This window comes from Carya illinoinensis, chromosome 3 (assembly GCF_018687715.1).
Source record: "Carya illinoinensis cultivar Pawnee chromosome 3, C.illinoinensisPawnee_v1, whole genome shotgun sequence".
NCBI lineage: Eukaryota > Viridiplantae > Streptophyta > Magnoliopsida > Fagales > Juglandaceae > Carya > Carya illinoinensis.
Genome location: NC_056754.1, coordinates 21677957 through 21750045, shown reverse-complemented (window position 1 = coordinate 21750045; position 72089 = coordinate 21677957). Strand labels below are relative to the sequence as shown.

Below are 72089 nucleotides of genomic sequence, written 5' to 3'. Positions count from 1 at the left end.
TCACAATCACTCCACATTGGCTCAAGGTAAAAATTATAGATGTTTTCTCTGAGAACTTTTTTCTTTCTTGACATTCTTTTTTTAGAGGGATCAAGGGATGCTTGTAATTTCTATGACCAGATTGTGTGACCAAATGGCTTTGCATTCATAACTTTTGATCTTTTGTTACTTTAATGGATAAGAAAGCTGCACATATGCTTATAAGCTAGGCCAAAACTTGACTATAAGAAAATAAACTAGACCTTCACCATATGCAGATCTTTTGAAAGTGACAATTGATAAAAACAAGACGTATGTTTTAGTCTAAAGCCTAAAGGGGTCCAATTCAATCAACATTTATAACTCCTATTTCTGAAGTGTTAAAAAGTTAAACAAAGTGAAAAAAGGGATCCAAATTGTACTAGTAAAAACACAACTTATGGAAAACATATTTCTTTGTGTAATAGGAATACATGTTACACAAAATGTTAAGGATTCTGGTTGGGGAAGCCCAAAAAAATGAAAAAGAAGTCTCATTAGGACACTTTCTAATTGTAGAATGAGATCAAAATTTCATATATGTTTCACTCAACATTTTAGAGATAGAAACATAAATATATTTGTTGGGTTCTATAATGCTTGATTTATATTGTCTAGAGTCCACAATTAATACTGTAAAATTCAATCGTGGTATCTATCTCAATTTAAATTATAGAAAATGTTTAGAATAAATAATTGCAAAGAATACTTATTCATTTATGGCAGCATGCCTGAACATTGATGTATCTTTTAATAGACTATTGAATGTGATGATGAAAATTTTTATAATCCTCTCATGCCAATAATATGAAGAAAATAAAATAAAATGATATGCTAATTCAATTATCGGATACTAATTGTAGGTTCTCCAAGGCTAAATTGATATGGCTTTCTTTGTAGAGTTTTCGAATAATGAATATGATGAAGTAGTGGTTGATGATGGGCCTATTAATGATTATGGTGTCGAAGAACCCGTGGTTGATGATTGTGTCGAAGAACCCAATATTGGAATGACATTTTCTAGTGAGGAAGAAGTTTGGTCTTACTATATGAAGTATGCTAAGCAAAAATGGTTTAGGGTTTGTAGAAATAATTCTTGACAAAAAGAATATGGGAAAGTTAGATGGTTTACATTGGTATGTACGCGGCAAGACATAACAAAGAGTCAAGCTTCCAATATCCTCAGGCCAAGACAAACAGAGAGGGTAGGGTATAAAGCAAGAGTTAATTCAATTTTGAATGAGGATGACGGATACACCTTGTCCAGTGTAATCTTGGACCACACACATGTATGTAGTTTGGAAAAAGTGAGCACTTTAGATGTTTCAAGAAGGTAGATGTGAGGACAAAAAAGGCTTGAAATTAATGATGAGGCCGGAATACATACTTCAAAAACTTTCAAGAGTATAGTTGTTGAAATGGGAGGCTATGAGAATGTGCCATTTGGGGAAAATGAATGTCAAAACTATATTGAGAAAGCATGATAACTTTGCCTTAGAGTTAGAGGCATTGAAGTTTTAATGAACTACTTCTAGGATATGCAAGAAAAAAATCCAGACTTTTTTATGAGATCAATGTGAGCCCTAAATGAGGTTAAAGAATGTGTTTTGGATAGTCGTCCGAAGTAAAATTGCATATCAATCATTCGGGGATGTGATCACTTTTGATATAACATACCTGACCAATGCTTATAAAATGCTTTTTGCACCATTTGTGAGTGTCAACTATCATGGTCAGTCGATCCTATTCGAGTGTGGATTGATATCCAATGAAGATGCACATATTTATGAGTGGTTGTTTGAGTCATGGTTGAAGTATATGAATGACCGACCACCAAATGTAATCATTACATACCAAGATAAGGCAACACAACTTGCAATTATGAGGGTGTTTCCCTCGTCTAGGCATTGCTTTTATTTATGGCATATCATGAAGAAGTTTCCCGAAAAAGTTTGGGTCACATTCTTGATATGACAAGATCAAGAGCAGTCTACACAAATGTGTGCATGACTCGTTAAGTAAGAATGAGTTTGAAGAACGATGGATTGAATTGCTTGACACCTATGATCTTCACGATAATGCTTGGTTGTGATCTCTTTATGTTGATAGGTGGTTTTAGTTGCCGGCATACGTTAAAAACACATTTTGGGTTGGAATGTCAACTATACAATGTAGTAAAAGCATGAATAATTTCTTTAATGATTACATTCACTCTAGGACCACATTGAAATAATTTGTTGAGAAGTATGATTTAGCCCTTAGGAGGAAAGCAGATAATGAAGCAATTGCTAACTTCAAGTCATTTAACACTGAGATTCCTTACATCTCTCACTATCCTATCAAGATGCAATTTCAGAGAACATACATAATTGCCAATTTTAGGAAAGTCCAAGAAGAATTTCGAAGATTTTTATACTTGTGTACCTCGTATTTAGGGGGCGATAGTGCAAAATATATGTATTGAATCGTGGATGAAATTGAAATTAGTGATGGATTAATTAAATGTATAAACTATAATGTGAGCATAGATGAAGATCCCCTACTTATTACATGGAGTTGCAAATTGTTTGAGTTTAGGAGAATATTATGTAGACATGCTTTTCGTGTTTTAGTACAGTTAGACAAGAGTGAAGTACCACCAAAATACATTTTGACTCATTGAAGGAAGGATATAAAGAGAAATTATATTAATGTAAAAAGTAGTTATGAGGTGACGAGCAACCCTGAGAGACAAAAGGTTTGATTGGATCCAAAATTGCTTCTATTCATTGTGTTCAAATGCTGTAAAGATTGAGAGAAATTGTGTAAAATTGATAAATTAGCTAGAACAATTAAAGCAGGAGTACCTGGATGACGATTCATATGAAGGTACTTTCACACCTGGTGAAACTACTCCCATTCCTAACACAACAGATAGAGTTCTTAGTCCATTGGTGGTTCGAAGTAAAGGAAGACTACCAAGAGAAGAACGCACCTTGTTGAGAAGGCTCTCAAAAAACCAAGTACTAGAAGGAAATTGCCCACAACTGAAGTTGTATATTACACCATTATTTTTGAACGTATGTACAACACTTTTGTAAGATACTATTAGTTTTTTGCGAAGTTTCAAATCATATAGTTGTTTGAGTCATGTTAGAAGTTCCATATGTTAAGTCTTCAGTGTTTTTTATAAGATATTATTAATTGAGTCTTCACTTTTCTAAGATACTATTAGTTGAGTCTTTAGTATTTTTTTTAACTAAATTTTGCATGACTTGAGAGTTCCAACTTGATTGTCTAGATAGCGAAATTTATTTTTAAGTTACATATTAAGATATTATTCTCGATATTTATTGATATACATAGAGGAATAGTCACTTATCAAGAGAAGATAGACTTTTGTATAATGTGAGCAACCCACAACATAGGCCACTTCCACGAACCCAGTATACTTAAAAAGTCAAGCGTTCTTTATGTTTATTCCTATTCTTTTCTTTTATTTATGTATAGAATCCAAAAATTGATATGTGATCATTTTTCAAGGTATCCTAGCTACATGATCAAGAAAGCCAAGTTTGGACACATGCGCTAGAACTTTTTTGTACTTCCTCAACTGCTCCTCCACCTCCAATACAAGCGAAATCTATGCTATTGAATCTCTCGAATCAAGATGATCTATATCAACCTAGATGGTGGCAGCCATTATGGTGTTTGGTGTTGTATTTATGATGGTGTTGTCAAGCATAGGTGTTTCTTGTGTAGAAAGCATTTTTTGTGTACAAAATATTTTCAACACTTATTGTATGGTGCTTTTTGTATTTATGATGGTGTTGTCCATCATAGGTATTTTTTGTGTAGTTGTATATTTTGAACACTTATTGTTAGTCGTTTGTTGTAAATGAATTGTTTTTTGTATTTATGCTGCTATCTTTGATGTTAAATTGTTGTAAAGGGGTTTTTGTATTTAGGAGGTGAAGTTACTTCTAATTAAGAGGTGCTTTTGTAATGCAAGTGAGGAAGAAGTCGAAATATAAGTAAAAGTACACTAGTAGATTTTAATGCTTAAGTACAATTTTTATGCTTAATAATCCAGAGAAAAATATGGATCTATTTAGTGGCATGTGGGAAGTCAATAGCTTGAAAGTTGGAAGGGTTGATCTTGACAAGGTTATATTTTGTGATTTGGTGTTATTTTTGTCACATAGGTTATCAGTTCTTGTGATTGTGGGGTTTCAGCTTGCTGTCAGAATTCTCTAAATAAGATCCAAGTTTTGGGTCCTTAAAATTTGAGGAAGAGATGCAACATTACCTAAGGCAAGTGGAACATCTATTAGTAGGATTAAATTTTTTGCATCCATAAGTTCTATTAGCACGATTAAATGGAAATAGAAATTACTTGGATTTGAATTGCATCTTTATGTATTTTTGTATAAAGTCTGCAATACTTATAAGAAAGTGGTACTTTCAAATAATGTTCAAGTCAGAATTTCTATTCATTGATAAATAAATATGAAGGCTCTATCTTTTCATGATCTATCTGGAAATGATAATCTGAATGGAGATTTGCAATGTTTGATTCATGAGTAAGCGTAAAAAATACAAGATGTTGCATAAATATATATAAAAGATTTAGGAGCATTCTTTGCATCCATCTTTCACAAAATACACAAAGCTTCCACATACATGAGAATATTCAAAGTCTCTATAAATACAAAGAGTTTTCACAATATACAAAGAACTACCACATACATGAGAACATTCAAACTCTTAACAAATACCAAGAGTTTTCACAAAATACAAAGTGCTGCCACAAAATACAAGGAGCTGCCACATGTACTCCCTAGACTTTCCTAGTTGCTGACTTCTAAAATTATATTAATATTTTCCTTTCAATTAACCACAATTGGATATAAGTAGGCCAAAAAAGAAAAATCACAAGAATGAATTTGTTATGATGTAGGTAGCCTTCTCCAGTTGCCTCTTGCACCTCTATTTCTAGTTGATAATTCAAGGTTTGGATATCTATTGATGCTTGGATCTTTTCAACTTCAACTTTTAATTTATCAATTGAGTGTTATAATCATTTGATAGTCTTTTAGCAATATAATGGTATTTTAGAGTCATACCAGTAGAAGTATTCACAAGACTTTCCAAACTGCAAAAATCAATTCACACTTAAATTAAATTATGGCAAACAAGACTATCAACGAGAATGAGATATGAGGGCAAGAAGAGAAAATTTCACCATATAGTTTTGGCATCCAAAAAACTGCTGCCCATCATTTTTCTCAGTATGTGCAGTTCTTTGACAAGCTTTAATTCCATAGTAACAAATTGGGTACTCAACTATTGACTTTTCTTTGGTCAGATCGCTATTTCCACTATGTGACTCAGACATTGTTGTTCATATACAAAGAGAACAATAAATGAAGTTGTCGTAGCACTTCTCAAAAAATTATTAACATAATTCACTCCATTAATATTCAACTACTATTCTTCTGCTATTGACCCACAAATAAACAAAATGTATAGCTAAGCAGATTCAAATTCAGTATTTTTTATATTTTGACTACTATTTGGTGCAAAATATGTTGATGTCAAGTTTAACTACAATCATATGTTGAGTAAATTCTAAACTAATAATGGGTTGCCTATCTACTACACAGGCTAGAGATGAGATGACAAAATAGATGATATAAAGTTACAAATAAGAAAGAAACAACAAAGGTATCAATGCCTTGAGTAATAGCTATCAATGCCCAGGTTTAAACTTATGGCATAATCTTGAATCAGTATTCAATAACTTACAAAAAACCTAAAATTTATATTTATAACTTAAAAACATACTCTGAACAACAATCTATCAATCTCATATATAAATAGCATATTGACCATTCAAACTTTGAATCCTTGATGGTTCAAGAAACTTAGAAACAGATCAACGAGAGTACAAAATTCAGCTATCATTCTCATAGTTATTACTTATTATGTTAGCCTCTCTTCTATCTGAAATCACGTACTATAGCTTCTACATATTCATGTACATGAAGCAGGCATTGCAAGCAATTAAGGCGTTTAATATACTGCACAGGATTAAGCGCTTATTAAGCAATTAAATAATTGGATGGATGTTAACTTCCAAGAGGATTAAGCAATTAGATGGATGTTAACTTCCAAAAATCAAAAGGAAGAGTTATGTATACTGATGTGATCTTAAATGATCTATGAATAGTGATATTTTGTAAGTTTTATTGAGACGTATTTAAATGACTTCAATATTTTGAGATATGTATTTGAATTATACCGAAATATACCCATAGTCGCACGGGGTGCCATGGCATTGGCTGTCCTTATCTTGTGTTCTTTTCCTTTCATGGACCACAAAGCACTTGGAAAGTCTACTTTCTTCCTCGACCACAGCCACTTATCTTTTTTTGCTCTTGCCTTGCCTCTCCCTCTGCCAACTAAACACACCCCACCCCCACCCCTACCCATTACAGAGAAGATGAAAAAGAACACAACAATGACCTTTCATTCTCAATTTCCTATTGGTCTCTACAAACCCTCATTCTCTCTCTCAGATGAATTTCAAAACCATGAAATTAAATTCCCAACAGATAGGCAACGAGAGTAAACTGAAAAAAATTGGTGGGGGTTTGCTTCAATTCAGCTTAGCTAGGCTTGATAATTGGGACAACCATCAAAATAAGGGGAGGGGAGGGGGGTGGGGGCACCCAACTATCACACTGTCCAATAAAGCTGACATGATGGAAGAGGAAAAATGATCAAAGAAGGATATCGGATAAGGTGAGGCATTGGCATTGGCTAGCTTTGGTGGTAGTGTTTTGCTATTAATTCTCATGTGATATTGCACCCATTTACTTTTTCTTTCTCTTTTTCATGTGTAACTCTCAATATTTTTTCTCTAGTAAATTCTGATAGGGACTCATCTAAGTGTACTTAAGGAAAGTTGAAAAATCATGTGCAGAGTTACTATAAACAAAACATATTACCCATTTTACACGATGTGTAAATTCTGATGGTGGAATATTAGTCTACTCATGAACTGAGAAATCGTGCCCATGGTTATAATGGACGAGAAATATTTCCTATTAGAAACCCTATAGATATAATTCAAGATCTAAAAATGAAAAGAACATAGAAATCTCACACAAAATACTACAACTAGCAGTCATTCAAGCTAATTTTAGACTATAAAAAAAAAAAAAAAAAGGAAAAAACCGAAAGCCCTAAGAAGCAAGCCAAAAGCTTTGAGAAAAAAATAAATTTAGCATCCAGACATCTACCTGAGAAGAGAAGAAACTTAGCATCGATGGGGAGAATCTGGTGGAGGTTACTAGAAATAAACAAACAAATAATGAAGAGGGAGCCAATGTTCGGCGATGAAATGCACATGTAGAGGAGGGAAGGTTTGCCGCTACGACGGAAAGCTCTTGTGGAGGAGGGTAGAAGATCTGTGCTGCGGGATGGTTCTCGTGGAGGAGAGAGCCGATGTTTGGTGACGGAAGCACTATTGACGAGATGACCATAGGGATGGTGGGGGAGGACACAATGATGGGAGGGTGAAAGCAGATTTTCTGAATGTGTTTTGAACACATCCCGCGACATTTTCAATCCTTTTCAACCGTCTTTGTTTTTTTATAATTGCCATGTGGCATGCACATCATGCTATCATCTGCAACGGTAACAGAGAAGCAGCACAGTAGTACAACCCTAAAAATAAAGGCAGCATGCATAGTTATATGGGTAATGGCACCCTTATTATCCCATTAAATTATTTTTTTATAAAATTGATATTTATTATTAAAAATAATTTACTTGTGATCATTTTTATTATAAATAACTATTTATCTTTTACAGAATAATAAATATTACACATATGAAGAAGAAATTAAGAGACAAAAGTAAATCTTACGCAAAGTCCATGTAAAAAAGTGATAAATGTTATAAACCGATTTGTATGATCATCTTTAACCATCAATTAAGACTATATTTAGCCATCAATTAAGACTATGTTTAGCTGTCAATTATGACCACCCTTATCCGTCAATTATGACAACCTTTAACCGTCAATTATGACTTAAGCTATACATAAACCGCCTTTGCACTCCTCTATATATATGGGTATCATTCACTTGTTTAAGTTTAAGGTTTTCATTATTGAATAACAACTCTTTCTCTTGTAATATCATTTCTTTTTTAGTTTCATAACACATTATCAGCACGAAACTCTGTTGATTTTGAAGATAGTGGTCTTCTATTTTAAGTAAGTTTTTTAATATATTATTTATAGTCCCCAAAGTGAATATTAAAGATTATATTACTTATTATGACTTGATAAAATTCTACGTTTATTTTCATAGTTTACATTTAAGTTATATCTCTGGTGAATTAATATTCCTATAATTTATTTTTCAATTATATATGTGGGGAATATTATCTATGGTGAATCAAAATTTTCATAATTTATATTTCAGTTATATCTGTGGTTAATTTTATTCACATAGTTTATATACAAGTTCTATTTATTTTTTATACTTGTTATGAATTATTGATCATAAGATTTATCTTGGAATAGAAATGGAGCATCCTTTAAAGATTACCCTAAATCAATAATTTTATTAAGTACTTCATAATAAAAAATCTATTGATTCTGTGAGATAGTTTAAAGGAGTGATACGTACATCAAAAGATAAGGATTCTCCCAAAAGCTTGTTACGATTAATTCACCTGAAATTGCATAATTGAAATTGTATAAAGAAAAGCCACTAAAAAATATCTGTTTAAAATGAATGCCTCGAATGTGCTCTTAAAATAGCAATATCGAGTGTGAAAGTTTACAAGATATTCCAAGCTTATATCTTGTCTTCTATTAGCTGAGTAAAATAATGAGCTTTTGTTAAGAAATCGTCAGTCATGTCCTACTAGTTCCACATCATTCCCTAAAATGAATGGTATTAGATTTATATCATTCTAAGAAGCGAATGGTGCATTTTTTTCAAAAAAACCAAGAGCTTGAACGTGGTAATGAATATTTTTATAGTACTTCTATAATTTCGGGCTAGAAGCTTGTATTGGAAAAATATCAGCTTTCTCTTTGAGATGATATTATACAACTATTGAATAAAATATTATGATACATCAAAAGTGACATGATTCAAAATATTTGTATATTTTTTATGATTAACTTGATCATCCGAAATCAATTACGATGAACTGAATAATTTTCATATGAATGTCTATAAAAGAACCAGAAGATTCTTTTACTATAAAGTCTTCCCACCAAGAGCGAAAAGAAAAATTTGCTTAAAGCAAATAAAAATGAAAAAATTTGAAATTATCTTGATTATCATAGGTGAGCTAAAAGTTTAGATTATAATTAATTTATGGATGCAATAAGATAAAAATGACTCATATTCTACCTGCTAAAATCCTAGTGAGAATTGAAGTCCTCGTAGGACAATTAAGAAATTTAACAGTTTAACGAACATAAGACATGTCTAAAAGCACGGAAGACCTATTGATATAAAAGATAAATCATCATGAAAGAGAAAAGCACAAAGAAAAGAAATTGGTGCTGTTGAAGAGGCCGTACCTACAAAACAAGCAATAAGATCCATCCAAACTTTCTGTATAAAATTCTCTCATAATAAAAACTTCTGAAGAGCATAATCCTCCTGAAGAATAATTCTCTCAAAGAGGAAATTACTGAAGAGTACCTCATGAAAAGGTTTTTCATAAAATGTCTTCATTTGAAGATGAATAAGTACCTGAAAATAACGAGATCTCGATATATTTTATGAGTATTGGAGGAATTCTTGATAGAAATAAAATCGTTGTTGACAACATATTATCATATAAGATGGCACTTAATATTACCAGAAGTAATGAAGAAAGTGAGCTAAGAACCGTCAAAGAATATCAACGTAAAAATATTGGCCAAAATAGAAAGAAACAATTTCTGTAGAATTGATATCACTAGTAAAATTTGATACATATGGACTTGTAGTCCAAACACCTAAGAGGTGAATCTTGTTGAATATCAGTGGGTATTTGTATAAAAGAAATGAAAATGTGATATATAAATCACAAGTTAGTTTTTTGCAGAAATAATATTAATATACTTTTAAAGTTGATGAAATTATGTTGAGGTTTTTATTAGCTTGATAGTTACTGAGAGTTTGGGTATGCATTATTAACTGCATATTTATATGGATTACTAGATATAAAATGTATGAAGTATATAGTCCTGAAGTACGTATTCTATCAAGTTTCAAAAATCCTTATATAATCTAAAACAACTCAAACGCATGTAAAACAAGATATTTTTCATATATTTTTAGTATCTAAATTAGTTTTTATTACAGTTTATATAGATAATTTAAATGTCGTTGAGGCTCCAGAAAAACTCATGAAAACTGTACATATTTGAAATATAAATCAGTATTTCAGATTCATATTACGGTTTTGTAAGAAATGTGAATTATTAAAGGAAAAATAAAATAGAGCATACAGAAAATCTACCAGAAGATAGAAACACAACTTGAATATTTGTGAAATATTATTTTATTATTTCGAAACAAAATTATAAAAATTTGAGGCTCTTCGCCTCATTTTTTAAACGATCCCTCATTCTTTAAACGAACTTGCTTTTCAAAAATTTGCATGGTATCCCTGTTTAAATGAGTAGACAATTGAAAAGAAGAGTCAAGCAAAAATTTTAAATTCCTATTCTCTTGTTTTATTGCTCATACATTCATCTTGGATTTCAGAAGAAGTTTAAGAAGAATAGAAATTTTCTTATTGAGTTTGTCAGCCTCACAAGTTTTGTATTGTAGTCGCTGAGAAAATGCGACAATAGTTGATGAGAATCGGGTACCAAGACTCACAAGCTCATAGATAGCATTATCATCTGACTTTTTAGTCAGATTATTTTTGTATTACGTTATAGCACCTATGGTAGAAGCAGAAACAACTGGTGAATGAGATGTAGAATACCTCATATATTGGCTACAAGAAGATTGCTGGGTTATTATAGAGTAAGAATGCAGAGAGAGATTGTAGAGTAAGAATGCAAACTAATTATAGAAAAGTGAAAAAGATAAAATGAGAATGAAGATGATCTCAATATTTCTTTTATAGAGAAAAATATGAAAACAAGACAAAATTACATATATTGATAGAGGAAATGCTAAACATAGATATCCTACAGTTATTTACTAAGCCATAAAATTAAAAGCAGCTTGCCCCTACTCTCTTAAAAGTTGGACTTTTTTAGATATCTGCTCCGAGATTAAATTCAACTTATCCTTATTCTTTAAGTTTTTGGACTTCTTTAAATATCTGTTGCTGCTGATCCTGTATTTGAGTAATTCTCTTTCTAGATCCTCTATACGTGGTTGAAGATCAAGGGTATATTTTTTTAGCGCCTTATTTTTCTCCTTTAGTTTTTTGTTCTTACAACTCTTCACAAAGAGCTTATAACACAAATAAGATATTTGATTATTGAGTTAGTTGACCCCATTCACTTTATCTAATAACCTCCGAGACATGGTCGTAACAGAGGCATAATATTGAGCACTAAAAAGTCTTGATTCTGAAACGACGTTAGAATAACTCCTTCCAGAAAAATGAATCTCTGCTCCTATCATAAGAGCAACATCCTTAGATGAGTAAAAGGAAAGACAAATCATCTTTATTACTTTACAGTGTTTCTCGTAAAACATCTCTCTACAAGAGACAAGAGATGTAGCATCATAGCCCAGCAGGGCTTGACAGCTCTAGAAGAGTTATAAAAGCATACGATGCTTGTCTGGTCTAAAAATGTGGCCAACGTTTTTATTGAATATGGAGGTTGGTGGCTTAACTTTGATGACTTCTCCATTAACTATGTTATTCACAAGAACTCCAGAAGAGTACAACTCTAGAAGAGTAGGAAATTTAATGTTAAAACGATCTTGACTCAATATGGCAAATTTATTATCAGCTGCATCATTTAAAGAGTTGGTACACAATATTGAGATGCATCAATGTAAAGACCTTTCACTATAAAGTCTTGAAATACTTTTATATTGACAAAGCTCATATCCTGAGTACTCCAATGGTTGTTCGATCACTTGATGTGCAGAAAGATCCATTTTGTTCTTGTGAAGACGATGAATAAATTCTTGGTCCTAAAGTACTTTATTTCAGTGCAATTGGAACCTTGATGTATTTTGAAAATTGCACTCAGTTTAATATTGCATTTTCAGTTAATTTACTTACAAGATATAGTTCTGCACTAACTCGAAGACATTGGAATGGTATTAAACATGTCATTCGTTACCTCCAAAGTACGATTAATATGAGATTATTTTATCAACATGGATCAAGTTTACAATTAGTTAGATATGCAGATGCAAGTTATCTTTCAGATCCACACAGATGTAGATATCAAACTGGATATGTATTTACTTATGAAAATTCTGCTATATGATGGAGATCTGTCAAGCAAACATTATCTACTACCTCTTTAAATCACTCAGAGATCATTGTAATTCATGAGGAGAAAGGTAAAATTGATATCAAGCAGATACGGTTAAGTGATAATTTGGCAGATTTATTCACTAAGGCATTATTAACTGTAACATTTAAGAAAATTGTGTATAACATTGGAATGCAAAGACTTCAAAACTTATCATAATGCACATTTCAGAGAGAGTAAATATTTTGATGGAGATTACTAATTGTATTCTTTTTCCTTCGCTAAGGTTTTGTCCCATGGAATTTTCCTTTGCAAAGTTTCAATGAGGCAATCTTAAAGCACTTGGCGGTATACATGAATGTTGTATTCTTTTTCTTTCATCATTGGTTTTTTTCTACTGGATTTTTCCTTGGTAAGGTTTTAACGAGGCATATTCTTTATGTATGGTCATCCAAAAGGGAAGTGTTATAAACCGATTTGTATGACCATCTTTAACTATTATTTAAGACCATATTTAGCCATCAATTAAGACCATCTTTAACCATCAATTATGACCGCCCTTAACTATTAATTATGACTGCACTTAGCCGTAATTTATAACTTAAGTTATACATAAACCGTATTTGTACTTTTATATATATAAATATCATTTACTTTTATAAGTTCAAAGTTTTCATTATTAAATAACAACCTCTTTTTTTACAATATTATTTTCTTTTAATTTCGTAACAATAACGAGATTATCTGTATGCTAAAATGGTTACCGTACAACGTTGCTTTTTAAATTTTATTTGCTAGGCTCATTACTTTATATATATACATAGTTTGCTTTTTCAATATTGGACCACATAGAAAATGGACATCCATATATAAATATCCCACATGCAGAGTCATGCCGAGTAGATACGCATCTAGCTTGCAAGGTGGGTTAGAAGTGACGTTCATCATCCTAGATAAAAAGATACCTAGTTGCATAGTATAGTTGACTTATAATTGTGAGTATGGAAGTATTATTTAATTAATTTAAAAAAAATATATATATATAAAATTTATATAACAAAATTAATTTTTTAATATCAAATTTTATTTTTTTTAAAAATAATTATACGATATTTCCATTCTTCGTAATTATATATAATTTATAATTAAAAAAATAATTAATTAGAAGAATCCGATAATGCCACATTGACCCTGCTGCATGCAAGTACTTTATGTCGCTAAATCACCACGTTTTCTTGGGAATTAAAATGAAGTGTATTTATAAATTAATTGATCGCGTGGATCCCACTATATACGAATCTAGTACTGATCTAGCCGTATAGAGCTCAGAACAACTCATGATTTCATCACAAATTAACCAAGTCCAAAAAGGCTGGCTAGCAGAGTCAGCCCCTTTCCTCCCCCAAGTACACCTTCGTAAGACATTCATTTCAACGTCAAGCTACAAGGTCCTATTTATATAGAGAAATACTTTTTTGCAGTTAAGAGATGCAGTTGGCATGCAGTCAGTTATAAAAAAAAAAATTAATACAAGATTTATATGAAAAAAAAAATTATTTTTATAATTTTTTATAATTCATGTAGGTCCTCTTGAATATAAAAAAATTTTTTTATAATTTTTTTTTATTCATTCCGTACAGCCGACTGCACGCCGATTGTATATGACAACTGTATGTAGCAAAGCTGATTTATATATGTAAAAGTTATTGAAAAGTTACACACAACTTAAAATTCATCCTAAATTTTATAAGAAATTATCATATTTTTTTATTAGACTTTTTAAAAAGAGAAATAAATATTTTTATATAATATTAGAACTAGATTAATTTATAACTGATAATGAGTTCTTACGATTTACTTATGATGATGATATTGAAAATATTGACTCACAGAAACGTATTAAGAAGTTTTGTATAGTTTAAAAACAAACACATCCTATATTTTATAAATAGTTATCATATTTTTTTTATTAAACCTTTTAAAAGGAGAAATTGATATTTCTATATAAATACCATTATGACAACTCCTACACTCAAAAATCTACCAAACTCGAAAATGGCTGAGAAACAATCCCAACCCCAAATTGAGATCGCCATTGACGTAAACCAGATCAGTTGTCGCAGTACAACGCTACCCCATCTTGAAGCTTCGATTATTGAAAAACCCCCATCAAGTGTGTTGTCTAAATTTCATGCAGGCTACTTTAGGATTAGCCTCTCTCTCTGCAGCCAGGCCTTGATGTGGAAGACCCTGGGAGATCCAGTAGACGATCCACACGCTTTTCGGCAAGTCTTTTCAATGCTACCTCCTACGGCTTTCGCCCTTTTATGGTCACTGGCTCTATTCACACTACTTTCCCAATCTGTTCTCTACATTCTAAGATGCTTGTTTCGGTTTCAGTTGGTTAAGAAAGAGTTCTTCCACCCTGTTGGAGTGAACTACCTGTTTGCTCCATGGATTTCATGGCTCCTCTTGCTCCAATCATCACCCTTCATTTCTCCAAGCAGTATTCTTTGTCAAACACTCTGTTGCGCATTTGTTGTCCCGGTGTTGGTGCTAGACGTAAAGCTCTATGGCCAGTGGTTTACGAAAGGGCCGTGGTTGTTGTGGACGATGGCTAATCCAACAAGTCAAATATCGGTGATAGGAAACTTGGTGGGGGCCATGGCAGCAGCCAGAATGGACTGGACAGAGAGTGCAGTGTTTATGTTTTCGTTGGGCATAATACATTATCTGGTGCTATTTGTCACACTATATCAGAGGCTATCGGGAAGCAACAGTCTTCCGGAAATGCTGACGCCCACCTTCTTTATGTTCATAGCGGCTCCAAGCATGGCAAGCTTAGCCTGGTGCTCCATTTCTGGAAGGCTTGACGTTGCATCCAAGATGCTATTCTTTCTCTCACTGTTCCTCTTCTTCTCCTTGGTAACTCATTTATTGGAATATCCTTTACGGATCATATATATGTTTAATTTATGAAGGAAGAATAAATAAAAAGACTAAAACAAATCAAGGAATACAATTTCAGCATCTTCATAGAAAATAAAGTCATTTTCATTAAGACAGCTAGAGATATCGCAATATTGGACCAACATTAAAGTCATTTTCAGCATCATTTTCACGACCGTGCATGCACCAACATTAAGGTTGACAATGTCCGCAACCGTATAACTTTCCTTTGTCAATTTCCACAGATAATATTACTGACATTTAATTACTTCAAAATGGTGAAAAATAACAGGTTTGTAGGCCAGCCCTATTCAAGAAATCGATGAGGAAGTTCAGCATAGCATGGTGGGCATACTCGTTCCCATTGACGGTGCTGGCACTGGCCTCGACGGAGTATGCGCAAGGGGTGACAGGCAACATAGCGCATACCTTAATGCTTCTACTAACAGCAGTCTCAGTGTTGGTCACTTTTGCCTTGCTGGTTATCACTGCACTCAGTTCTAATATACTGTTCTCCAGCAAATTAACAAATCCGGTTCGAGGTCCCGCCATAATCACCAGTACTACTACTACTTCAACGGCATCAATATCATGAGTACTAGGGTCACATATGATCATCTCTGTCATTGATCGGGTGGTTCTGATCTGCACAAAATATATATATAGAAGCTGAAACTAGAACATGCATATCTTCATCAATAATCCTATGTCTTATATATGTATGCCCCGGCTAGTTAAGCTAATGATCAGGAAGTACGTACGTACGTACTCTGGTTGAATTACTATTAGCTGTGAATACATGTTAAATTTTCATATTCCACTGGAGTTTATACATGTATATATATTGTATGTCCGCTCTTAGGTTCCATGTATGAAAGCACTGAAAATTCTTAATAAAAGTCAATGCTTTTAGCTATCGTTTTCCTTAATATTTAGAGTAAATTTGCAATGGTAATGAAGATAATATATAATATCACCATGCCCGTGATTTTATATATATATATATAATATACGAAGTGCACGATATAAATTGTTTTACCGAAAGTTGGTGCTTAATATTTTTTTGAAAGATGTAACTTCGATCGGCCTCTTTTCAAAGAAAATATCCATTTTATAAAGGCATTCATGTATGGGTGCTTAATTTGAAGATTGATGTGACCGAGGTTTATTTCTTACGTACACAACTAGCTAGACAAATAATCTGGCCTATTACCCCATCAATCTCATGCACAATTTTTTATTTTAAAATGATAAAAATATATAATATTTAATGAAGCTTTCAATGGGCGCGCTCTCTCTCTCTCTCTCTCAAAATATTTCTAGGGATATAATTGGTCCGATTTGATCCGATTTTGAATAAAATTTAGGATCGAACTGGTATGTATCGATTTTATATTTTTTAAAATCGATTACGCAACAGTTATCCTTATAAACCGATATTTCGGTTTTATCGGTTTCCGGTCCGGTTTTATCAGTTTTAATGTACTATATTATATATTATATAATATATATAATATAGTATATTATAGTATATAATACTATAGTGATAATATATTGTAGTATATTATAATATATATTATAATTATATTATAGATTATAATGATATATTATATTATGATATATAATGATATATTATAAGTATAACTATTAATATGCACTATATAATATCAATATAACTATTAATACAATAAGTAAAATGATATAAGATTTTAAAATTTAATATTATATTAATTAGTAATTTATCATATAGTACAAAACTATTTTATATATAGTTATATATTATATATAATATAAAAAATTAAAATATATATAAATCGGTCCTGTCCGGTCCGGTTTTAGAAAAAAAAAAATAGAACCTGACCAATTTTGATTTTTTTAAGAAAATTAAAGCCAGTACCAGACCGAACCAACCTCGGAACCGGACCGATGCCACCGGTTTGGTTCGGTCCGGTCCGGTCCGATTTACCGGTTTATCGGGTTTTTTTTATACCCCTAAATATTTCTTATTTAAGAAATTGAGAAATTCTATTATTAAGTCGGTGTGTAAAATATATATAATAAAGTGTTTATATAATATAATTTAATTTAAAAGATAAATTTTAAAATTTAAATTCTACAAATCAAATTTTATTATATTATATTTAAGTGATGTTAATAGTTTACGTGTTATACACACCAGGCTCCAGCATGAGATCAATAGAAGCGGATCTGAGATATCTCTTTTCTTGTGGCCAGTTAGGGACCTAGCTGCAAGAGGCTAGGACCCAATATTGATTAATCAATATTAACGAGTTTGGCCAATTTTCGGTGGAAAAGAAACCACTGGATATATCTTAATCTTATTATGGAAATGAATTTATAAAACCAATTAAAATTTCTAATAATCTTTTATTAGATGCGAATTAAATCAGGAAAATGGGTGTGATTATATCGGCACTGATGCAACAATTATATTAAAAAAGAAAAATTATATACACATAATATCATACTATCATCTCACTTTCATCACATTATAAAATATGTGACATATTTATCACTATTAAATAGTCTTTTATTAGATGATTTTTTATCATTTAATAATAATAAATATATTACATTTTATATAATAAGATAAAATAAAAATAATGGTATGGTGTATAATATTTCTCTATAGAAAATAAACTTCCAATTTAAACTTGCTTGGACATTAAAATTCGCCCTACTTTTTCAAAAGAATGTACAGAACTTAGAGTCTCCAATATAGAACTCGTGGATCCTCACACTGGGCTCGCTTTGGGGTAAACTGTAACCCATAGCGCATGAACCACGAACGGACCAAAATAAATTTGGGTAAAGTAAACTGTCTGTATGGACTATGCTGGGCCAGATTGCACATCTTTTCAGGCTCAATGGCCCAGATCATAGCCATGGGCAAAGCATCTACGCCCCCGGAAATGCCCATGGATGGATAACTTCAGTTCAAGCGCGGACAAATTTCCAAGAAATATTGTTTTTGCCTCGATAGTTATCAAAAACTTCTTCATAGATCTTCAAACGTACAAGGGTATTCTGGAAAAATCTTTATGAGATCTTTGCTATTTTCTTTTATATATAATAATAGAAAAATCCTTAGGATCGGTCGGGCTGGTTATACTCAAATAACAGCCCGCCAATCACATCCTGCCATGTAGGACTTCCACCAATTAATTTGTGGACCACACATGATCAGAAAGCTAGCTCACTACGGCTCCCTTTCGAAACCCATCTCACCGTTGCGAGACCCCTTTCATCTCTTGTTTCGTCTGTTTGCACCGCTGCCCAAGAGCTTTGAAAGTTCCACTGCCACCAGCTCACTCTACGCTGATAGATTTCAACCCATTAATGAAGAATTCCATCGGAAAATCACTCTCTCGCTGCGAAACCCATTTGGTTTGCTTGTGATTTTTGGTCTACGAAACCCATTCCCAACTCTCAAATATATTCAATATTTGGAGGCAAAAGAACGTACAGAAATCAGAAGCTGCCCTCATGTGATTCCACCAAGCTCGATTTTCTCATCCGTGGGTCGTGTTTTTCATTGACTGAACCACTTCATTTCCCTCCAACACCACCCTCACTTCGTCTCCCCTCAAACCGGCCCCTCACCTCCAACTGGTAGATTTCTGGCGCTATCAAGCTTCCCACAAATCCCCGCACTTTGTAGACCATAAAGAACAGCACTTGGTGCCATAATCAGGATGAAGTTAATGGCAAAAAACCCCCAAAAATCATAGAACTCTTATGAGAAAGTCATAACCAAAAATCATGCAGTGTGAGGGCGAACGACGAGGAGGGCTCACAAAATCAATTTGTTGTTCAAGACATTGGGTTTGGGATGGGTGATCGGGGGTCGCAAAATCAGTCCATCGCAGCTTGATAGGTCAATCTCCATCCATCGTGGCTCGGCAAGAAACAGCCTGTCGCAGCTCAGCAAGGTATTTTCGAAATCAGTCTGTCGTTCAAGACTTCGTGGCCCTTGGTTTTTAGTCTGTTGTGGCTCGGCAGGAAATCAGTCTGTTGCGACAAGGTATTCACTGGGTTTTGTCTATGCGTCTGGTCAATTTGGAACACGACGAGGACTTGAGGATGTGATTCCAGACTGCGATGGTTGAGTCGGCGTCGGGCTGAGATACTTTAGTCGGCGTCGGGCTACGATGGTTGCTTCCATCGGCGTCGGGCTGAGACAAATGGCAGAAGGGAGAACAGCTAGTACTTGCGATCGTGGGAAGGGCAGACGGAAAATTGAAGTTTGTTTTCAAGCTGCTACGTTCTGATTCCCTGTTTCACGGTCTACTGACCTTTTAGTCCTTTTTCCTACGTGGCATAAGATGATTGGCGGGCTGATTTTGTGTGATTAACAGCTCGACCGGTCTGAAGTGTTTCTCATAATAATAATACTGAGAAAATAATAATAATAATTCTTAGATATATATATATATATATAAAGGAAAAAAAGAAAAAACTCAAAACACAATTCGATAGTAAAGTGCATGGAAATTAACCTTGCCCTGTTATGAAAAAAGTAAAATAATTAAATATATCTCTTTTCATCTCTAATCCAGAATTCAAATTTTGACTCTACACTTAGTCTAAACTTTTTGGATAAGTTGTAATTTCAGATATCTTACCTGCCTACCCTCTATAGAAAGATTTGGGAGTAGATTTACAGTTAGATATGATCCATGTGATTGAGTAATGATCAAGAACCACGATGACACTTCTATGAGTATGAACTGTACAGAAGCTTTTGAAAATATGATGGTAACAAAGCAGTTTTGAGAAAAGATGATAAGGTTTCAGAGAAAACAAAAGTATGAGTTGGAAGATTCTCCTACTTCTAAACCTCGCTTCCTTTCTGCTAAAAAAATGAACCCTCCAACTAATTCGACTTTGGTACAACCTTAACTAATTAACTACCTATTGTGTTATTTAATCTTAAAAACTGGAAGATATACCAAATGTTAGGGGGGCTAATGAAATGGATGAATAAAAAATCAAGCTATAATGATTCTCAAAAAAAAAAAAAAAAAAAAAAAAAAAGAAAGAAAGAAAGAGCTAGCTAGTGTGTTTAGAAGTGCTTGCTAAATAAGTTTTCTTTTAAAAGAAAACTCTATTTTCAAGATGGTGTGAATGGAACTTTCCATTCCATTGATATGACATGATTTGATTTATAAAATCAATTTAAAACCTTGAATCTTGCAAATGAAATCATCTCGCACGAACGATGTGGATAATGTGTTATTTAGACTAGCTTGCAAATTGAAAGACTCTTTTTCAAATTAGTTATCATTTATAGTTGGGGATTGATCCTCCATTTCTGTAACCTTGGGTATATTCATTTTCCTATAACAGAGCTTGAAATTATCCTTTGAGTTAAGGCCAGGAATCTCCTTAGACAGAAGGTTAATTTTCCCATATACATAGCTGTTTGCCCAAGGTTGTTTTTGTATGACATAAGAGCCCAAAACAATGGAGTTGTTTAAACAGTTGTTGGTATGGGAAATTAGATATTGCAGGTGGGTTATCCTACTTGCCTCCGGGAATTTAATCTTGTTTTACCTAACAGAAAAAAGGGGCCAGAACAGATGGTGGGCAATTCTATGATTGAAATGGCCAGAGAGGACCCTCTGACTCAGGGAAATCCATCAAAATTATTATACCTAACAAAGTAAAGAGTGGGTGTGTGATTTAATATTGCAACTGGATAGCTTGGCATGACACTGCTTATTGCTCAAACTCCTCTGCTACATGTGTCCTTGAAAGTACCAAAAAGTGCCAATGTGGGGCAAACTGAAACAGAGTATAGAGAGGCAATTAAGAAAAAGAGAAGGGTTGTTCTTCGTCTAAGATTTTGTCATTTTTAGCACATCTGTCATGTTTAAAGTACTTGTCCGTTTAAATGGAAGATGTATGAAACCACTTGAAATGTGAACTGAAATGATAAATTAGAGGATAAAGAGTAGTAGTATTCCCATTAAAAAAAAGTGGAAAGTGAGATGGATAGGTATGGGAATTTGAGAAAACCAAAAAGTGGGCAGATGGACTTCCCGAAAACCAAATTCTTCTTGCATTTGCTTTCTGTTAATGTTTAGACTTTGCTTGAGCTTAAAGTCCAACAGTCCAAAGATGTAAAATCATGTGTCAGTGTGTGTGAGAGACACAGAGAGAGACAGGGAGAGCGGAAAGACAAGAATTTTATGAACTTCAAAAACTTGAGATTGAAGGAAGAAACGACTTTTCTTTGTCTCTCACAAAATTGAGATTGCTCAAAGCTACACACCTTTTCCTACCATTAAAGAAACCAATTGAATTCCCACTACGGCTATTTACATTGCTATCTGAAAAATTCAACAACTCCTCAGTACCGAATGTGCTTTCCAGCTCTTCCGCACCGTTACTAATGGAAACTGTTGCTGACCCACAAATCATATAAGCTTCAAATTCAACAGCATTCATGATAACATTGTTGTCCTCGGAATTGTTCTCCCTAATTGTGATCCAATTCTCATCCCATGTCCAACTGGGTACCTCTGAAAGCGAGGACAACCGCCTGATCCTATCGGCAGCCGGATTTTTCCTCTGTGTATCAACCGGACTGCTAAGACTTTCTGACTCTTCCAGTGAGTTCCAAAAGCCTTGATCAAGAATACTCGTAGGAGAAAAATTTGAAGCAGAGTCTGGAATTGACTTCACACCGGAGTTGGACCCCTCCAGAAACGGATGCTTAAGAAGTTGACTAGCTGTCCATCTCTCCTTTGGACACCTCCTTAGGCACTTATCCAAGAAATCCTTTGCTTGCTCGGATAGAAAACTTGGAAACTCGGGCAATTCATCGGAATAAGCAATTTGGTACAAGACCGTAACTGGGTCAGCCACTTTAGGCCATGGTGCACCGCCAGTAGCCATTTCAATAATTGTACACCCAATTGCCCAAATGTCACAAGGGAACCCCTGCTCCTCTCCACGAGCTACCTCCGGTGCCATATACATTGGGGTGCCGCCAATTGCCACCACCTTGTCCTCCTCAACCCTTCTTTCAACCCACTTAGCACATCCAAAGTCAGCAATTTTGGCACCATCATCTTCACTAATCAAAATGTTCCTACCTTTAATGTCACAATGTACCAAGCCTTGTGAATGCAAGTAGTCTAGCCCCTGAACAATATGCTGCGCATAGTATCCGATCAAAGATTCATCAAGACGGCCTCCACAGCCGCTAGTTGCATCGGCAAGTGTGCCTCCGGAGACGTACTCCATGAAAAGGTTGTACATGGTCATGTTGTTCTCCATGGTAATATCACAACCCTTATAGCCAACCACATGAGGACTGCTCAGAGAGGATATAATCTTTTGCTCTCTTTGCAAGAACTCAGATTTGGAAAGCTCGGCAGACTTCACAGCAAAAACGGTGGCGCCGGACAAGGGAGAGGCTGTGGCCAGGGAGACGGTGGCTGAGGAGCCATGGCCTAGGGTCTGGCCTCTAGTCCAACGCATTTTGGTAAGCTGAAATGAGAAAGCTATGCTGGTAACATTAATTTTAGCTGTTGCCTTTATATAGGGAATCTTATAAAGCAAGGTGGCAAATTTTACAGGTTAGTGTTATTGGTTAGTTGGGTCTATATCTCTCTTACTCTATAAGAGAGTTAGGGGGTTGACAATTCCTTTAACGTGAGTCTAAGTGGTACGTGTCAAGATTTGAGTGGAGCAGACGTCTTGGGGCTGCCTACTAGGCGATGGCTTGGCAAAAGGGCACGTACGCATCTGTTAAGAGTAGGAGAGCTAAAAGAGTGAGGAAATGGGGAAATAAATTTTGGAGTATGGTTTGGTGGCATGTGTGGTAATGTGATTGGTAGAGGTTGGAGAGGGTAGCTAATTGGTTGGATGTGTAATCCAAATTGGATGCTGTATTTTGTTTGACTGATAACTTTGAAAAAATGAAGTTAATTTTTGGGATATTTAGGAGGAGAGGGTTCATACTTCATGTAGAGGGTGGGTTGAACAACCAAAATGGTTGAAATTATATATTCCTTTTTATAATTGTTTTGGTAAACAGTTGCACATGAGCATGAGTATATACCTTTTTGTGCATGTGTTGCATGCATGTAGTTGTCAAAATTGAAGTCTTTTTGGATTAATAAAAAGTTAAAAAGTCAATACATGGAGGGAATATTACAAAACAAAAATGAAGATGTTTTGATTATTGTGTTTCTAGAAATGTTTAAATAAAATAAAATAAAAAACTTATATTTTGTACTAAACAAGCACACACACACACACATATATATAAAGTACTATTCCTTTCAATTTTCAAATGAAATTTTTAGTTAAAAATAATAAAAAATAAAAATAATTTATATATATATAAATAATCAAATTAAAAAAATCATTTCTTAATTAAGTCATCAAGAATTTGCAATTTATCCCATCCGATCCCTAAAAAAGCTGACATGCATGACGTACAAGTACGTAGTACTCTTCATTAAAATTCAAAAGTATAAAAAATAAAAATAAAAATAAAAAGAGACAAAACCATGACAGCTGGTCATCATGTCGTGGGCCACTTTTTTTTTTTTTTTTCTTTTTTTCTTTTTTTAAATATGATATATATAGCTAGGGTTATATATATTTTGTTTTTAAAAAATTTTAGGAGAAATTTTAAATATATATATATGTATGTATATCTGTGGTTGAACAAAACATAGACTAAAATTAAATGTTAAGCAAAAAGCTAGCTATAGCGCATGAGTTCGTCAAAATACAGTTAAAAATTTGGTAAGTACCATTTCTTACATCTTAATCAACGTACGACCTATGATCATATTTGTCAAATCTAGAACCAGACAATTAGGAAAATGGGCAAAACATATATAAAACCATGCATGCATGCATGCCTGCCCACTTGATCATCATCTTCTAGAAAGTAATTAACTTTATATATTAATGTATAATTAGTTGAATTATATTTCTGAATCACTTGACTTAAAATAAGGATTTTATTGCATGCCATCCCCCTCCCCTCCTATTTAGGTATGGTACGTAAACTAATTAACTGGGCCAGCTGGTTAATTCTATATATACATGCAAAGAATAATTCAGACCAAAACCTGTACTCGTTAAATCAATCCAATTCTAGAAAATCACATTCATATATATAGTTAATTAATTACCATATATACCAAATAATTTTTGTAAGAAATAATAATGATTCATTTTAATAATTTAATTAATTTCTTTATACTACTTTTATATATCTATATAATGTAAAGCTGGCTAGCTGGTAAAGTACGGTTAAATATTACATATAATTATATAATGAGAAATTATATTTATAATCTTACGTGTGTAAGTCCCGCGTGGTACTCAATTTAAAAAAGATTGGTAAATTTGAGATTCATAAAAAGAAAATAATTTTTGTAATAGTGGGCCCCACTTATTTTTACAGGAAATGTGCGAAACTTATACACCCTAATTAACACTGTATTTATATTACTTTTATATAATATAAATTGAAATAGGTGGTGATAAGATATTAATTCAATGAAATTCAGATTCGATTTCAACAAGTGCATCCACTATTTTAATATGATCATATTACATGATCAATTATATATCTCAAAAGTATAAATTTATGAAGATTGAATTACTAAAAAGTATAAATGCAAAATGAGTTGAAAATTAACCACTGTGAATGGTTATATCAATTGATCACATTTTATTATAGATAGCTATATATATTATAAAAATTGTAGACTTAGAAGTCGGAAATAATGTAAGTAGCTAGCTAGCTAGGTAGCCCGCCCATCTTTCCTTGTATTACGTGCTACGTTTTGTTGCTTCAAGAACCATGCTTTGGATCTTAAAAAGAGTAAAGAAAACGTTATACATTCTTCAACTTGGACCTTGCACGGAAAGAACATCAGCATGCATGAGCTAATTTAATCAGCTCTAGCCTCTGTCTCATCATCATCATCAATAATATTTATATACAATATGGTAGAAAGTATTGATAAGTGCTACATATATATATATATAATGTATATATATAATGATATTCACAATCTTAGGATATACACTATATAAATCTCGCGTATTTAAAAAAAAAATAATAAATTTGGGATTTATATAAAAAAATTATTTTTTAATTGTAGATTTTACTTTTTTTTTAAAGTGAGTGCATGAAATTTTCACATTTTAAAACTGTATCTAGTATTACTCTTATATATATATTTATAAAAATTCTATATACAGTTATTTTTATATATTTTTTTGTATATTTTATTAATGTGATTGATTAAAATAATTATTTTATATTAAATAAAAGTGATGCAGTTAATTATATCAATAGAATACATAAAAAATATATAAAAATAACTATATATATAACAAAATTTATTTATTTAAGCCAAATTAATAAAAAGAGGCAGGGAGGTCCATATATATATATATATATATATATATATATAGTTTGGTGGAGAAGTTAATCAAAAAAGAGGGAATCAAGGAAAAGTGGTACATAGACGTTGTAACTAATTAATGCCAAAAGTAAACAGATAACAGTACTAGTATTAGTTATTAATCATGCAGGTGGGGTTGGGAGGGGGAGTTAGTTGTTTACGAAGCAATACCCCAACAACAGCAACCTCCCTATCTAGCTGCAATCTCATGCATGAAGATCATCTGCTTTCTAGCTAGGCTGGCTATAATATTAGGCTAATCTATGATTTCCACAGTTTTTTCACATTACTAGTACTAAAGTACTGTACGTGCAGCTGAGATCATGTTAACGCAACAAAGCTAGCTTCTAAATCAAATGCAAAATGCATTCATGCGTGGCTTGTAAGAGTGCTAATCATAAAGATTATCAGGCTGCTTTTCTCGCACGTCAGTCGGACGTTTCGTGTGTCTCGTGTTATATCTAAGCTCCAGCCTTGCCTTTATTTATTTATTATGGAAGAGGCCAGAGATCGAGGAGATCAGTAGGCCATGTCCATGCGCTGGCATGGCTGGCTACGTGTCGAACCACACCTGAACCAACACGTAGCGTACGTTGATAAGCGTTAATTTTGAAGGCCGGTCACGTTTGGGTAGTGCTGTCTTGTTTTTGTGAATGTGAGAGTGGCTACGTATACCCATGGTATACACACATGCGTTTAGTGCATGCAGCCAGTGATATATTAATAAATTAATTATTTTTTAAAAACAAAAAAGGGTGGTCCTTTCTTTTTAGAGTACTAGTAGTATTGATGATGTGTGGCTTACATCATTTATGCCTTTGACCCCTCCTCGCAGCTTTTATTTTCATGCTAATAAATTCTACACTGGCCTGCTTTTATGTGCATGCAGTTGCACAATTTATACATATACGTATACCATATATTTGTACACACTCGCATACGTGTGGGTACAAACACACACACACACATATATATATAATATTATATAAATATTATATATATATAAAATTCTATATATCATATTTTCATTTTATTTTCATCTTACTAAATAAGATATGATATATTTATCAATATTATATGATTATTTATTGTATATTTTTTTATTATTTAATAATAATAAATATACTACATATTACTTAGTAAGTCGATAAAAATAGAATAAGAGTATAGTGTGTAATATTACTCTCTCTATATTTATATATATATATTATTGATATACACTATATATACTTTTATCTTATTTTTATCTCACTATATAAGATGTAATATATTTATCACAAATAAATAATAAAGAATCATTCAATAAAAATTTATCCAATAACAATAAATGTAGCTACTATATTTTATATAATAAAATAAAAATAAGATAGTAATATGACGTATAGAATTTTTAATATATATATAAATCTAAATTGATTTTTGATAATGTGGGCCCTGATTAAAGCGTGCAATTTAATAGCACTAATCATGATCATTATCGTTGTTGTATATTTTATATATAGAACCAAATCAGCAAAAGCCCCCCCCAAAAATCCAATCATGTATTGCCATATGCATAAAAACCAACAGATGTTGTAATCAGGGTTTAAGCCAGCCTTGCGACCAATGAAACGTCTATGGGTTTTTCCGCATGAAATGGATTGGAAGCGCTTCCCCATTTATTATTGATTAAAATGTTGCTTTGCTTTGCTTAATGAATGAATATGGATATAGATGTGCGTTGCGTTTGCTTTGACGTTCCGTTATAGAAAGTGCTGTACGTAGTTGCGTTGATTCAGACAACCTTTTTCTTTTGTCACAAGTCACTTATTGATTGGACTGCTACCTACACGTGTACAGTGTCAATCCACTTGCCACTTAAGTGCTTCTAGAGCTTGGAGCCATGAAAGAGACCTTACTTACTTAGTTAATTAATAGTTAGTTAACTCCCATCATTATACCTTCAGAAAAATTTCAAGCTTTCATCTTCAAATATTGGTGACATGACTTTTACTCACTTTTCAGAGATGTTTCTCGGTAAAAATTATCTTTAATAATTCAAATTTCTTTTTCACAGACAATAGAATTAATGATATGAAAGGTGGGAAATATGCAATTAGTATGATGAAAACGTGATCATGATGGAACTTAATCCAACCAAATGATGAAAAACTTAATGAGCACCGTGGTACTTAAAATTCAAACCTCTTGTACATAAGCCATGATTTGTGCTCTAATTTCTTTTGGTAAATGCACAACTCAAGAACCATCTGTAAAAATATTGAACAAACTCAAGTGGTAAAGTGGGTTTCTGATCATTTCTTATTGGCTAAGTAAAGTGGGTGTTTCAGATCAAGCTGCTACATGAGAATAATAATTTCACAAGGTTCCAGCTCCCTTTACTTTTATCTACAATACCAAGCATATAGCCTCTTCATATATTTACATGTAACATGTTTGACACCATGTCGATCGATTAGATATTAAGTCGTATCGTAACACCTGAAAAGTACTACTGCAAAAGTTTTGTAGCTGTGTTTATTGCAGAGGGAATAGAGAATATTAGAGACAGACTGGTTTAAGCTGCTTTAGCAAATCCAACTCTCAGATTCCCATAGTCAAACACTGTGTGATAGCGGCGCATGAAAACATCCCCCAGAATCCTGCATATATAATGGGTTTCAGAAGCAGCATTAGTGAATGAATCAGTGACCTCATTGAATACACAGGCAGATAATAACCAAGCTTGCTGAGAATTAAGTAATATAAACATATCAACACCAAATTCCTTGATATGAAGCTAGCTAGCAGTAATGAGTACATGTCATGTGTGTAAAAGTTTGGAAAGATGCTCAACCTTATTCAACTCAATATATGGTTCAAAACCTAATCAACATGACTTCTGCATTCATAATCTACTAATGGGAACTAGTGTTGAGTGATTGGCTGATTATCTAAGTGCGCTGCATTTTTTTGTGATGGTGTTTCGAAACCAAGTTCATAATATAAGACCGCAACACAGGAGGATGGATACTCAGTGGTGGGCAAAATTAAAAGGTATTTAACAGGGTATAGTTTGATAATTTGAAAACTATAACGATATTTAGAAAAGATTAAAAATGAAATAAGTTACTATCATTCCTTTTTTATGATAGATGCTAGCTAATATATATGACCTCATTTTGAGTTCAATTTAGTTTTAGTATGTTATCCACCAAAAAAGTTTTTTCAATTAAACATAAAACAAATGTATAATGCTTTATCAGTTTTAAATTTGCACTGAGCAGCATGGTGAAAACTAAAACAAAAAGAAAAAGAAAAAAATAATATAGTAGTTCATGATTATATAAGTTGCAGATTTTAATAGACTTAATTAATAGTTCAATATTCAACTGCAAAAACGCATTGAGAAACTATTTATTGCAAACAAAGATTATTTATATACTAAAAAAAATCTGAGAAACGAAATATTACTAAAACTCTATCAGAAAAATACCAAAAAATCCACGAAAGACTATTTCATGTTATTTGCTCTCCCTGATGAACACTACTCTGTTGGTTATTGTCAAAATATTAGAGGTTTCCCTTTTTTTGCTTGCTCAAATTTTTTATGTAGAGGAAACAAGCACTTTCGAAGAAAGGAAAGTTTTGGCATGTGGTATTGCAATGTGACAAAATAATGCAATGAATAGGCACTGTACTTATTTTAGATACTAAACATGTACCGAATTGCTTATAATTCTTGAAAGGTAATCTTATATGCGTCGAAGCTAATTGCATTGAAATGAAGTATCATGGGTGAATCTTGGGGAAAGGAAAAAACTAGAAAATTCTTTGTCAAAGATAAGGGCACTGTCCTATTTACAGTGGGTGCAAAGTTAACAGAATGCCCTTCGGACCATCAGCCCAATGGGGGTTCTATGCAATCACAAAGAAAGGTAAGCAATATACCAGAGAGGTCCTCGAGGGGGAGGCACATCCAAAGCAAGAAACCCACTAATGCATTGAGCTGCAGCTCCCTCTCCCACTTTAAGAATATACTGATACATGACACCAACATCCAGAAAAATTAGAGATAAACTATAGGCAACCTGCGAAGACCAAAATTATGAGTAGTCCACATTGAAGGATTGCAACTCATGTATGGATGGAGATCGCATACATATCATTAAATATACGAGACTGTATCTTTTCAAACTGGATTTTGAGAAGCTTAACATGTACTAAAAAGTGACAGAAGTAATCTGACCCTAACTGATGCTCATTTCATTAAACTGAAGTTTAAAGAAGATTGGGTGACATGATTCATGGGCTAAATGCAAACGAAAAGCCTTCAAAATTACCTGCTCTGGTGCAAGACGAAATTCTTTACCACCAATGGTGAATGAAACAGTAGGCATGGAAGATAGGCTGCTACATTCAACTGCTGATTCTCCATTTGGACTGGGAAGTCGGTTACAAAGCTGCACGTGCAACTAAAGGAATTAGCTTGCTGCAATACCATTTATTCAGGGAATGTGAACAAAAAATGCTAGTTTACCTCGTTGACATAATTCAATATCTGATCTTCTGTCTGATTCCGTCTTAGCTGATTTGCCATCCATATCACTGCCATCTCACAAGCAGTACAAGTGGCATCATGTACCCCATCAGATGCCTTGTTTTTGCTCCCTTCAACCACACTCTCAATGCCCATACTGCACATAATGAATTTTTGGATGATAAAGATACAAGTACTAACTAGTAGCTGCTTGAACCCCATATAATGCTGGTAATATCACATTAAGATCTATTAAAACAATAAAGATACAAATTAAACCTGACCTAACACTCTGAGTCCTGGCAAACATGCAGAAACCAATCTGGGAGCAGATTTTTTCTGGTCCTGCCTATAAAAGCCACCAGTATAAGCAGAAGTCAGTTCATTTGGAGGGAATCGAATAATAGCATCATATTTTATCCAGAAATTCCATTCTAGAATGAAAGAATGATGACATGAAACAAAATACTCAAAGAAATCAAAAAAAGAAATATATACCTGAGCTACCAGCAAATCTAGTATGGTCTTCCCATATTGCGTGACCACAACCTTGCATTCTTGGCTTACAAACCCAGAAGCTCCAATTGCATGATTGATTTGAGTAACTACAGCCTGAAAATGAAATATCATACCATAGCATTCACCACAAATCGTTATATTTCAATAGATTCATTAAGGCACAATCACAGTGAAGCATCGACTGACCTAGATTTGCCAAGGGGATTGACGGTGACGTCTTAAAACTTGAGAAAATTTTATTTTAGCAAAGAGAATCAACATTTTAGATTAAGTGTTTATATATATTATTTTCCATAACAGAACCAAAGATAGGGGTGAAGCCCTTAAAATAACTTTATTAACCTATTTAAGATAGTAAATAAAATAATATGCCTTGCGGATACTGAATTAGTAAAAGGAACAATAGTCATCTACAAAAGGAACTTCACATAAGTACATGAAACTATTAACAGAAACAATAGAATTGACAGATAAAAATGCGCCATACAAGCATATATCATGTTCTGCTGCCCAACAGAGTGCAGGACCCCTAATGAAGAATAAGAAGCATACGTGGCTGTGGAAATACATACTGTTGGGCCAGCCAGCAGAGAGGTTCCGGAATCCGCAATTGCTGAACAACCACCACCACAATATCCTGAAAAAAAAAAAAAAATACACTTAATAGCAATACAATGGCAAGTGGATTTGACAACATTACTAATAAACGAAACAATGTCTCCATATACCAGGACAGAAAGAAAAACTCAATATAATTACCAGTTGTATCACCATTAACTAGTACGTCACCCAAATCAAACTGCCAATAAGAGAAACCAATAATTAACAGTTAAAACATAAAAAAGATATGATTAATGGAGCATGGATAACTGCGGCAATTGATGGTTGAAATTTGGGAAAGCTAACCTGCCAATACCCTTTCTGAGTCACAGGGACATAGGTGTGCTTGCCCTCGAAATGATTAGGATCAACCCCACCAAAAACAATCTCACCCCCTTGTTCCCCTTGAATTTTGCGGTTTAACCAAAATGAAAAAACTGGCTCTTTTACAAGACTTTGATTGACCATATTATACCTACCAGAATTGCGAATACACAGTTAAAATATGTTAACCATTCTGAAGCAGTATCAAAACCAGAAGCTAACAATTCAACGCCTGAGAAAAGATTATTATTGACAACCAAATCAATTAATCAGGTCAGCTAAGCACATTTTTACCATGTAGACTTCAAGTACTAATCAAGTGATTCATAGTTTGTTACCAGCTGAGTTGCCCTGACTTACCAGACAGGAATAGCACCCCCAACTGAGATCTCTTGAAATCCAAGTCCAAGTATACCATCAAACTTGGCTGTCAAGAATGCAATGCTAGGCTCTCTGGTTGCCTCAATAAAATCCTAAGTTGAAATATTATTAGTATAGATAAACCCCAACCACAATGCTGAACTGAAGACAAACAAAATTTGCATGTTATCAAAATTTACCTGATTCTTAACAGCCAGATCCCCAAGTTTGACATGATCTTGGCTGAAGAAACCTGTAACTGCTCCAGTTCCATAGTGGATCTCAGCAGATTTCCCTGCAACAAAAACAAGAACAAGAATCATCCTATCAGATTTTAATTCATATTAGCAATTAGCAAATATAGATGATGGTTCTTGAATTGACTTTAAGCTATGTGCCAATACGTATTTGTATCAATAATGCTTATTTTGTGCAAAGAAAGTATAATCATAAGTGAGAAAAGTATAGAAATCACTCAGTCACCAATATATGATTGAAGGGCTCTCTAAGTCATATATATTTCTCATTTTCACCTCACATTTGCTCACCCACTGATATAAATCAATCTTGTATAGAGTTTTATAGGCATGGAAACCTTCATACAACATAAATTTTAGGATGTTAGTAGTAAAATATATTACAATGGTGAGTGTCCTAGTAGGCATCACCATGCACAATTGTGGTTCATTCTAACGTATGAAGAACATTTATCAAGCATAAACAGAAGTAAGCTCGTTGGAAGACAAAGGCTCCCCATAAAGGCAACCTTTTTTGTATGGACTGCTTCATTCGAGAAGATCCTCACACTAGATAACCTAAGGAAGCGCCGAATCATTATCTTTGATTGGTATTACATGTGTAAAAAGAGTAGGAAGTCCTTTGACCATCTACTAGTTCACTGTGAGAGTTGCTACGATCCTATGGAATGACATCTTTGTTAGAGTGGGACTAGCTTGGGTGATACTACGAGAAGGGTGATTGATCTCCTAGTATCTTGGAGAGGCCTTGAGGATAATTCACAGATTGCAGCAATCTGGAAGATGGTCCAATTATGCCTATGGTGGTGTGTTTGGAGGGAGGGGAACAAGAGATCAAGCTTTGAAGATATGGTCAATGGATGAGCTTAAAACTTACTTTTTCAATACTTTACTCCATTAGTCTATTCAAATTGATTTTAATGGCATGAGCTTTCATGCATTTATTGTATCACTAGTCTATCATGCTATTGCACATGTCAAGTGTACTTGGGCTCTTGCCTATTCTTATTTCCAATGAAGTTTTGTTTACTAATAAAAGAAAATCGGCGTTTTGAAAGTTTGTTTTTGTTGAACAAGAAAATGCCTTGATTAGCTCTCTATAATAGACCTCCCACCCCAATTTAATCTACACTCAAAAATTTGTTATCTTAGAGCACATCTCAACTTCCGTAAATAATCCAACTATAGACAAGGAAAATGAGTTGTGAAAGAAAGCATAAAAAAATGAGCAGAGCCAATCTAGATAAAAAGTAAACTCCCTGAACCAAGGAAATGGATAATACCATTCTTTTGATAGGTACTTGAGTGGCTGGACTTATACTTTGAGTGGAAAAGGCATGCAACCTGCACCAACACGAAAGAATATACTTACTCCTTTCCAACCATTTCAACATAAATCCATTGAGCAAGAATTAAAAAGATGCTTACTGAGAAATAACACTTCGCAGAGGGTACCCAAAGATTAGAACTTCCTGTGTCAAAGATCACAGTGAAATTTTGAGCAGGTGTTCCAATTCCAATCTCACCAAAATATTGAGCATTCATATAGTTCTTTAGAGCAACAATGTCCTCAGAATTGTCATGGAGATAATATTTTCTGATAGGAACTCTTAGTGTTGCCCATTCCTTAGAGTCGACTTGTCCACCAAGACGGTTGCTTTGATCTAATTTCTTCTTTTTCAGTCCAATTCGGATCAACCCGTTGTTGGGCGTGGAGAACACTGTCGGGGACAGAAGGAACAAGAGAAGAAGAGCAGCCAAACAGATTCTAGAGTTGGAATTCATTCTGGAAACTGCAAAACAACGAATAGTGCACATCCTTCTTAGAGATCATTCACATGGGAAACCCAAAACATACAACCATTATAAAAACTGATAATATTAGCTCCAGTCAATTACGAAGAACATCTAGGGAGTAGTAAAGAGAGATTAATTTTTTTTTCTACCTATTTTCTCTTCCTCTTTTTTGTTTCTTAGTTTTAGGAAACCAAATAACAGTGTACTGGTGTTTGAAATATAACTTTCACTAAGGATAACAGAAAACTTCAAAATCATTAAGATGCAGTCTTAATTGTAGAAGCTGATTGTAATGTGGAAAGGGAAGACAAGGTGAGAGTTAGGAACAGAAACCATTATCTTCAGGTGATACTCACACGAACAGAAAACCAATAGTAAAATGATAAAACCAAACGAAAACTCTACAAAATTCACTTCCTTTTTTTTTTCCTTCTTACATTTTCTCAGCGACCAAAACGGAGTGCAGAGAGCCCTAAATCAATCAACTCGCTAGAACAGCATCAAATTATACTAAACATAAGGATTTCACAGCAACTAAACGATCATAGAGCAGAGAGATGAACACAAAAATAGTTTATAAGAGAGGAAGATAAAACAGTGGAAAATCTGTCATTTACCTGAAATTTCTACGAAACCAGAACGAAGTAAAGGGCCAAAAATGTACGGTCGAGGAAACCAACTGTGAAGTACTGAAGGAAACGTTAGAGAGGAAGAGAGGGGTTTGTCTGCTTCATTAGTAGTTACTCTCTGGAGTATCCACCGTTGATATGTGTTACGGATTTTAGAATCAAACGGTAATTAGTTACCTCTATTTCGGTGGCTCCAATATGGTGAAGTGGATACTTTTGATTGGTTGAATGCGGTCGGTTCTAATGGGACTAAATGTTGCGGCTATTCTCTCTAACTACCAATTCAGTTTCGAAAGGCGGAGAGTGATGGTGACTTTGGATCCTGCTCGTTCGATCTCCCACCTAAACAAGTGGTAGCTCTACAAAGTACAACGGTCGGTTAACTGGAAAGCTGGGTACTGGGCCTTTTCTTTGTTTGTTACAACTTCAGGCCCATAATTTGGCCTTTCGGTCTCATTGATCTTCCCATAACGTATTGATAAAGGGGCACGCATATGCTGACGAAATAGATAAAATGGGAACAGAATTTTTTTTTTTTTAGTATTTTTTGATATTCTCAAATTTAATTTTTTTCTCTCATTTTTTAAAATTTAATAAAATATCTTAATTTAAATTATTTTTTTACTATTTATAAATTATTTCATTATTATTTATAAATAATATAAAATATTATTTAACATCCAAACAGCCCAAAATGTGTAAATTAAAAACCCCACAACTTGTCTAAGTGAGTCATGTTTTGAGTGAAGTGAACTGTCTAGTTTGGACATTTTGGGTCAATAGGCAAGGTGAAGTCGTATGGTTTGGCTTCTACCATTTTTAATTTGCTTTGTCAAAGAGATAAATATATATATATATATATATACTTTGTTTGATTAAAATGGAAATATGAAGTGTCACGCCCCAAATCTTTTTTCTAGGAATGACCTAGCAAAAATAACTAATTAATAATAGGCAAGTTTGGAAATAAACTAAACCTTCCTTAAACTAGATATTGATTTCACATTTTAAGCTCAAAAAATTATTCTTTAGAAACACTCAAAGAAAAATAAAACAAAACGTACAATTGGTAAGCCCCTCTATGGTATTTGTATGAACAAAACACTCTGGCACGAGCCCAAGTCACATATGGGCTTATCTTCTAAAATAATTAGTCACTTACATAATTAGAATCTGATTTGGATATTATAAAGGTAAGAACTTTCTCATTCAAGTAGGAATTGGCAAAACTTCCTGCGGCTTCGACTTCGGCTAACACCCACTCTAGAGTTGAAAAATTCAGAGTTTAGAATCAGAGTTGCAATTGCTTTGAAAAGAATGGTCGGACTTGGAGCCAATATAAGCTCCTACTCCGATATTCAGACTTAATTGTAATATAAGTAATAGTTGGTTGAGTGGCCTAACAGTTGAGACAATGTTTTGCAAACTTAAGAACCCACGTTCCGCCCCCCCCCCCCCCCCCCCCCCCCCCCCCCCCAAAAAAAAAAAACCCCAAAAAAAACCGTGCATACAAGACCATGTTTTGCAAACATTTCTTTTCCCAAGAAAATCTTAAAATGACTATATTTTCTCCTTCTATATATTCATCTCTTTTCTTTTAATTAAAATCCTATGCATTTCCTTTGTTTTCTCTCTTCCTGTGTTTTCTCTCTTGTCCTCAATGTCAACGATAGCTAAAACACTAGTTTTTTTAATCTTAATTTGTTCTAACTTCTCTCTCTTAGCCTTGCATCCTCTCTTTCTTTGAGTCTCTCATGCTCGTCTTCATCAATCATCATCCTAATTTTAACTCTTGTTGTTGTCTAGGCATGATCGCATTGGGTGCAGATATGAGCGAAGACAAAGGAATCTGTAGAAAAATGAAGAACAAAATATGGACGAAAATCGAACTAAAATTGACAATATGGTAACACTCTCGTTAGGGTATTTGTCCCACAAGTTGGTAATGGATAAAGGGAATTGAGTGCCTTCATTGTGCACCAATTATGGTTGTATATCGATGGGTTCAACGTCAGTTTCGCCATCAAACTGAGACACCACCAACATCTACCATGAGTCTATTGAACCGACCAAAACCGTGTGTTTCGGGAAAGAAAACCAATCATATCGGTCTCGACGTGCGTTGATGCAGTCTACTATCTACTATCAACATCTTCGGTGAAGGAAAAGGAACTGAGGAAGAAGGATGAAGCGTCGTGCCATTATCTGCCATGAAAGAAGAAGAAAGTTACAAAGAGGAAGAAGACGACACGGGGAAGAAGAAGATAGGTGGGGGGGTTATTAATTCATTTTGAAATGGCGCATCGTTCTATTATATATATATATATATATATTTAACTTCTAGGCTCTAAAATGAAGATGTTTCACTCATTTAATTGAAATTGAGCCTTTTTATATATAGATATTAAAAATATATATATAAATAGATCGGATCGACCGGTTCAGAGGTTTCCCAAGGGTTCAAACCGGTGTCGAACCGCTAATATCAGTTTTTCCTCAATTCTGCAAGCCCGCTGACTGGTTCTTTGAAGGCCATAGCTGTTTCCATGCTCCGGCGATCGATCTAATCGGTTCACAGCAAGTTCTGGCGGTTCTTGTACACTCCTAGCACCAATGACCCCTAGTGGCAAGGATTACAACTATTGGTAATATAATGGTTGGTAAAAAATGACACAACCCTAAATAAGTGACACAACCTTTTGACTAAATTAAAAGGTTTAGACTATGATGAAACTTTTAGTCCCGTGGTTAAATCAAGCACTATTAGATTAATACTTACTTTGGCATTATCTCATGAATAGGCTCTCAAACAACTTGATGTCAACAATGTCTTTTTCCATGATGATTTACAAGAACATATCTACCTATCTTAACCACTTGGTTTCAAGGATAACTCTCACCCGAATTATGTTTGCCAACTTTATAAAGCATTATATGTTTTGAAGCAAACTCCACGGGCATGGTATTTGAAATTTAGTACCTATATTCAACAAATGGGCTTTCAAAGGTATCCCTATGATCAGTCTCTCTTCTATTGCCTCAAGGGTACTATTTTTTTGTTACTATTGATTTATGTCAATGATACCTACCATCATAATTGGGAGCTCTACTTCTTACATTGGCAAGTTCATTTCTCATTTATCCTCCACCTTTAACATGAAGGACTTGGGTCAAGTTCATTATTTTTTAGGCCTTCAAGTTGCTTGTGATGAGTCTACCATCACACTTACTCAAACACATCACTTACTTTCTTGGCTCCAAAAATTTGGTTTAGATGGTAGTAAACCTGTGTCAATGCCAATGGCTCCTGGGACTTCATTGACAGCTACTAATGGTGCTCCCTTATCTGATCCTACTAATTTTTGACAACTTGTAGGCTCTCTTTAGTGTCTTACCTTAACTCGCCCTGATATTTCATATGTTGTTCATCATGTTTGTTAGTTTATGCAACATCCCAGAGACACGCAATTTGTTCGGGGTCAAAGGAACCATTAAGCAGATCTTTGGCTATCTCAAAGGAACCATTAATCTTGGTCTCCATTTTGTTCAGGCTCTCATCACTGCTCTTCGCGGCTACTGTGACGCCGATTGGGCCGAATCCAAGGATGATTGTCGTTCCAATACTGGCTTTGCTGTCTTCATGGGTGACAACTTGCTATCTTGGGGAGCTAAGAAACAAGCAACTATCTTGAGTTCAACAACTAAAGCTGAATATCGTGCGCTCACTACAACCACAACTGAACTTATGTGGTTCTTGAATCTCCTTCAAAGCATTGGGTTTCAACTTCTACTCCTACATTGTATTGTGATAATATCAGTGCAATCAACATGACCAAAAATCATGTTTTTCATCATCACAAAAAACACATCAAAATCGATGTTCATTTTGTTCGTGAATAGGTTGCTCATGGTACACTCTCCCTTGCACATATTTCTAGTATGAATTAAGTTGCTGATATTTTTACAAAGCCACTTTGTGCTCCCAAGTTTATTCCAAATTGTAGCAAGCTCCTCATCAGTTCGGTCCCACCTTGAGCTTGAGGGGGGATGAAGAAAGACGTCTTGAAAAGGATCCATAAAGCTCTCACATATGCTGCCATGATTTTATTCTCTTCTAATTTTTCTACATGATTTCATTACTTACTTGTCAATTTTTGTATACATTACTTACCATTTATAGTAGATTATATAGCTGGTAGATTAGCTGTACATAGTTGTTCCTCCTTGTAATTTCTCTATAATTTTTATATAAATGAATAGAATGCCCATGTATAGGGCGGGTTAGTCAATACTTAAGAAGCATTTAAAATAAAGGTTCTTGTGTGGAGGGCATGCAAAGAGGGACTACCATCACAACATAATCTACTTAAGAAGCATGTTAATATTGAGGAGTCCTTTTGTTTTTGCATGCAATAGATTGAAGGCACAACACATGCCTTATTTTACTATCAAGCCATACATTCCAATTGATTTTCATATATCCCTTTGATGAAACATTTAGAAAAAAATTTGTCTGTAATACAGATAGCATTGGCAGTGTTAGAGAAGGGCCGGGATGGAGAGCTAGCCTCATTATTTTCTATTGCATGGGGTTTTTGGTGGAGAAGAAATCAATTGATTCATGACCAGAAAAATATAGCAGTACAACAGGTTATTGATTATGCTCTCTCTGTGTTCAAATGTCATTTATTGATCTGAAACACATGCCTAAGAATAAAGCTCGAGCTTATTATGATTGGAAGTCCCCACCAACTGGTTGTTGAAACTGAATGTGGATGGTGCTATTTTTAGTGAGATCAATAGATCAGTAAGTGTGGGGTTGGTGCTCCGGGATGGGAATGGTGATGTTCTATATATTGGCAACTAGCAAAGTCAAGTTTGAAGCAACCACTATTGAAGCTATTGAATTGTTAACTATATTTTGAGCTCTACAATTGTGTGCTAACATGGGAATCTAAAGATTGTTGGTTGAGTCAGATTGTTTGATGGCTATACAAGTACTAAATGATGAACTTGAATCTGCTGCATTGTTAGATCCTTTATTGTGCGAAATCAGAAAGCTTCAAGGACTATATGCAGAGTACAAATTTCAGCATGTTTATAGAGAATGCAATCAGGTTGCTCACATTCTTGCTCGATTTGCTTGGGATATTGAGGATATCTCAATGTAGTGAGATTGTTGTTGAGACTTTATTTTTCAAACCATTTGGTTTGATAAATGTCTCTAAGTACTTTCTTCTATTAAAGAAATTTTGTGTTCCTATTAAAAAAAAAAATGTTTTCCTTACAATACCAACTACACTAGCTAGTTATTCAAATATGTGAGATATCGTATGGGATACGACTTGAAATCTCACTACATATAAAGTTCGTATACACTTGTCGAAAGCACACCAAACAAATTGATATACATAAAGAAAATAAATGTGACTAAGTACTGAATCGAAAATAACAGATTATCAATTCAAAAGCTCCTTCAGAGGTCCAACGGTTTTCCCGTGTCTTTATTTTCAGATCTAAATTGCTAACATGGAGCTGCTAGGGGCGCATCAAGAGCGCGCAGGGTTTGTAGTGAATCTCACGGGGCTCGCACTTTCCTAATTTGGATGTGTATGGCTTCAAGTTTGGATTCTACTTTAAATGCTCGCTCCTTTTTACTTCAGAGCTAGATATATAATATCCTTGAAAGACAGCGTACATGTGTTACAGTGTCAGTACTAGAACTTTATTAGGAAAGAGATACAGTTTTAGGATGTATTAAAAAATTTATATAATTATGTAAATTGGTTTCATATTTTTCTACATTTTTAAAGAGAGTGCATGCTGTAGTACTGCAGCACGGGAAATTTCTCATGTGAGTTTGCCATTCTTTGATTGGGCTACCAGGCCTTTTAGTTTCTCAGTACGGATTCCCTTATGTGTGTGTGTATGAATGTGAATCCAAAGAAAGAATACCAAATAGAAGATTTTCAGCTAGAGAAAACTTTTAACTCATTAATTACGAAAGAGGTAGATTCATAAACGTACGTCATATATAAATGCAATGATGAAACTTTGTTATTACTCACCACATGATCGCAACCTTGCTGGAACGAACAGTACTACTACGTACTGTAATGAATGGAACCGAACATAGGCTTTCCCACTTGATCAAAATGCGGGACCCGAGCGCGGCCCCAACCATCACCCCATGTACGTACGTACGCTACCAGCCCGGCCTAAACCACCCTCGGTTTAATTAAACGCTACATGCATGAGTTGGATGCAAAATGAACTGGGAATGGTACTGCACTACCGATATGGGCAGCTGCTATAATTATGTACTTCTCTAACTGATCAAGTAATTAATATGAGTACTGTTCTGCTTAATTTGTTATCTACCAATTAGAATTAGTATCCAAAGTCTTCGCGAGTGATTAATAAATGCTTATAACTTAAACAAGTTGCGTGCTGTGATCCCTTGCCTAGCCCTTCATATATATCTTTATATCTAGCTAGCATGCAAGAAGCGACTGCCGCATCTGATTAATTGTTGCCTCCTATACTAAAATTCCAATTAATTTCACGGTTGTCTTGGTGGTTTGGTATTAGACTATTTTTTTGCTGAATATTGCAGAACAAAGATAGCTTTAGATACTTAATTCTCTGCGCAACTTCTTTCACTACTACTCGTACGACAAGGAAGTTATATGCATCTAAATATGAAAAATTAAAGTGTGAGTGATCTGTGTTAATCACTTGATCCATGCATGCATGGAGAGAGAGATTGGAGAGAGAGAAAGAGAGATCAGATTATATATCTTAAAGTTAAAGTACTAGCTAATTTTTCAATGCATGGATGGTAGGAAAAGAAAAAGAAAAAAAAGACAATATATAGCAAACAGGCCGTTCGATGATATCCAGGCATATTGTAAGGCTGTGTTGCGATGAAAATTTTAAAAACGGGCTTTTATGGATTTAATGAAAACGGTGAGACTAGTTAAGAATATGTTTGAATTAAGAAGGCTTTTATTTTAATTTATCAGCTTGAAGAAGTCATCAATGATTCCATTTTTAAAATATATTTGAGAAGAAAATTCTTGTAGAATTGTTTTTTTGTGAAATTTATATACATTATTAGTACAATAGTCTAATTTGTGGAGGTCAGATTTTTCGAAATCAAGAATTCTAGCGACATCGATCATGCTTGTAGTAGTACTTAAAAGTTAAAACCACGACAATGGATGAACCTTCCGTCTGGGTTTTTTGACGAACACGAGTAGTCTTTATAATTCGACTCTAGAGTCTCATGGCGTGACGCATGTCAGACTTAAGGACGGGAAAACGATAAGACATTACCTATTTCAATCTAGTGGAAAAGAAAAAGGCTATGCCTATATATATACACACATGACATGATATGGATAAAAAAAAAAAAAATGTAGAAAAAGAGGAGAGAAACTAGCGAGATTGGTTGGAAAAAGGAGGGATATCGAGAGACTAGTTAATAGTCTAGTTGAAAGAGAAAGGGGAAGAGATCTAGACGTTAAGTTAGAGTTTTACTATTCATAAACTCTATATGCCACATAATATTTTTTTAATTTTATTATTTTTAAAATAATTAATTTTTTTTATTGATTATTTATATATCACATATTTGATAAGAAAAAGAATTAAAATAATATAAAAAAAGAGTGATGTGTAATGTATGAGATTTCTTGATAGAATTTATTCTTGATTGGACGTAAATATATGGATAAAGAACGTAAGTAAGTGGGAAAGAAGGAAAAACAAAAAGAACAATGAGAATGGAAAGAAATCTACCAATCCGGCCAGTTAAAACTTAACAACTCCCAAATGGGGATAAAATGCCAAAAGACAAAAGACCAAAACGTGACAAAACCCCCCGACCCAAAACAGAAAAAAAGTCACTCACGCACGCTCTACACACTCTTTATCTAAAATTTCTTTGCGTGTCAAAAGAACCCTATCGATCCCATTCTAACCACTCTAGACGGTTTTCTTGACTCGTTAATTCTATTGACTGCCAATATTTTCTTCTCTCTCTCTTTTGGTTAAGTGCCCTATGATACACGTAACTCCAAGAAAGTATAAAGTCCATTGTTCTGTTCCCTCTTGTACGTTCTCTTGATCTTTTTATCTTTTCCTCCATCTTTTAGGAACAAAGCAAATTAAGGGACGTCGGCAAGAATAAAGAAAATATGAAAGACAAAACACACTTCCTTTGATTTCCGGATCCGTACAAAACAAGTAATTAAACTCGTGATCGTGATATGCATGCATTCTTCCAATATATATTTAGTTTTTATTTTCCCGTTTTTAAATTTTTAATATTATTCAAATAACAAAGAAATTAATATGAAGTCTATGCTTAATTCCAGGGAAAAAATAACAAGGAAAGAAACAAGCAATGAACACGTATAATATTCTCACTTCTTCGAGCCCAAAAGAGAGGAAAAAAAACCTTACGGCCAGCAGGAAGAAAATAAAAATTAAAACTGATAGAAAAGTAGCCATATATTAGCTAATAGCCTCGCCTTATTAATTGCCTTGCAAACTTGAATTGCTGATTTTATTGTTGGCATTGCTATTGCTGTTGCTGGTACTTGTTAAGTTGCCATTGCTGCTGGTGGTGGTTGTGATGTTGGCATTATTATTACTATTATTATTGTTGCTGATGTTGTTCGTCTGAGCAGCACCGCCAATAATAGAAGTGATGGCTGCTGCGAGCGCTGCGGTGAAGTTTGGGTCCGCGGTGATGGCGGCGGTGGCGGCACTGACTGTATCAGAAAGTGAGTTATGCTGCCCCTGGTTCATCTCCAATGCTTGTGGCTGGTGACCCAGTTGATGAGAAGAGTCCATATCTTGAGACATCTGAAGACCAGAGAATTTTGATTGATTATTGTAGAGTGCTTGACCAAATATTTGAGGCAGCAATGTTGCCTGGGCGGTGGCGAGGTTCTGTGTCTGTGAGGGGTTTGGGAAGGGGATTTGGAATTGGGTTGGTGGCCTTGGGAGTTGGAACGGGTTGGGGGATTGAGTCAAGTCCAATGTAACAGTGGGAAATGGGGCTGATGCTGAGATGGTGGCCATGCTAGAGGAGCACGGCAGGAGTGTTCTGGTGAGGAAATTTGAGTTCATTAGTCCATCAGCACTGGACATGGAACCCGAGAGCAGCATTCGTGCTGCTGATGAAGTTGTTGATGCCATTGCCATGGCGTTCGGTGGCAAGGGATGGTTGTGGTTGCCTTCGTACGTGGTTATGAGGATCGTTCGATCTTCTGCACATCTTTGTACCTGTTTAAGATAAACCAATTAATTCAAAAAACTGAGTCTTGAGAAAACAGTACTGTACTTCAAGATTGAACGTTAGGCAATCCATGATCAAACTCGGATTAACAGATTGAAATTACATGGTCTCCCTCCCCCATTTTCTAAGTTCTTATAAGTCAAAAACAGAACTTAAAGACTGTTTTTACCAAAAACATGCATTAAAAAAGGTGCCTGCTTCCTAAAAATGAAGAAATAAAAATCTTATCAACAAAAATGGTACTAAATTTACCAAATAAGTGAATGGTGCAGGTGATCTCGAGGTCTTAATTTTTTGGCTGAACTTATAAAGAATAGCACCGAGAGAGATAACATAAGAGTCTAGTTTACACATTTATTGTTAATTTAAAACTACTCGAAATATTTATTAGAGTTCTAACAAGAAATTGGAGGAGTTTTTTCCGAGCAAGTAGCACTTCACACTCAAGTTTTCCCAAAAATAAGGTGAAAAAAGTCTAGAAGAAAACATACTTGTTTTCGAACTGGGCAACCATTAGCCATGGTGCATCGATAGTAAGCTCGAGGACATGGGTTTCCCTTAGCCATCTTCTGCCCATACTTGCGCCATTGGCAGCCATCAGTGATCTATCATCAACACATCTCCAATAAATCAATTACTATAAGAATCAATCAGCCGCATTAATTAAACCAGTTTTTGATTTTAAAACAAAAGCAAAATCACCCTCATCATCATCACCTACCATAGGAGCCTCTGATCGAGCTCTAACTGATACGCGTGCCTTCCTCATCGTCGCCTCAGTCTGATCAACTTCTTTAGGTGAATTGAACCTGGGAACCTTATTAGGACTCCATCCTTGTGATGCTTGATCCGGACTATCCTCTCTCCCAATTTTACTACCATTTTCCTTCTTATCCTGATCGAAAGCAAGCACCTCATCACTATTCCCATCCTTCCCCAGCCCAAACTGCTGCTTCGATCCCATTACTTCTCCCTTATTTCCGGGCGATCCTGACCGATCCCGGCTCTTTCCTTCTGACGAAGACATCGAGTTCTCATCCGCATCACCATTAGTAGCCAGCCGAAGATCCATGAATTGCCTTGGCACTACTAGTGTTCCATTATTTTTTACCTCTACTTTCCCATCCACCATGCCATTTTCTTCAGTGCTTTTGGCTTTCTGAGCCTGCATAAGAGTAACGAAATGCATCTGCAGCGCATTGTAGGTAGTAGTAACCTGATTAAGCGTCTCTTTTAGATGTTGATTTTCGGAATTCATTCGCTCAAGCTCAGCTTGAAGAACAGCCAGCTGAAACGCGACAGATTGATACAAAAATCAGTTCCAAACTCAAACAAGAATCAAAGTAAAACATTAAAAGCTAAAACCAATCCATGATGAAATCCAAAAAGATCTTTCGTTCCCCTACCTCACTGCTCCTGGCTCTTTTATCTTCCACGTTCGGTGATATGCCATCGTCCACCATGGATTGGTCGCTACTAGTGTTGGTCGTAAGAAGATTCAAACCAGTCTATATGTAATACGACAAAATATTCAATCTCAATATTGGAGAGAATCATAATAATACATCCTAGAACTGATCGAAAAAGCTTAATTATATGGATCACTTACGTTGACCTTAAATTCTAAGGCGGTCGGACCGTCCGAGTCTTTTCTATCGACATCGGTATAGGCAGCCTCGTTGTCTTGGCCGTGCTTCTCGGCAAAGAAGTCCATCTCATCCATGACGGTGCGCTTAGCATCAGACGGCGGAGGAGAATCTTGGCGATGGGAACAGTTAAGGTTGAGTGGGAATTGAATAGTGGGGGAAGCTGACCTGTTTAGAGTGGCGTCCATGGCACCGAGCTTCCACTTGATATTTCGGTTGTGGTAATGGTGATTGTTGTCGTCTTCAGGGAATGAGTTGAGCACTATTGGCTGGTTGAGAAAGAACCCAATTGGATCTGAATCAATGGAGAGTCCACTTCCTTTGGCCATAAATGCAAGAGAGAGAGATGTGTACAAGTGTTTGAAACGGTGCAATGGACTCGGCAATAAAAGAGGGGGTTGGGACTCTTGGAGAAGACCAAAAGGAGTTGTACGTAGTAGTGAGGTGTTGAATATTGTATTAGATTTGGGATGGGATCAAGAGAAAATGAAGGGATTTTGAAGAGGTAATGTGGCAGTACTTTCGTGAGTTTGCTTTCTAGAATTCCACATATTTCTTTTCTGGCTCTTCTTTTTGTCATTGAACAGCTATATTTAAAAATAAAAAAAAAACAATTTCAGAAGTTGAGAAATGAAAAATGATGTCTCCATTCTTTTAACCCTCGCATGAAACCCAAAATTAAAAAATCAACTTAGTTGAAGGGCTAAAGCAAGAATAATGATGTCCCGCACAATCTTTATAAAAAAGATAGAGTTATATTAAAAAATTAATTTTTCATGTGACTCATAAATTTAAAAAATAAAAAAATAAAAAATTATATAACGTTTAGTGTATAACATAACTCTCTAAAAATATACAGATTTGGAACATCAACAGAAGTGTACGTTACGTCCAATCTTAAGTAATTCAATGAGAGAAAATGAGGATGAATTTCCAATCGGATGACTACCAAAATAGGCAGGCAGCCATTCGAAAAGGGTTTTGTTACACAACATTTTAACACTTTATTTTTTTTTAATTTTTATTATTTTATTTTTTATTAAATATTTAATATATAAATAATAAATAAAATAATTAAATTAATTTTAAAAAATAAATTCAAAAAAAATATTAAAACAATATTTAAAATTTAAAAAAAATAAAATGTTAGAGTATTGCGAAATTGTGTAGATTTTTTCATTCGAAAATGCAAGCTAATTACAGGAGTAGGTAGAGTCGATAAGATAATCACGTCCATCAGATTGCCTTACAGGGTAATCACGTCCATCAGATTGACTTACAGGGGCACACGCGGAAGGTGGGGTCCACATGAGGACTGTTTTTTCAAAGAAAGGTTTTTGTCCTTTTGTTTTTTTCTAATTTTGTTTTGGGTGATTTTTAAATGTGGGTCAAAGTGTGGGCTGTAGGCAGGAGATTGACGCGTTCCAAAAAATTCACCGCCCCGACTGGCCCGGCGCCACTAGCTTCGTGCAAAGTAGTCTTGGTCAACGGTCCTGATGGGGACCTTGGCCTTTCGGGTCCACATATACACGGTACACCCACACATCTGTCCTCTGCAACACAGCTTTATAAATTAGAAATTTATTATTCTTTTTAAAAAAAAACTTCACTTCAGGACACGTATATAGCTCACCCCGATCGAGTCTGACGGAAAGACTCCGTCTGCTCACTTGGACCGGATCCCTTGCTTTTGGTCAATAAAATTAATTGTGTTCAAATTATTATTATTATTATTTTAATTTCCTTGTATCCTTACGGATTTTCTTTATAAAGGACTTAGTAATTTAAAGTCTTAAAATTTTTAGATTTTTCTATATTTGTCTATAGTTATAAAATATATTTTAATAATTGATGCGGTCATATCGATTAATTGTTCAATTTAATTAATACATACATATATATTTATATATATATATATATATATATATATATTTAATTGTGTACTTAGGAAGCCATCAAACCGTCGACATCAATTTGATCCATAATTAAGGAGGGGACCCATAACTCAATTGGATCTATTTGGTATGTCTAATTGACCTTTTAACAACCTAAGTGATGGATATCATTGACTAATTACTATTCACACATCCATTCCATGAATCTATAAACAAATGTGTACGGTAGCTTTTCAAGTTTAGTGATTCATATATAACAAAATAGCGATATTTATGAGAATAAGAGCTACTTTATTTCATCTGTAAAAAATAATTATCTATTCAATACAAAATACGAGATATTTTAGTTATTTCATTACTAAGAAAGATTCGATTGATAAGTTAAAAGATCAAAATATCTAATATTTTACATAATTGGTATAATTAAAACAAAAAAGAAATAGTAAGAAAAGGGGGGGAAACTGTGAGAAAGAGTTGAATAATGACATGATCTAGAGCCGATCGAATATATAAAGTCAACCATATATGGGAGTTAACATCGGGACTATAGCACCAAATATTTTTAACGTAGCTTATACTCATCAAGATCAAAACTTGATGCATTATGACCTATTCTATCTATATATAATAATAATAATAATAATAATAATAATAATAATAATAATAATAAATTTTAAAAAGTATAAGTTTAAAACAAATATCATTAATCTACACGGCCTCCATCACTAATTTTAATTATGATCACACACACATACACACACACATATATATATATTACCAACTAAATAAGTTAGCATATGTATTTGGACTTTAGTTTATGATGAGTTTAATCAAGTCTATTCTATATTTAAGTGACTAGCTACCGTGAGCTCCACACCAAAAATGCCACTTGAACCTTTGGCGTGATCTTCTACCCACTATGAGGAGGTCCCCAACCACCTAGGCCAGTGTGGTGAGAGAGCACGGGAAGAGAGCAAGGGGCGGGCATAGTGGAGCGAGAGAAAGAAAGAAAGGAAAAAAAGGGAGACGTGGCATTATGATAATATACTATATCAATGTGTGGGATCTTTTTTTAGATCTATTTGTATTTATAGTATTTTCTATATATATATGTGTGTGTGTATGTTAACTTATATGGTCTACACGCCTGCGCAGTTGAACCTGAACCAGATTCGTTTAGAAACTGGGAGGGATTGACGGATGGATGGGTGGATGATTCCACAAAATGGAAATGAACGTAAAAGGCAAGGCCACGAGGTGAGGTGGGCCGCATTGTTTGAAGGGGAAAGTCAAAAGGTGCAAATGGGTCTTCTTGATTAATTACCAACTTATTCCTTATACTGCTTCATTTTTTTTTTTCCTAAGCAAACTTGCATATATATATATATATATATATACTGAAAAGAAAATACAATAAGTCTAAGGAGGGTCTTTTCCGCTATCAATATACAGAATACTATTTAGAATGCTAGATAATAAAATGCTACCAAACTTAGAGTTTGTAGCTGCCCATTGCGCCACTAAGTGCGCGAATCGATTTTGAGATCTATCGATTTTTTTGAAAATTCAATCTTGTTGAGATCTTAAAGAGTTTGCTATATCTTCTGTGATCGGAGCGATTTGCCAAACTGTATCTTCTCTATTAGTGGAAGAAATGATTAACTGTGAGTCTCCTTCTAAGTTGATAGATGGATGAGTAAAATGTTTCACCATTTTGAGAGCCAAATTTGCTGCGAGAGCTTCTGCAATTACTGGAGTTTTGGTTGGATTGTTCTCAGTCCATATTTCAATAATCTCCCTTTTGTGTTCCGGCTTACTACTGAGACTACCGAGAAGGCATTTCTGACAGTTGCATCAAAGGAGATATTGATTTGATTTTGGAGTGGTTTTTGCCATAATTTATCTGCCTTTGCATTTTGCTTTTCTTCCCAGGCATGAAGATGTTCTTGGTATGAGTGGTTCAACTGTTTTGATGCTTGTTGAAGAGATAAAATTGTAGCATTATGGACTATATCATTTTGAAGCCTGCAGATGTAATCCATGATCAGTATTGCAAAAAGTCTGACCGGTTGTTCATCTTGTGAATTGATTCCAGCTTCTGTTTTGGATTTAATATGAATGGGAACCGATAATTCATTGAGTGTATAGTCAAGGATGAGAGATTTAAAGGCCAATTACTCTGACTCTACAAAATTCTTGAAATTGGGCATTCTATAAAGAGATGTAAGAGGGTCTCTTCTTTTCCATCACATAGTGGGCAATTTATGGATGGGATGTTGGAAATAAATCTCTTTAATCTTTCTCTGGTTGGAAGAATATCCCAAATGATTTTCCATAAAAGTAATTTGTGGCGATCATGAATTCTGAAATTTCATATCTTTTTCCAGCAGAAATTTGGGATCACTATTCAGTTTGTGTTTGTCATGTTGGAAATAATATGGTAGGCTGATTTAACAGAGAATTTCTCATCTTGTGGTTTTGCCCAAAAGAGACTATTCGGTCTATGTGGTGAAGTAGAAATAATAATTTTGAGGATTTCAAAAACACTACTTTGTTGGAAAAGAGAATGTAGTTTTTGAATATCCCAGGAGTTTTGTGGTCTGTTTATGAGATCTGAAACCTTGAGGTTGGAGGTAAACTCTGTTTGGGGTTCTAGAGGATGAGGTTTAAAATTTTCCAGAGTTGGAATCTAAGGATCTAACCATACTCTCACCGAAGAACCATTTGTGATTTTGTAGCACGTACCTTTTTCCAGCAAGGGCCTCGTTTTCAGTATTCCTTTCCAGAGACTTAAGTCTGTGGTCTTTGAAAGAACAGTTGCAAAGGCATTTGATTTTAAATATTTCTTTGAGAGAAGCTTGTGCCATATGCCCACATTTGGTTGACTTATTTCCCATCCTGTCTTTGCTAGTAAAGCAACATTTATATTTTCCATTTGTCGTAAACACAAGCCGCCTCCAATTTTTAGTTGGTAGATTGATTTCCATGATTTAAGGCAGAGCTTGTGTTTTTGATCTTTTGTTTTCCCCCACCAGAAGCTTTTGAAACTTTTCTTCAGAGACTTGCAGATTGACTTTGGGATCATATATGTTGACATTTGATAGGTGGGGATAGTACTTGCCATTGTTCTTATTAGCATTGTCTGCCTGCTTGAGATAGGAGTTTGGAATTCCAGCCTTCTAATTTTTTGTTAATTTTTCCCAACATATCTTTGTAGTCATCTTTTTTTGAACGACTAAAAGTAGTTTGGATCCCCGGATATCTCATTTTTTATGATGATTCTTTGTATGTTAGGGTTTCCAAAATTTTACTTCTTGCTGCCAGACTTGCATTTTGCGTGATAAAGACTGAGGATTTGTTCTGGTTGACGAGTTGACCTGACTAGTCTTGATATTTTCCTAAGGTATTTGTAATAGCCTTTATTGATTTCTCTTTTGCTTTCCCGAAAATAATTAGATCATCTGCAAATAGAAGGTGAGATATAGAAGGGCCTTCTCTACTGATTTTTATACCTTCCAGGCATCTGGTGCTTTCTGATCTTGCCAAGAGTCTTGAGAGTACCTCCGTACACAATATGAAAAGAAAAGGCGAGATGGGATCGCCTTGACAGAGTCCTCTATGTGATGTGAAAAACCCTGTTGGGGATCCATTAATGAGAATAGAGAACGAGGCTGTAGTGATACACTCTTTTATGAGGTTAATCCAATTTGAGCTAAAGCCTAGGACTTTCATAATGGCGAAGAGGAAATTCCATTCAATAAAATCAAAGGCTTTTTCCATATCTATCTTTAGGGCCACCTGACCCTTCTTTCCTTTGTGTTTCTTTAGATGATGAAACATCTCATGGGCAATAATGGAGTTTTCTCAAATATTTCTGTCTGGCACAAAAGATGTTTGGAATGGAAAGATGATGCTTGGGAGAGTTCTCTTTAACCGATTTGTCAGAATCTTTATGATTATTTTGTAGATAACATTTGTCAGGCTGATTGGGTTGTAGTGATGGGGGAACTTGGGTATGATTCATCTATTTCAGAAGTTTCCCACTTCTAAAGAAATTTTGCACTGCTGCAATCACCTCCTTCTTTATGATATACCAATAATGCTTATAGAAAAGGGCTTTCATTTATGGACCTGGGGCTTTGTGATTTGTGATTTGCTTTAGAACACCATATATTTTTTATTCCATGGGTAATGCAATGAGAGAACCATTTTCCTCCCTTGAGATATGATTTTCAAAGAGGTTCTCTAGATTGGCTGGGAAATTTGGTTCAATGGAGGTGTATATGGATTTAAAATGTTCTATGAAAGTTGATTCTATAACCTCTTGATCCATTGTCCAAATACCTGGGCTTAGCTTGACTGAGTCGATCACATTCATTCTTCGGCGTATAGTGGTTGACAGATGATAATACTTTGTGTTTAGATCTGTTGCAGTGAGCCAATTTATTCTCAACTTTTGCCTCCAGAGGATTTCTTCATACTTTTGTTGTTCTTGTAGATTATAAAGAAGAGTATTCTCTCTGTGTATGTTCCTTGGATTTGGAGGGGTACCTTGTAACTGACTGAGCTCTGACTCTATTTGCTGGATATTTTTCTGCATTCTTCCAAAGTGGTCTTTCTTTCAGAGTTTGAGTACTTTTTTTGTTTCCTTGATCTTGCTACATGAGATAAAAGCGGGGTTGCCTTTGCAAAGAAGGTTCCATGCATATTGGATTATAACATTGCTTAGGGGCTCTCGGGTCCAAAATTCCTTAAATTTAAAGGGGGGCATTTTTCCTTATCTTTGTTCATATTTAAACGAAACCCATGATACACTTGACTCTCTAGGTTCTCATATTCCTTTGTTTTAGAGGCTTGCTGATATCTATTTCTACCTTGATCTGGATAAATTTCTTATTGTCCAAACCAATAATGGGTCCTCATCCACACCAAGATAGTTTCCACGAGCCCTTCCTATTTTTGAGGCCAACTTTTTTGTCATGTGTTTTCTGATCAGACCATGTATTTGGACATAAAAGGAGGAAGTGCTGAGACTTATATCGATCCACTATAAACCTACTGGGTAGTTTTTTAAAATAAGAAGATGTCCTTTAAAATTCCATGGACTTTGATTCATGATCCTTTGGATATCACTTGCCCTTTGAAACGTAAAGAGAAATAAGTTGACATCTAGATCTTCTATGTGAAACTTACTGACAAAGTTCCAAGCTGCTCTAAAAGAGGCATGAAGTGCAGTCTTGTTGAGAGGTCGAGTGGCAACGATTCTTCCAATAAGTGACAAGTCTTCTTTTTCGTTTGCAGGTTCTTGTTCTGGAGAAAAGCATAAATCTTCCCATGAAAGTGCTTCCATTTGGTTGATCAGATTTTCCATATCCATTGTAGTGATATTATAAGGATGAAAAGAAGAGACGAATGTGGGATTGGGTTAATATATAGAAGAAATAAACTTGTTTGAAAGATGAACTCATTTGGGAGCAGAGAGCTGGCTATCATGGGAGTTTTTCTGCAGCAAATTTTTCTGTTCAGAGTATTCCGTACACTACTTCATGCACATTGCTTTGAGCTCTGGTTTAGATATACAATTAAAATGAAATATTTTAAATAGTAATAAAATTTTTAAGTTAAGATAAGATAAAATAATTTATAAAAAAATATATGTTTGGATAGTGAGATGAGATGAAATAATTTTTAATTTTTAGAATTTGAGAAAGGTATGGGTGTTACTATTTTAATTTTCAGCTGAATTATATACTGTTTACATACTGTTCATTCATTATTTATTGTCAGATTTTACTGTTTATTATTATTTATTTAAGTTGATTTTTTAAATATAGAGATGAAATATAATATATTTGAATAGAAAAAATTATAATGCGGTATAGATGAGATGAAAACTCGGTATCCAAACAGGAACATCTGACGGTGACTTTAATTGTGCACTATTTTATTCTTCACAAGGAACATCTCTCCGTGTGTGTGTACACATGAGTCATGCGACTTTAATTGTTTGTAATAATTAGAGAAGAAAAATATTTTGCCAGCCTCTATATTTCTATATATGTGAAAGATTGAAAAAAGTGCACTTCGTTTCAAACGCACTTTTTCCAATCGAAGAGGCCCAAGAAAAGGTGGTGTACATACATATATACATATATACATACGTAAGTACGTATGGTACTCAAGTTAAAATGAACTTGAAATTAACTATAGGGAGCATTAAGGGTATAAAAAGTGAGATCAGAATTAAAGTAATAGTCATGCATGCGGTAAATAGTAATGTGTACGAAGAAAAAGAATTAACACGAGTAAAACGTGATTCAATTAATTGAGTCGAGTCTTTCTTGTCATGGGATCAACTTAATCATAAAAAAAAAAATGCCCCCATTGAGTGTACTTATTTGTTATAATTATATTATATGGTGGTTTTGAAAATATTCCAACTTCTTTAATTTATAAAATTATCACTTTTAGGAAAGTGTGTTTCAATTTGTAAGATCATGTTCATCAAACGACTAAAACTATCTAGGCTGTCATTTTGTCTCTCAACTACCATTTTTCAATTAATTAATTGTCTTTCTTTTAATTTAATCTGATTTGACAATTAAAATCATGTCATATTTATGAAATTCTTCTTCTTTTTATCCATCTAAAATGATCAGTTTGATCTTATATATTGATAGATCCAACTCATATGCACAACATATATATATATATATATATATATATATATCTATATCTATATATATATATATATACACACACATATATGTAATATGTGATCGTTAATTATAATATATGTACGCGTGGATAAGAAGAAAATTGATTTAGAATATTGACTAATAAAAAGTCTTATTTATAATAAGGAGAGAGAAAGCAGTGAAGCAATAATATTAACGGAACAACAACTCCGTGTTAATTAATTTGTATATATATATATATGATCTGTCATGACTACGAACAAATTAAAATAACTACTTTGAAAAAATAAAAGGCAAAATATCCAAGACTGAGATTATGATGAGGTAAGGATCGATACACGTATCAATATTATATATAACTAAGAGATCAACTGCATATGCATGCATCAGAAGATGAAATTATAATAAGAAATTAACTATTAAAATCAGGTAGTAGTAGTACTACTGCACATACATGACCTTCAAAGTCTTGAATTGGGCGTCTAATTAAGAACTAATTTCGATAAATATTCAATTTATATATATATGGACCGCATGAAGCTAGGGAAATTAAAGAAATATACTCGTCAGACAATTGATCATCATTCTCGTCTTGTAAACGATAGAGGGACAAACGTGTTTGCGTTTATCCCAAGTTACGGGGCATCGTTTTCAACACTTTCATAATTAATTAATATTATCTAAATTATTATAATACATTATAAATAAATAAAAAAATCTCAAATGATAATAAAAAAAAATCATTTTTGTCAAAATTCAAACGGATTTCTCTAAGACTCAAAGCCCACTTTAATGACGACCAATCAATCGAGTACTACTCGAGCAGCTTAGAAGATCATATACAGATCATAAACAGAAAGAAATCTGTTTCGAAAAGGTACCAATTTTTTCTGTCGACGAACTATTATATACTTAATTCATTTAATTTCAAAGATATGTATAAACATATATATATATATATATATATATATATATATATATATAATATAGACAAGTGGAACCAGCAATTGTGTTTAGGAGGCTAACTTTTCTATTATACGGCACATTTTTATAAAAAGTAATGCTAAATATATGTGTGCAAAGTTTACACTCTTTTTGAAAAAAATAAGAAAAATAAAAGAAAAGTGGAGTCCAATATTAAATACTAATTTTTTATTATTTCTCATAAATTTAATTTTAGTTTTAAGTTTAGATAAGCCACATCATTGAAAATAGATAATAAATTTTGGGTCTACAAAAAAAAATTGGAGAGAGATATTTCTAAATATGTTGAAATTAAAAAAAAAAAACATTAGAGAGAATAAGGAGATTATAACTTCTTCTTTTTTTGTGGCAATTTTCTATATTTGTAAAATTACACATAAAATCTAATAATTATTATATAATTTCAAAAAGTTTAGGGGGAGCATTGGTACAATGTGGCGGAATATTGCCCCCATCCTTTACATTACAAGAAAATTACTTATAATTTATGGTTAATTATTTTCTACAAAAATGACTATTTCTCGCTAAAGCGAGTATGTTTTTATTATAAATAATTATTTTTATCATAAATAATTTTTCACAAATATTTATTTTTTTTGTAATAATATCAATGAGAAGTAGGGCTAGCTGGGCAAATGAAGCTTGTACATCGACCTTGTAGGACTCTATAATTTTCTAGTAATTTTTCTCCTAAACGAAGGTGTGTACGTACACATGCAATTACATGGAGACTTTCGAATGAAGATTGATCAGCTTTCCAGCTTTATTAATAATAATGGTGGTCATCGATTGTTATAAATAATCAAATTAAATCTATGTTCTAGTTTGCAAATATTTTTTTTTTTAAATACACAAATGACAATAAATTTAAATAGTTATAAAAGATGCAACAATTTGACCTAATTTATAGCTCATGTAGACTTAGACCTTAAACCACCTAAATTTCTTGGTTCAAATGTGTTATAAAACTTCATAGAGAATAGTGCATACGTGCGTGGATCTTGGTTTTAATTTGATCGATGTTGAAAAGTATGAAGAAAAAAAATAATAATCTAAACCAAAGAGACATGACCATTCGAATCTTTATCGTAGATCGATAGAAAGCTGCATCCTTTTTTTCAACACAGAGTTAATAATTTAGGACTAGTTTAGATATTAAAATATTCTGAGAATATTCTATTATTATTTATTATTTTATCATTATTTTTTATTATTATTTCACTACAAGAAATATTATTATATCTGGCGATTATAAATCGCTGCAAAAAATCTCTACATCGCCGCAAATACTTATTTGCGACTATTATTTCCCACCGGTCTTGTGACGCAATTGTTGAGTGAGGAAAAGAAAATCACGGCGCGAGTTCTCGTGGCCGGAAATAGTTTTTTTGCGGCAATAAAATGTGGCCGCTAAAACTCAAATAGTGCGTCGGAATAAGATTTTAGTAACCTGTTGTTATCAGCGTAATCTTTAGCATTTTTTGGCGACAAATAAGTATTTGCGGCGACAATTTGTCGCCGCAATAGCTTCTGATATGCCTATTAGCTGCGACTACAAGTCGCGGCAAAAAGTTTTCCTTCTGAATTCAAATTTACAATTTCGACCTCTCTTTTTTTAAACACCTGTAGTCCCCCATTAAATACAATAGCCAATGCATGTAAATTTGTAATAGATCAACATATTCCCTAATAAGCATACAATAGCATGAACTAATCGTTTACATGATATAGATGTTTCAAATTCTCTCAACATGTATATACCGATATATCATTCATTCATCATAAAAAGGACTATTTGAAATTCACCCCAACATCTCATATTAATAGATCAATGTAAGTTTACATGTGTACTCCTCATCTTTATTGTGTAACAAGGATTTCCTAAGCAAGTCTTGATCATCATGGAAGCTGCCTTCTTCATCTCAAAACCTAAAGTTATACCTCTTCATCTGAAAATTGGAAGCCTCCTTCATTGATCTCAAAGCTGCAAAAATTTAGATTCACAAATTTTTCTTTAGTTTCCAAAGCCCAACAAAAATTTAAATTGCAACTACAAAATTAGAAAACCTAAAAACCATTATAAACCAAAAGAAAATGGGTGCATGCATGCTTTTCTTCACTTGTGACATGAGCTCAGTGTTCTATAATATGATTTATTCTTAAATGTTGCTTAATTAAGAAGTATAATTAAACTGCAATATTAATTATTGAGGTACTTAGAAAATCACAAAAAAATGCAATTCTGTGATATGATAAAAAGAAGAGCAATATTTAGGGGGACTAATTAATATTTTAGATATATATATATATATATATAAGGTTAGAGAATCATAGATATGCACCTTTTCCACTTCTTGATTTGGTCCCAGCCTACAGAAACCAAAGTACTGCAAAACCAGACTTCCACATCAAAATCCTTCACAGTGAAGGTTGTACTGTGTGCAGCTCCAAGTCAGTGCAAACCCTTTCAAAACATACAACCTAACACCAAATATCTAATAATAAAAAAAGTTATACTAGGAGACACTTTTCTATGACATGTAAGGCACAAATCCATCTCCGCACAAAAAACTTATTGACTAAAAAAGGAATTGCCTATGCAGGTCCTTGAGTTTCTCTATGAGACTCTCCTTGGGTTTGCCTCTGTGATTCCATGTATGAACTTAATAATTTGTTGTACTCAGCTTGCTTCGCCAACACTTTCTCTACATTCCCCCGTAATTCTTCCAACTGATTCTTGTAATACTCAGCATCCTTCTCATGCCTCTCTGCACGTTCTGTTAATGCTGCAAATTTTTTTGCAGTGTTCTATCTAGATGACTCAGGGATAACCATCTCCCCCAACCCCCTTGCATACCTTGGCCTGTGGCCTAGTACCTCCCTAAAGATTGATGCAGCAACATCCTTAGTCTGCTTCTCAGGCTCTAACTTAGAGTACTTGGCAACCATTTCATTCTATTCAAGGAAGTGAAATCACACGTTAATATGTACACATGGATTCTTTCAAAACTACAAGGTAAATAATACGTACACACGGATTCATTCAAAGTCACTCACATGTTTCTCTTCCATCGCTGGAGTCACAAATTTACCCTTCTTCTTACTCCACCTCACCTCTTTAAAGAAATCAATAAGGTGCTCATCACTCTCAGACTACAAATACAAGCAGGGATTAATACCTTTTGTCGGTTAAAATCAGCAAATAATATGTTACTTCCTACATTTAAATGTACAAATCTAAATAAAATTCGTACCCTCATTTGCATTAGTCTTACGAATGAGGTTCGTCCAGCCATGTGGTTTGTTTGTTGTTTCGCTCTATTACTTTTATTTTTCTCAGATATCATCTACAATTCACAAACTTGTATTAACACAAGTAGATCATAAACATATAAAAAATAGCATAATCAACATCAATTAGACTTACCCTAAATTCCGCGCTTGACCATCGAGCGCATAACTTCACCCAAGTAGCTGGTGTCACCAACTCTGGCACATTCGCAAGAGCTTCTTCGTTCGTCTTGTAACTCTTGTATATTTTGTGAAGTTCATACCGAATATGATTGAACCTCTTCCTAAGTGTCTTCGTTACTGTATCGCGGTGATTCTTCTTCGTCCAGTCAAGGACAAAGTCGGCCTAGAGACAAATAACAAACACATTAATTATCTGGTAACACAAATAATAACTAAAAATACACTGGAACATGTGCTAATATGAATTTTTGTTATATTACCCGGACACGAGCAATCAACTCTTCCTTCTCATTATCTGGTAAATCATGCCAGCTCGGGTGACTCAGGTCGACATGGTGCTTCACCAACCATGTAAGCCTACTTGTAAATATTGTATAGTTTTCACAACATGGTGATGTCTCACCATCCTTTAAGGTTAGTGCTATCGGCCCAAACTTTCGAATCTTGTCAAACTCGAGGTTCTTTGCGGCTCCTCGTCCACGTTTTCGGGTAGGCGGTACTAATCCCTCTTCAACTTTTATTATATTGTCCACACATTCAACCACATATTAAAGAGGCTGGTTAGAATAATAAAATTTGAAATAAATACAAACAGCAAACCATTACCATTTGTCGGTATGGTTGAGTCCACCTCAACCCCCTGCTCTTGCGGTTCGGTGCTTGGGACGACATCTGGTGGCACGGTTGAGTCATCTGAGGTTGACATGCCATCACCTCTAAGATTCAATGTAGCAACGGGTGCTCTACCTCTAACGCTTGGTTCGCAGGAAGATCTCCCTCGACCATAGCATACACCACGTGATCGACCTCAACCTCTTCCAGTTAAAGGCATGTTATGCACTGACCTGCATGGAAATATTTGTGGCTATACATCCAAACCATATAGAGTACTAAAGCAATTAATGGGTGATGTAGAAAATAACAATAATCAATAGAAAAAGAATGAATAGTTCGACATTATCTTTGAGAAAAAATTTTACATTCAGCTAAAGTTCAACATTATCTTTGAGAAAAAATGAACATCTAGTTTGCCTCTTCGTCCGTCGAGAGACTATCTTCTTCCGTGCTTCCCTCGTGTTTGGTGTTGTAAGGGGAACTAGATTCGCTGCTATCGTCGTTGATAAATGTTCTGACATCAAGGTTGTGATTTTCAGCTTCCATTACTAATGATGCATCAATCTGAGTGGGCTCGACATCAAGCCTGTGCATGGGGTTAACTAGTCCATTGTCATCAGCATGGACTAATATGTATTCTTCAAAAGAATCATCCTCTTGGTACGCCTCCACGTCACTAGCATCGTAAGCATCTTCTTCAATCAAATTTCTGAGGGGAAGATCATACACATTTCTATTGACAACCTTTTGTACTGCATACCAATTACCAGGGATCATACGATTTTTTAAGTAGAACACCTGTGAAGCTTGGCACGCCAAAACAAATGGCTCGTCCTTATAAAATGTCAGAGACATATTCACACTAGTAAGATGATCATCCACACGTATCCCTCGTCTAGAATCAGAGATGTCGAACCAGTCACATTTGAATAAGTACACACGGCGCCATCCCATGTAGCGAACTTCCAAGATGTTTGTTAGAACACCATAGAAGTCAACACTTTGAGCATCTAGTTCACTAATGACCAGGACACCTGAATTTTGGGTCCTACGATGTGCTTCACGTTGCCTCGTGTGAAATCGTATGCCATTCATGATGCAACCAGAATAAGACACAACCCAAGGGTCAGGACCACATGCAAGTGCATATAGATCATCCGAAACATCACCAGGATTGTTAACACGTAGATTTTGAATCTGTCACAATTGCATTAACCAAAACAATTATTTGTTGTAAAGCTGTAAAACCACAAGGTGTGAATGAGGTATGTAACAGTAAAATACATGCGTGTGACTTGAACCAATTTGGAAAATTTGTCGCGTGCAAACTGTCGACATTTTCAAGGTACTCTTCATTGACATGCATGTAGTGCTCACTGGACAACAGACTATCATTGGTGATTAAATATGATATATACAATCTATTTAAGTAATTCAACAAAGGAAAACAATAATGTCAATGTCTAGTTGAAGGCACTTACTTCAGGTATTGTCCGATCTCTCTGCAATTATTAAGCACGTACCATTTTACTTTTAGAAACAGGTCATCGTCTAGTCGATGACGTGATGCAAAACCCATGGGCCTCACCTTCTGTCTAAAAATACTTAGTCCTTCTCCTACACCATCTTCTCCTCCATCAAAGTTCCATTCTTGAGGATTGAATCTAGATTCGACATCATGGAGGTACATGGAACAAAAATTCAAACATTCTACATGAATACAGGCCTCTGCAATTGAACCTTCCGGACGGGCCTTATTCTTAACGTATCTCTTAAATTTTCCAAGATACCGTTCGAAAGGGTACATCCACCTATATTGAACTGGCCCTGCAAGCAGCGCCTCATGTGGCAAATGATAGGCTAGGTAGACCATTACATCAAAGAATGTAGGTGGAAATATCATCTCTAGCTTGCACAAAATGACGGCTATATCAGACTGAAGCCATTCTAACACATCAACCTTGATAGTTCTTGCACAAAGTTCTTTGAAATATGTGCTCAACTCAGTCAATGCTAATCGTATATCTTGTCGTAAGTATCCACAAATTGCAACAGGTAATAATCTTTGCATAAAAATATGACAATCATGACTTTTCATGCCAGAGATTTTGCAATCGACAACACTCACACATCTCGCAATATTAGAAGCGAAGCCATCTGGAAACTTGACATCATTCAACCATTTACAAAAACCTGCCCTCTCAGCTCCATACAAGGTGTAACATGCATGTGGCATACTCACGCGTTGTCCATCCTGGATCAAGTGTAATTCTTTTTTTATATTGAGATTGGAAAGGTCACGACGTGCATTGACATGATCTTTAGTTTTCCTAGCAATATTCATCAAAGTTCCTAAGATGTTGTCACATATGTTCTTCTCAATGTGCATTACATCAAGGTTATGTCTAAGCTTTAGAGTTGACCAATACGGCAATTGGAAAAAGATACTTCTTTTGGTCCAATTTAACTCATCAGTGGTACGCTTTCTCTTCTTTGTAGATTTGCCAAAATCAATATCTGGAATATTCTGCAGTTGATTAAGTATATCTTCTCCTGACAACTGCTGAGGTGGGCGGCCACGATGCTCTGTGCTGCCATTAAAAATACTCTTTTTCTTTCTCCAAATGTGGCCTAGGGGCAAGAATCGGTGATGACCCATGTAACAATGTTTTCGACTGTATTTCAACCACAAAGAATCTGTTTCTTGCTCACACGATGGACATGCCATCTTCCCCTTAGTGCTCCACCCAGGGAAAGTCGTTAATTGTCCACATTAAAGTTGCATGCAATCGAAAAGTCTCTTTGGCCTTGGCATCATATGTATTGACACCATTTTCCCATAGATCTAATAGTTCGTCTATTAGAGGCTGCAAATAAACATCGATATCATTTCCTGGAGATCTTGGTCCTGGAATCAACAATGAGGTGATGAAAAATGGATCTTTCATGCATAGCCACGGGGGCAAGTTGTAAGGCACCAAAATCACTGGCCATATGCTATAAGGTTTTGCCAAATTATTGAAGGGGTTGAAGCCGTCACTGGCTAAACCAAGCCGTACATTTCGAGGATCTTCCGCAAACCAAGTATGTTGTTGATCAAATGCCTTCCAGACCTCAGAGTCAGCAGGATGCCTTTGAATACCTTCCTCATTGACACGCTGATCCCTATGCCACCTCATATTAGCTGTTGTTTTACGTGACATAAACAATCTCTGCAACCTTGACTTTAATAGAAAATGTCGTAGAACCTTTTGAGGAATTTGTCGTTGCTGATTGTTACTAAATATCCATCTTGATGACTTACATTTAGGGCACTCTTGTTTCTTTGCATTTTCCCTCTAATAAAGTATGCAATCATTTGGACAAGCATGTATTTTTGTGTAAGAAAATCTCAGGCCTCGCTCTAAGTTCCGTGCCTCTTGATATGATTTCGGTAAAAGAGCATTCGGAAAAGCTGACTGTAGTATTTGAAGAAGCATGTCAAATGACTTTATACTCCAGCCACCAAGTGTTTTAATGTGTAGCAACTTAACTGAAAATGAAAGTTTAGAATACTTGGAACAACCTTCATAAAGAGGACGCTGTGAATCAACCAACAACTGGTCAAAATTCATGGTTGATTCACTTCCGACTGAGGTTGAACCCCCAGCATAGAATGACTCGGGTGAAGGAACATTAGGGAAATTCCATGCCCAAATGTCTTGTAACATAACATCAATGTCATCAATGTAAGGATCAGCTTGTTCGGGATCATGAAGGTCATCATCATCAATAAAAGGTAAATCTTCCTCCTCGCCGTGAAATATCCATGTCGTATAAGTTGGTTCAATACCTTTAATGAACAGATGTCTCTCTACCTGATTTATAGGTAGGAAATAATTATTTGAACAAAGGGTACATGGACACCGAATTTCATCACTTGTAGAATGAGATCGAGCCAAAGTAATGAAATCTTTAACGCCTGTCGCATATTCACTGGATCGAAATCTATCAGTGATTTTCATCCAACTCTTGTCCATCTACGAAAAATACCTAAAGGTTAAAAATTGGTAAATTGGGAAAAAGTCCTTTAAAGAATCATTCCATTCCACCCATATATGGTCCTATAAAACCAACAGCCATTTATGTTCCACTTGAAGAGATTTTGAAGAAGAATACTTAGTTTTATAGCGATCTAATATCGTGTGGGTAAGTGTTATTGCTCATCGCTCTTCAGTGTGGTATATCATTATTTAATAATGATCAAAGAGTTTGCTATTGGTAGCAAACAGAAAAACAATATAACTGCATCTAGTATTAATAATACTTTCACTAAGAATTAACAATAGCCCACAAATAGAATTGACTTTTTATTTTTTATTTAGTAAAAACAGAGCATATATGATGTCAATGCAGTAAGAAAAAGAACCTGCTAAACACACAGATAAAAAAGAGTGGTGAAGATTCGCATAAAAAACTAATTCCCAACATCTGTGTTTAGGGAAATGTTTTCAGTTTCTAGTATAGAATCCCCTGTTCAATTGTTGGAATGATATGTAATGTTAGAAGGCGCATGTGTTTTCAGCATTTGAATGCTTAAAACCTGTACAATGGGAAAAACATCTATCAAGTTTACCTACTTGTACAATGGCAATGGCAGGTGGTAAAGTAGTGGTAGGAAATAAGGAAATGCAAGGTTTTCAATAGGAAACTGTCTAAACTATTGGATCTACGGGTTGTGGACTCTTTCATAATCTATTGAAATTTCATTTTGTCGATGGCAGTGTGATTGGTGTGCTTTAGTGTATGGAAAACCACCAGTGTTAATGCACCTCAAAGTCAAAGTTCTACTATGTACTTTTTTGGGTCAATTATATGTGGCTTCGGCTTGCCTCTAGTTGTTCACTAACAGGATCATCTTCTGTTATCATTTCTATGTTATTTTGTTTTCATATAAAGGGTAAAGATTAAAACACATAATCTCCTGTAAATTTTAACACAAAGTTAACGTATTCATTCAAAATTTTCTAAAGTTTAGCATTGTTTGCCCCAAGAGCAGCATGGAAACAGGAACGATTGAAGAACGACTCTGTGTGTGCATCAATATCTGTCCTCATAACCAACTATACTTGATCCTTGTTAGGTGATTTCTCTTGTATACGTCTATTGTACTAGGGTGACACCTATTGATAATAAAAAATTTTACTTCTATAAAAGAGGAGCTATACTCCATAAAGAATCTTATTTCATTAAAAAAAAAAAAAATTGCATTGCATGCAAAAGAGAGAGAGGGGAAGAACAAAAAAGAGAAAAATTCCAAACAAAATATTTGATTCTTCAAGCATCTGTTTTGGCATCATTTCTCTGGATGCAATGATTTAGGATAGATGGTTGAAATACAGTCCTCTTCAATTTTTTATAGAACTTTTCACTGAAATTTGGGATAATTATACCGAAAAGATCTTTCTGAACTTTTTATTAACTATAAACTTGTTTGTAATGACTATTGTGTCGCTTGTTTGCAATCTAGTGTACCAATGGGATCCTAGTGGGTTTTTGATGAACTACAAACTTGTTGGAACTGACTATCGTGCTGCTTGTTTTTCTCTACTGTTGTTGCTTTTCTCTTTGATCTTTTGCATGAGAAAGAAGATTACTCCTAAATTGACTGTATATAGGAAACTGTGTTAACCATACAAGTGGGTTTATCAAAAGAATAATTGAGAAGCTTCATAAACCTTTAAGATTTTGCGCAATGGGAAAATTGTTGAACAAAGTTGCATATTTTGACAGTTTGTAAGGTTGAATAAATTCAGTGTACTCTTTTAGTAGTCACAAAATGTCTTCACAGCTATCCTACACATTTCTATTGTGCTCTTTCAGTCATTAGATGAAACTTCCTATAGATCCCATGAGGTGGTGATCATTAATTTTCTAGCAGGATATAAATTCAGTACTCTCGAAATTACAAAAAGAATATGAGTGAAGTCCTCAAAATTCAAGCAGAAGAAAGACCAGAACCTGTATAACATATATGACAGAGCATTCAAGGCATGCACAGATTAGCCTATTTTGACTTTGCAGAAAAACATATGTACTCAAGCTTTGATTTAAAGTAGGAGATCACAAACCATAAGAGCAAGGATGGGTCTGTTTCTGACTTCAGATCATGTTTACTTGAAGGAGTTAACACTAGTTGACTAAGCAGAAGTGGTGAAGCTGAATTTATGACCAGAATTTGATTACAGCAAATACTACCGAGCAGCATACTACAATTTCTTCTCAGCGGTTACTTATTAATAAAAATTCTAGCAACAGTTTACTTACTTAATGATTTTAAACATATCAATAGCAAAATCACCCATTGCTCATGGCCCTAAATGCCTACGCATCATTTAGGATAATATGGATCATGGCTATATAAGGGTCTGAAATCCAGTCCACCAATAAGGGTCCTTGCAGCTGGATCCTATATGCAATGAAGATATGGGAATTAGGGAATAAGGGCAAGTTAACTTGTTACCCTCCCCTTCCTAATCCTATAGTCCCTTGAAATTTCAATTATATAAATTGAATGTATGTGCATCTAAAATTAAAAAATAAATAAATAAACATCTCTATTCACTGCTTAGTTTGACAAACATAGCAGAGACATTATAGAAAATATCAAAGAAACAGTGGATATTCAGTTTTGAATACTTGGCAAACAGAACTGGAATGAAGAACTGAATATTTAAGACAGTTTGCAACTCTGTATGTGGTCAAACTAGCTAATTACTAAGAATTATAACTAGAAATTCACCAAAAACAAAAAGTAAAAAGTAAATGAAGCAAATACCAGAAGAATAACATTAAAAAGAAGAAACTCAAACCAAGAGGCTATACGATTTCAGAAATTACAATCAAGAGGCTATACGATTACATTGTATATATTATACAAAAATGCATTACAATCAAGAGGACGATTTCAGAAATTAGAAGTGCTTTGACAGAATATTTTGCCATTTCAAAAGAAACAGACCGACAAAGCCCTAAGTACCAAGAGAGAAACATCCTTGAGACAGCTCGGAGAGTAAGAGAAACATGAGAGAGACTCACCGGCGTCGAAAGGGCACAGCAGCTGAATCGACGGCGTACGCAACCGGCACACGGCAGAGAGACAACGGAGAGAACTGAGTCTCACTATCGGTAAAGGATTAGGGGAAAGGAAAAACGCGCGGGCCGATTGGGAGTTTTCCCACCATTTAACAGATTAAAGACTTGTTGCGGCAGTATATAGGTCGCCGTAATAAGCATTCTCCTGCCACAATAAAAAACTTATTGCGTCGAAACTTATTACAGCGACATAAAACGCCGCTAAAAGTACTTGTTCCGGCGGCACTTCACAATGGACAGATAATAAACGTGGAAAAATGGAAATGGTCTATTTCTAGTTGAATTTTACTCGCCGGAAATGTTTTCAGCCGCAAATACTAACTTTTTTTGTAGTGTTTAATATTTTGTTATTATTATTTTATTTATATTCACATAATATCTGAAAATCATCTCATTATCCAAACACAACTTTAAACAAAATTATAAACCATCTCAAGTTTTAACGCACGATTGAGTCAACATATACAAATTAATTAATTAATATTTGTTAAAACATATATATATATATATAATGACATGATCTTAATTATCTGAATAAAATATATAATAATAATTAAACTAAAGGAATCATGGTTTGGTTAGAGATTACACAATAATTTCCGATACAAATTGGTGTACCAACTTTTTAGGGTGCAACTAATTTAACGTAGATATATAGTTCACAAACAAAGAAAAGCGCCGGTCCACATGCACACTTAATTCCACAAGATGGCCAAATTGTCACCGACAAAACACTGATTTCCAAGAAGATTTGGAGGAGTACTTAGCCGACAAAGAGAAGCCTCCGTATGCAGAGATCAGTAGTACGTCATGAGGAGGAAAAGAAAATGTTACATTATTAATCCGTATGTACTGATTAATATATATATATATATATATATATATATATTACATTTTTAATTTACGCCGAAAATGTTTATACTAATGATGAATTTATTGGGCATTGAGTTGGGTTGAAAGTTGTGGATGAAGAATTGTGTAGCTAGCTGCAGCTGGCAGCTTATAAATATGTGCAGCCCCAACATAATTATTACATATTCAACTGATTAGGAGTCAAGTTCACATTGTACATGAAATAGCCTTCGCCAAGGTGCGCGCATCTATTTCTTTATTTTCAGAGATCCAAAGTACCCATGCCATCTTCTTGGACTCGTGAGTCGTGAAACATGTGAATATATAAAGCTGCCCCAACTATCTATCCTCTCTCTCTCATCCATGATATATATCGTGTCATGCCTATTGAAAAGGGTGGACAAAGTCTTCAACATCTGATAATTATGCGAATTTTGTGGGAGGTTGGAGTAACTTTAATATAGATTATATATAGATATATGGGTCCAAAGTACTTTAAAATAAAAAAGATGGGTCCAAAGTAAAGTTTTGGTATGCAGTCCAAAGGGTTAGTTAAACAGTCCAAGTCGCAACTAACGTCTCGTTTCGATACATAATTTAGATAAAATAAAATGAAATATTTTAAATTATAATAAAATTTTTGAGTTAAAATAAAATAAAATAAGCTGTAAAAAATATATGTTTAGATAATGAGATGAGATGATATAGTTTTTAATTTTTAAGATTTAAAAAATATGTAGGTTCCACAACTTTAATTTTCAGCCGAGTTAGATACTGTTCACGTATTGTTTATATCACTATTCATGTAAGTTTATACTGTTTATGTTAATTTTATATTGTTTACAAATTGTTTACTATCAGATTTTATTGTTCTTATTTAATTGGATGTTTTTAAAATGAATAATATTATATCTCCCAGCTGGAACCGTAGCAGCGTTCTTTTAAAATTTAAAAATGAAATATACTGTATTTAAATAGAGAAAACTAATATACGATGCACAGATTAAAACATCTCATATGTATCCTGTAACCAAACCTGCCCTTAATTATAAGCTTAATTGATCTCCAATCGATCCATGCATTTCAACATTAATTTGCGCGCCAATGCTATCAGCTCACGGGCTTCTCCACTACATCACATTATGCATGCACGCGTGCGGGCGACCATCATCATGTACCCAGTACTCACGGATGAGTAATACACTCCCGCACAAACGGTGAGAAAATATTAATAAATAAAAACATAGGAAAATGATTGCGTGACTCCAAATATGTATACTATTAAATTGCATTCTCATGTATTTTAATTTTTTTTTCTTAATGATCAAGGATGTTTGAAACATGTTTGATAGAAAATAAAAAGAAAAGAGGGGCATATTTGGGGTGAACATATTAGAGTAATCCTAACATTGTCCAAAAACATAAAAGATCAAATGTAAACATGAGTTGCCCTTACGCTTACCAGGAGCCGCGGCAATTATTTAAGACACAAATCATCATGCATCAATTTATACATGATTCATAGTACTATTGCTCATTTTACACTTTTTTATAATTTCAAGTTATAATCAAAATTGTCAAGAATTTAATAGTCTGATAGCATATGATCCGATTTTTTAAACAGTATATATATAGCAATTGGTGCTGATGCATCCTCCAGATAGACTAATGATCAAGATTAGGTACTCATCAGGTATTTTGTTTAGTCAGATAGTATACAACAAGATCAAGATTAAAGATGATGCTGTCGCATGCAGTTATATATTAAGGATATTGGACCAAGACTTCATGTTTCCTTATGCTAGCTAATAGCATTATTAATCGTTTCGGCTATATGTCTCTTTCGATGGTAATTAATTATATGATTTTTTATTTTTTATTTTTTAAAAATAGTTGGTAGGGCTAGAAAATGTCTATGAATTGAAATTAGTAAAAATAGATTAAAGAATTTAATTGTGTGACCGAATGAATTGAATGTGACGGTATATATGTAAATAATGGACAGTACTAGCTAGTCGGCGTAAGCGTTGGGCATACCACTTGTATAATTTTTTAAAATATTTTTAAAAAATATATAAATATATTAATAGTTATTTTTTTAATCATTAAATAAAAAATAAAATAAAATAAATGAGTGAACGTCAAAATAAAAGGACAAAACTATGGGAAAGTAATTAGCATGTTGTCTAAATAATTTTCCGACCAGTCAATGGCATGATGAAAATGTTTTCCACAATTTTTTATTTTTGGATCATCACTGACTATTAATCAAACAAAGAATAGATATTATTATCCCTTTAAAATATTATTTGAAAGAAAATACTTTCGCAGTTTACGCTGAAGCAAGCGCAGCCCTCGTTCTTTTTATTCAAATAATAAAAATATTTCTATTAATTTTATTTTATTTTATTTTATTGCTATATTTTTAATCCTTTTGTCAGCATTCAATTATTTTGTCAATGAACCGACGTTATTATATTACCAAATCAAACGTGTAATCGATGCCAACGACTACTCCAAGAAATGTACTTCCGTAAATAATTCAATCGGTGCATAGGAAATAGTAGCGAAGAAGTTATTAGCCTAACCAAATATTATTAGAAAAAAGCAGCATCCCTCGACCGAGAGCTCCATTGATATTGATTCCACCATCTCTCCTACAGGTGTGGGTAAAAATTTCAGTAACTCCACTCCGGCCAACATTCGCTCCGATTCCGATTTCAACAGAATCAAAATATTCAAAATTTGGAATAAAAGTCAAAATTCAGTTGTAAAAATAGTTGTAGTCAGAATTTAGAATTGAACAAGACTCTGGACTACCAACTCCAACCTCGACTCTAATTTAATATTGTAATAGAATTTATAGAATTGATCAAGTAGCCTAACGGTCAAGCGAAAAATTAAACAAAATACAAATGAAGAGAGATAGCAAACTGGTGTTTCAAGGAAACCATGACCTCCAATTAGGGGCAAAATGCCTTGTATTTTCTCATGTATATTCCTTCTAGAGCATTCTCCCATTACATAGTAAAATCATAATAGAAAGATAGCAACGAAATTGACTCTAGTGCCCCTAATGTGATACTGGCCTGGTCAATGTCCAACTAAGATATAGCCCACAATGTATTCTACTTGAGTATCTACTAAAATATCACATGAGCCCAAATACAACTTGGCCCAGCTTGTCCCATTGACTCAACAGAACGATAACACTTAACTGCAAAAACTAAGGAACTAAGTAAAGGAATACGCTTCACTTCGGTTACTTTAGTTTGCCAGCCAACATGGTGTCGGAACATCTACTCCCCCTTCAAACGACCATGCCCGCAAGGTCTAGAATTTTCCTCCGCAATTGCTTAATCGACTCCCAGGTAGAGTTCTCCATGGGATTTCCTCTCCATTTTACTAACAACTTGATCAGGGTCGATTTTAGTATTTTGTCATTCGTCGTTGCAAAATTCATTTAGGCTCAACTCGCCTCCCAGGGGGCGGGGGTGTCTAATAGAGGTAGTACCATCGAAGTTATGGCTAAAGGACCCAAGCATCTCTTAAGGTAGGACACATTAAACATTGGGTGGACCAAGGACCTTGGTGGCAGCTTCAACTCGTAAGCTACATCACCAATTCGGTACCAAACCTCAAAAGGGCCAAAACATTGAGGAGAAATTTTGGAGCTAGAACGACAACACTCTACTACCCATACCTCTAAAGCTTGAGGTATACTAAGGGTGGGCTTGGTTACTGAGGTGATTTTGGATATTTTGTGAACAATATAAAAAAAGTAATGATAAAACATTGAATAGTAATGAATAACAGTACAAAATATAAAAAAGTATGTGAGAAGTATTGATAAAGCTCTTTCAAATACTCTCACTGTATGTTTCTTATCATATTGCCTCTTCGTAGATGCCTATGCTACATGTAAATTCTTCTTTAATATGGTCAAGATTTCATTCCTTGTTTTTAACTGAGTATCTACCTCTAAGTTTTGGGTTGTACTCACAACAGTATAGCAAGGTCAGTAGTGGGATACCATATAAGGCCTCAAAAGGAGTGATCTGGTAGATGAGTAGAGGTTGGTGTTGTACCACCACTCCCCCACAGTAACCAGGTCACCCACTCTTTAGGGTGATGGCTCACAAAGCACCTAAAATATTGTTGGATTACTCTGTTAACAACCTCTGTCTAGCCAACAGACTAAGGGTGATAAGCTGAGTTGTAGGATAAGATAGTTCCACGTAACCTGAAAAGCTTCTTCCCAAAAGAGCTTGTGAAAGTCACATCCCTATCAATGACTATAGTGGAAGGCATACCATGAAGCTTAAAGACTTGTGAGATGAATAGCTTAGCCACTATAGCTGCAGTATAGGGATGAGAGAGTGGGAGGAAATGAACAGGTTTTTTGAGATGGTCTACTATAACCAAAATTACATAAAATCCCTTGGATGTAGATAGAGAGTCAATAAAGCCCATATAAATGTATGTCCAACTTTTTGTGGCGATTGGTAGGGGTTGGAGTAGGCCAGTAGGGTGCACATTTTCTGATTTGCACTACTGGCAAGTGGGGCATTACT

At 34.4% G+C, this 72089-nt stretch overlaps 6 protein-coding genes and 1 long non-coding RNA gene across 10 annotated transcripts; 1 reads left to right on the top strand and 6 right to left on the bottom strand.

Moving 5' to 3' along the window:
* Window positions 1-14516: 14516 nt before the first annotated feature.
* Window positions 14517-16306, top strand: LOC122305687 (S-type anion channel SLAH4-like). Its single transcript, XM_043118251.1, has 2 exons — window positions 14517-15406; window positions 15723-16306. Exons 1-2 carry the CDS (start codon window positions 14537-14539, stop codon window positions 16023-16025), a joined length of 1173 nt encoding a protein of 390 aa, XP_042974185.1. The 5' UTR covers window positions 14517-14536; the 3' UTR covers window positions 16026-16306.
* A 5320-nt stretch (window positions 16307-21626) lies between these two features.
* LOC122303795 (mitogen-activated protein kinase kinase kinase 18-like) lies at window positions 21627-22986 on the bottom strand. Its single transcript, XM_043115757.1, has one exon. It carries the CDS (start codon window positions 22940-22942, stop codon window positions 21653-21655), a length of 1290 nt encoding a protein of 429 aa, XP_042971691.1. The 5' UTR covers window positions 22943-22986; the 3' UTR covers window positions 21627-21652.
* A 5191-nt stretch (window positions 22987-28177) lies between these two features.
* On the bottom strand, window positions 28178-35046 carry LOC122303794 (aspartic proteinase A1-like). 3 transcript variants are annotated; one of them, XM_043115756.1, is made up of 14 exons: window positions 34896-35046; window positions 33910-34274; window positions 33765-33825; window positions 32425-32519; window positions 32225-32337; window positions 31847-32015; window positions 31700-31739; window positions 31513-31577; window positions 30920-31033; window positions 30706-30770; window positions 30422-30578; window positions 30225-30344; window positions 29833-29921; window positions 28178-28544 (listed from the first exon to the last, which is right to left on the bottom strand). In XM_043115756.1, the coding sequence occupies exons 2-14, from the start codon at window positions 34264-34266 to the stop codon at window positions 28460-28462; spliced, it is 1530 nt and encodes a 509-aa protein (XP_042971690.1). In that variant the 5' UTR covers window positions 34267-34274; window positions 34896-35046; the 3' UTR covers window positions 28178-28459. The 3 variants fall into 3 exon arrangements, with proteins under 3 accessions (XP_042971690.1, XP_042971689.1, XP_042971688.1); XM_043115755.1 differs by lacking the exon at window positions 34896-35046 and adding an exon at window positions 34716-34854; XM_043115754.1 differs by lacking the exon at window positions 34896-35046 and adding an exon at window positions 34818-34841.
* Window positions 35047-43260: 8214 nt separating this feature from the next.
* LOC122303793 (probable WRKY transcription factor 31) lies at window positions 43261-46429 on the bottom strand. 2 transcript variants are annotated; one of them, XM_043115753.1, is made up of 5 exons: window positions 45833-46429; window positions 45624-45725; window positions 44939-45505; window positions 44709-44822; window positions 43261-44204 (listed from the first exon to the last, which is right to left on the bottom strand). In XM_043115753.1, exons 1-5 carry the CDS (start codon window positions 46190-46192, stop codon window positions 43449-43451), a joined length of 1899 nt encoding a protein of 632 aa, XP_042971687.1. In that variant the 5' UTR covers window positions 46193-46429; the 3' UTR covers window positions 43261-43448. The 2 variants fall into 2 exon arrangements, with proteins under 2 accessions (XP_042971687.1, XP_042971686.1); XM_043115752.1 differs by having other exon boundaries at window positions 45827-46427.
* Window positions 46430-57141: 10712 nt separating this feature from the next.
* LOC122303894 lies at window positions 57142-57915 on the bottom strand. The gene is made up of 2 exons (XR_006240849.1): window positions 57783-57915; window positions 57142-57424 (listed from the first exon to the last, which is right to left on the bottom strand). It is a non-coding gene; the product is annotated as an uncharacterized LOC122303894 (long non-coding RNA).
* Window positions 57916-58612: 697 nt separating this feature from the next.
* Window positions 58613-59716, bottom strand: LOC122304610. Its single transcript, XM_043116869.1, has 5 exons — window positions 59521-59716; window positions 59175-59428; window positions 58868-59077; window positions 58716-58787; window positions 58613-58657 (listed from the first exon to the last, which is right to left on the bottom strand). Exons 1-5 carry the CDS (start codon window positions 59618-59620, stop codon window positions 58613-58615), a joined length of 681 nt encoding a protein of 226 aa, XP_042972803.1. The 5' UTR covers window positions 59621-59716.
* A 221-nt stretch (window positions 59717-59937) lies between these two features.
* On the bottom strand, window positions 59938-62188 carry LOC122304609. The gene is made up of 3 exons (XM_043116868.1): window positions 61118-62188; window positions 61011-61031; window positions 59938-60726 (listed from the first exon to the last, which is right to left on the bottom strand). The coding sequence occupies exons 1-3, from the start codon at window positions 62186-62188 to the stop codon at window positions 59938-59940; spliced, it is 1881 nt and encodes a 626-aa protein (XP_042972802.1).
* Between the last annotated feature and the right edge of the window lie 9901 nt (window positions 62189-72089).

What these genes read in the sequence shown, in the direction of transcription:
- LOC122303793 (XM_043115752.1), bottom strand. Translation starts at nt 46,192, where the DNA reads ATGGCCAAAGGAAGTGGACTCTCCATTGATTCAGATCCAATTGGGTTC. An exon ending in AAAGAGCCAGGAGCAGTGAG is followed by an intron (nt 45,506 to 45,623) that starts GTAGGGGAACGA and finishes GTCGCGTTTCAG; the next exon opens with CTGGCTGTTCTTCAAGCTGA. An exon ending in CTCGATCAGAGGCTCCTATG is followed by an intron (nt 44,823 to 44,938) that starts GTAGGTGATGAT and finishes TGTTGATGATAG; the next exon opens with ATCACTGATGGCTGCCAATG.
- LOC122304609 (XM_043116868.1), bottom strand. Translation starts at nt 62,188, where the DNA reads ATGGGTCATCACCGATTCTTGCCCCTAGGCCACATTTGGAGAAAGAAA. An exon ending in TAAGTATTTTTAGACAGAAG is followed by an intron (nt 61,032 to 61,117) that starts GTGAGGCCCATG and finishes TAATAATTGCAG; the next exon opens with AGAGATCGGACAATACCTGA. An exon ending in GAGATCGGACAATACCTGAA is followed by an intron (nt 60,727 to 61,010) that starts GTAAGTGCCTTC and finishes CAATTGTGACAG; the next exon opens with ATTCAAAATCTACGTGTTAA.
- LOC122303794 (XM_043115754.1), bottom strand. An exon ending in GGGGGTGCTATTCCTGTCTG is followed by an intron (nt 32,016 to 32,224) that starts GTAAGTCAGGGC and finishes CAATTCTGGTAG; the next exon opens with GTATAATATGGTCAATCAAA. An exon ending in TAGATTTGCTGGTAGCTCAG is followed by an intron (nt 30,771 to 30,919) that starts GTATATATTTCT and finishes TGGCTTTTATAG; the next exon opens with GCAGGACCAGAAAAAATCTG.
- LOC122304610 (XM_043116869.1), bottom strand. Translation starts at nt 59,620, where the DNA reads ATGTCAACCTCAGATGACTCAACCGTGCCACCAGATGTCGTCCCAAGC. An exon ending in AGTTGATTGCTCGTGTCCGG is followed by an intron (nt 59,078 to 59,174) that starts GTAATATAACAA and finishes ATTTGTCTCTAG; the next exon opens with GCCGACTTTGTCCTTGACTG. An exon ending in TGGCTGGACGAACCTCATTC is followed by an intron (nt 58,658 to 58,715) that starts GTAAGACTAATG and finishes ATTTAAATGTAG; the next exon opens with GAAGTAACATATTATTTGCT.
- LOC122305687 (XM_043118251.1), top strand. Translation starts at nt 14,537, where the DNA reads ATGGCTGAGAAACAATCCCAACCCCAAATTGAGATCGCCATTGACGTA. An exon ending in TGTTCCTCTTCTTCTCCTTG is followed by an intron (nt 15,407 to 15,722) that starts GTAACTCATTTA and finishes GAAAAATAACAG; the next exon opens with GTTTGTAGGCCAGCCCTATT.
- LOC122303795 (XM_043115757.1), bottom strand. Translation starts at nt 22,942, where the DNA reads ATGCGTTGGACTAGAGGCCAGACCCTAGGCCATGGCTCCTCAGCCACC.